General features: G+C 36.4%; 3 protein-coding genes across 4 annotated transcripts; 2 read left to right on the top strand and 1 right to left on the bottom strand.

Annotated features, from left to right (window-relative positions):
* Positions 1 to 3,436: 3,436 nt before the first annotated feature.
* Positions 3,437 to 22,607, top strand: hk1 (hexokinase 1). The gene is made up of 18 exons (XM_053503058.1): positions 3,437 to 3,732; positions 6,886 to 7,048; positions 11,277 to 11,425; positions 11,545 to 11,664; positions 13,362 to 13,457; positions 13,956 to 14,055; positions 16,025 to 16,208; positions 16,329 to 16,484; positions 16,640 to 16,873; positions 17,467 to 17,771; positions 18,314 to 18,462; positions 18,671 to 18,790; positions 18,943 to 19,038; positions 19,193 to 19,292; positions 19,487 to 19,670; positions 20,651 to 20,806; positions 21,038 to 21,271; positions 21,370 to 22,607. Exons 1-18 carry the CDS (start codon positions 3,670 to 3,672, stop codon positions 21,515 to 21,517), a joined length of 2,757 nt encoding a protein of 918 aa, XP_053359033.1. The 5' UTR covers positions 3,437 to 3,669; the 3' UTR covers positions 21,518 to 22,607.
* Positions 22,608 to 23,146: 539 nt separating this feature from the next.
* On the bottom strand, positions 23,147 to 31,900 carry tacr2 (tachykinin receptor 2). Of its 2 annotated transcripts, none has more exons than XM_053502230.1 (5): positions 31,303 to 31,900; positions 26,155 to 26,349; positions 25,524 to 25,674; positions 25,015 to 25,211; positions 23,147 to 23,995 (listed from the first exon to the last, which is right to left on the bottom strand). In XM_053502230.1, exons 1-5 carry the CDS (start codon positions 31,707 to 31,709, stop codon positions 23,803 to 23,805), a joined length of 1,143 nt encoding a protein of 380 aa, XP_053358205.1. In that variant the 5' UTR covers positions 31,710 to 31,900; the 3' UTR covers positions 23,147 to 23,802. The 2 variants fall into 2 exon arrangements, with proteins under 2 accessions (XP_053358205.1, XP_053358207.1); XM_053502232.1 differs by having other exon boundaries at positions 23,147 to 24,016; positions 31,303 to 31,826.
* Positions 31,901 to 38,264: 6,364 nt separating this feature from the next.
* On the top strand, positions 38,265 to 68,133 carry tspan15 (tetraspanin 15). Its single transcript, XM_053502776.1, has 8 exons — positions 38,265 to 38,434; positions 53,824 to 54,009; positions 55,330 to 55,404; positions 56,564 to 56,659; positions 59,932 to 60,045; positions 61,248 to 61,298; positions 61,614 to 61,730; positions 65,964 to 68,133. The coding sequence occupies exons 1-8, from the start codon at positions 38,351 to 38,353 to the stop codon at positions 66,114 to 66,116; spliced, it is 876 nt and encodes a 291-aa protein (XP_053358751.1). The 5' UTR covers positions 38,265 to 38,350; the 3' UTR covers positions 66,117 to 68,133.
* Positions 68,134 to 72,089: the final 3,956 nt, after the last annotated feature.

Below are 72,089 nucleotides of genomic sequence, written 5' to 3'. Positions count from 1 at the left end.
GATAATAAAAGTGTCTATGCCACTAAACAGTTGACTTTAGATGTGACAGTTTTATCAGCTGTTGTGACTTATCTGTTCTCCAGTGCTCATGATCACTGTTGTACGTATGTTCTGGAAGGAAAGTTGCCAATGACGATTACTTTGCATTGTACCAGCTTTCATGAGGGTGTGCACTGGTCTGCAGATGTCAAAACTCCTCACTCATAGTGCTATTGTCACAGCTGGATTATGCAAGTCCTACTGCTTAAATCCCTTCACAACACTGTCTTTGTGGTGATCTTTTCTACTACTCTACCATGTCTTCAACCATGGATAGAATTGAGAAAACAAAGATTTTACTATGTTAGTACTGTATACTTTGTGTGTTGCTTATAACTAGAGGCCTAGGGATAAGAATAGTTGCCTAATTGTGTAAATTTAGACGGCAACAGGAACTGACCAGCTGTCTGTCATTTGGCCTGCCGTTGCCCCAGACAGCCCTTAACTTCTGCTGATTCAATTCAACATGTGCAGATTATTTCTTTACCTCATCACAATCCATTATAACATTTTAGATAACTGAAGCCATACTTGTCATCCTTTGTTAAATAAATTTTGTTTTGTTTTAATTTTTAAACATCCTTAAATAATTTATGGTAATAAATATTGAACAGGACCACTGGTACTAACTGTTGTCCAAATCTTTTTCCCATAAAGTTTTTTCCTGTTAAATCACAAATAAGGTTTGAGGATTACATGTAATTGTTATAAATCTTTATAATTGTTATAAAAAAAAAATTACACAGAAATGTTCATGTTCCAACATATTCTCCAATAAGTTGACTTTAAAACAGTCATTCTGAATTCAACATACATGCAGGCCAAAGCTAACTCAGTGGGATAGTCCGTGCTTCTTGACCCTAATGTTTATTATTGACCATGCATTTGTGTTTTCTATTTTATTCCCATTTACTCACTTATCATCTTCTATAAAGCTTTATTCTGTATTCAGGGTCACAGGGACCTGAAGCCTATACCCTGGACAGGGTGCCAATCAATCGCAGGGTACACACACGCGCACACACACACACACACACACACAAACACACTTACACACTATGGGCAATTTGGGAACGCCAATTAGCCTAACCCACATATCTTTAGACTGTGAGAGGAAACCGGAGTATCCGCAGGAAACCCTATTCTATTTTAATAAAAAAATATTTGGTTATTGCCAAGTCTTATCAATTAAAGTTATATTACCCAGTCCTCATCTTAGCTTAAACTCACCCTTCAAAAAGTTGCCTCCAGTAATATCAAGAAGTGCAAACCACAAACTACATAGAACAAAAAAAAAAAAAAAATCACCTTAACCTGCATATTATAATTTTTTAAGGTCATTTAAGGTAACATATGTAAAACTGATACTTGCCCAAACCTTTTCTAAGCTTGTTTGTTATCTGGGAAACGCCTTAATTTTGTACTGGCTATCTGTGAAAGGACGAATATAAACAAATTAAGTTCAACTCAGTCTGTCTAATAGTTAAACTGAACTGTTTGCTTATGACGTTTCATTTTATGCCAGTAAGCATGAATAGGGTTTTATTCACTTGTCACAGCTATGTGAGTTACTGTATAATCCAGATCATTACGCTTGCCTCTGTTATATGTAATTGCTCTAATCAGACCTGTGTGAACACAATAAACATTCTCAATGTGTGATCTGTCCCAGACTTTGTAACTGCCTGAAACTTTTTTTTTTTTTGTTACCACTACATAGAGGTACATAAAAATGTCAAAGGGAAGGGATTTGTAGGAATCCATAATGACTTATGTCCCACATGGCACAATAACAGATTTATTACACATAATTTTACTACTATTTAAATAAAACAGGACCTTTTTAGGGTACCAATAGGAATAGGAAATACTGTACATATGATACTTTTTGGAAATGCGTATGTAAGTATGTATGTATATATGTATGTAAGTGGGGAGTAAGCCAGAGCCTCTAAATGCAAAAATGTTCTTGGTTCCCAATTATTCTTTACACATTATATTATCTCTAAAAGCAAATGACAAAAAAACCTTGCATCAAATAAAAAATTAGGGAGACGACTAAAAAGAATAAATACAGGAATGTTCAGGACAAACCGGTACTTTTGATTGTGCAGAATAACAAAACACAGTTGTGTAAAGGGTAAAAACTTTTTTTTTTTTCCTATAGGATTCTCTGCTGCTCGGATGCACTTAGAAAACCCCTTGTATATATTCATTGTCATTAAAGTGAGTAAATAGTTTCCCCTCAGGTCTGAGTGCATTGAGTTTGCATGTTTTTCCCATGCTTCGTGGGTTTCCTCCCAAAGTCCAAAGACGCAAAGATTAGGCTAAGTGGTGTTCCCAAACTGCCCGTAGTGTGTGAATGCAAATGGGAATGGGAATAAATACAATTGTCACCATTGGCTTTCCATAGTCCCTAGCTGAACTACAGAGGTTCTTAGATGGATGGATGAAAAATGAGTGAATATTTCAATAATCACTAAGTCACATACAGTATCAAAAGTGTGCTCCTACTGTCTTTTAAATATTATCAGTATGTATAAAATGTGAACCATGGCAAGTGGTCTTGTAAAATGAGTTTATAAGTCTTCACATTTTTTATGAGACCTGTTTTACATTACATTGATGTGGGTAAACACAATTTCCTTCTTATTTAACCTTATCTGGGGTGATATCTAGCAGCTGATTCGATTCTTGCTTTTCTTTTTATATAGTTCTTCCTGGGGACAAGTGTCACCTAAAGCAAGCTTCATTTGCTTTTTGCTTTTTTTGTTCATTCCTGGGAACAAGCGTCACCTCATGCATGCTTCATTCTTTTCTCTCTGAATACCAGCTGTTATTTACATTTCTTCTTAACCTTTTGACCTTGGTAGCAGGCTCTCTAAAAGTATATTATTCACCATGCATTCGCTGTTTTTTAACTATGGTATTCCATACTTGTTGTCAGGTAGCTTAAAAAAATTCTAAGGAATCAGGAAGTGGAGAAAAACCTCTGTTTACTGACGTGACTTGTGTTAACATAAGCATTACTGGGCAGAATTTGCTGAAGGCACTCCTCTATAACCTCCAGCAGACTTGCCCTTCATGGAGGAGAAAGAGAGGAAAGCTATGGGAGGAAAACAATGCCTCGGCTCCTTCTGACCAATGCCGTATCATGAATGTGAGCTACGTGACTCTCCCCCTCCCACTCAGAAAACCCTAAAGCCCTTACTTCTCTCCTCCAATGAGAGAGAGAGATAGACAAGGAAGAGAAGGCAGTAGAGGAGGGAAAGCAGAGGGAGAAAGAAAGGGAGGGGAAGGGTATGAGCACCAGAGATGGCAAGAAATGGGGGGAGACTGACAGTCAGGCTGCATGTCAAGCTCAGCCAGTAGCAAAGCAGGAAGTGGGTAGGGCCTAACCCAGACACCATCCCAGCCGTGCTGCATCTCATGTAAGCGCATTACATGCTGAGCAGAGAAAGAGAATACAGATATTACGCTTGGAAGGGACTGTCTACATGCCGGCTTATTATTTTTAGCATTTATACCCGTCTCCACAGAATCACAGAACGCCTCCTTGCCCTTGCTGTAAAGGACTCAAAAGCCTTCACTTCCTCCTCCATTTCAGTTTCCCTACAGTAGTGGATCAGGATGATAGCTGCACAGCTTCTGGCCTACTACTTCACTGAGCTGAAGGATGATCAGGTCAAAAAGGTGAGTGATATCTTCTAGCCTATAAAACGGTACCAATTTCTCCTGCATGGTGCCCTATACACCATGGGACTTTCCATAACACCCAAGTGTGTTTTGGGGTTTGTGGGTGGGCTTAGAGTGGAGAGATGCACGCTGCCGCACGTATCTCTTTCTCCAGATACTACGTCAGAGGTTACTTGACTGTGACGTTGAGCCGAACAGGCAGACAGGTTTGAGTGTGTATGTGGGAAGTGACGCATAGGGCATCACTAAGAAATGGGCCTGTGCTGCATTGTCCTTGAAATCAGGATGTGGATGTCAATGAGTTTAGATGGCTAGTGGGCTAGATTTTTTTTTACCACCTCTATGTTTGTTCTACGGTGCTCTATGTACAAAGTGGGGGAGAGGAACACTACCCCTCCTCGGACATATGGAGTATTGAATTTCAGCAGAATGGAGCATCCCCTCCCCCGAACACAGCTATAGCACGTTTAGCCTCACTGGTGCACAGGGAAAGGAATGCTAACGTTAAGCACAGCTTTGAGTTTTGTACTAAAGAAGCACTAGTATAGAATGTTTAAATCAAATTGAATGTTTAATAAACCTAAGCTGTGTGTGCAGCTTGCGAGAAATGTAATATTTGTAGAGTATATAGTAATAATACATTTAAAATGGTCAGCTACTAGCAGCCAATATTGTACCTAAAGCAATGCATCAAGACTTCCTCTGCTGAGTAATGTATGCATCTTAACTATGACAAAGAGGAAGTGTTAGTTATAAACTTAGACATGACTAACATTTTATATTGTTATATGGGCCCAGTAGTACTTAATATAGGTGTCAGAGGTAAGAGGCAAAAGGCTCTTAGGTTACCATGACAACAGCCAGGATGAACGTGACTAGCAGCAGGGACGACCACGCTTAGCTTCTGACCACCCAGGGTGCCACCATATTTGCGCCCATCATTTTACAATATAATCTCTGCCAGTTGTTTTTAATGGTTGTCGATGCAAACAATCTGTAATTATAATAATAACAATTACATTAACTATTTTAAAGAAGCTATAAATTGTGCACATGAATGTGTTATACCAAGCAAGAAGGTGACCTCTACTATCTTTGGTCTTTAAATTAAACATTTTTTTAAAATATCTTATTTATCACTTGTATTGGCTGCACACAATATATGGTGCTGCAGAATTCTGGCCAAGTCAGAACATGCATGGTATTCTCAATAGCCTATTTTACCCTCAACCAGTTGTTTCCATTTTAACAGCATTATTTCCTTCTTAGTTTGAGAAAGCTTTACTGGAGCCCATTGCGCAATAGGCCACATTACACACGATCATATCTAAATATGTGTAAACAAGCTAAAAATTACAGACCTGGCCTACTCTTGACATGCGTGTGTTTAAAATGTGCCATTAAAAAAAAAAAAAAGTTTCACCTACAAAAACCTCTAATATCAAAAAAATGGTGACAAGTATGTAAGATCCATGCCTACAAATCATTCATCCAGCAGTGTAACGCCTGTGTCCTTTAGTTCCAGCAAATCACATTCTTCAGCCGTGACCTCAAATGCGGAGCCCAGCCTAAATCTCCCATAGCAACCGTGCCTGAGAAACCCCCATTACTACAACACAGAGTAGTAACATGAATCAGCAAAACCAAGATGGTTGGCCTCGAAGGATCTACTAAATTATTGCAAGATTATTATTAGTATGCATTTTATTTGATGAACAAATTATAATTTACTTTACTATAAACAGATAGATAGATAGATAGATAGATAGATAGATAGATAGATAGATAGATAGATAGATAAATAGAATTATTCGTCATAAAATTATGCGTCACTCCATAAGGTTCATAAAAGTAGAATAAAAAGAGTAAAGTATACTTAAATATAAAAGAGTAATTGATACTTTTGATATATTAAATAATAATTTACATTTCAACTGTCTGGTTGACCTCTATGCTGTGAGGGAGAGCTTTCTTTGTGCCAAGTGTCATCTGTTTTTGAGATGTGAGGCTAATTACCTACATGACAAGCTTACATTAGACTCCTCACCAATGTGAAAAACTTTAGAATTACTAAGAAAAAAAACAGTGATAATTTTAGGACAAAACAGACAGTTATAAATTGAGAATGGAAAATAAAATATGAGACTTGGGTTTGGGTTAGATAATAATACATTTCATTATTCATTGAGCCAACCTGGCCAAGAATGGTGCTTTAAAGAATAAACCGTGCAGCACCAAAAGATATTTGTTAAATTATATTCAATCAGAGCTAGGCATGCGCAGATTAGGATTTTTTTCTACTTACAGCTATTTTCCAGTGTGGGTTATGTGGGTTAATTCCAGTGTGAATTCTTGGAAGAAAAACAAGCATTTGAATCAATTTTGACTTGAGATTAGCGGGGGGACCTACAGTAATAGTAATATCAGCTGTTCGGTTTGCAGCTATGGCAATCATTAAAACTCTGCTAGATGGTGAGATTCGGCCAAAATATATATATATTTTTTTTATTTTTAAATCACATTAAAATTTTTGTCTTATAAAAACATTTTCTCTGTTAACATTATATAGCAGAAGAGCGGTAGTTAAAAAAAATTATATATATATAAACTGTATGTATATATATATATAATACCATTAAAATATTTGTAAAGTTTTAGACCTGATGCTTCATTGTATAAATATTTAATCTTTTGGGGTTGAAATCTTATATAGTGATAGACAGAACTCTATTAGTAACCTAATCTATCATAATCCATATGCATACTGACAGTTGTTAGTTCACATTCATGAATTTAAAATATTTATCATTTTCCATCGTAGAAACCAAGAGTCTGTTAATATCAGAGAGTTCAAAACACCTCCATAGATGTTTTCTAATTCATATTCCCATTTCCCCTCTCACATTATATTGGGATGAAAAAAGACTGCTTTTTGGCATGTTTTTGAGTCATAACAGCATAAAAGCCTCCTCTGGTGAGCCTTTTAAGCTCCTTTGCAAAATGTGTAATGGTTGGCATCTTGGGAAATATAGTATTATAAGCGATAAAAAACACTGGATATCATGACAATATAAGACCTATATATTGCACAAGCCTAATTAGGACAAAGAATGATAACCCGCTTGTTCTTTTTGTCTTTTTCTGTGGTAGATTGATAAGTACCTGTACTCCATGCGCTTCTCTGATGAGACACTGCGGGACATCATGGCTCGTTTCCGTAGGGAGCTGGAGAAAGGGCTGAGCCGTGACACCAATGCCACAGCCACTGTCAAGATGCTGCCCACCTTCGTCAGGTCCATCCCTGATGGATCAGGTGAGACCAAAATTTATCTCAGGGTTAAAAAGAAACACACTTAATGCATTGCATACAGTATGTAGTCCAGTATTGTTACTATCATGCCGTAATACTATATAAAAAATTAAATTATATGACCAAATGTTTGAGGCCACCTGACCATAGCCCTATATGCAACCCATTTTTATTTTAGTTTTTTTACATTATCTCCTGCTATAACAGCTTTCACTTTAATGGGAAAGCTTGCACTAGAGTTTGGATTGTGGCTGTGCGGATTTGTGTCCATTCAGCCACAAATACTAATGATGTCAGGGAAAGCAGGCCTGCGGTGTAGTTGGCATTTTGATTTATCCCAGAGAGCATCAGTTGGGGTAAGGTCAGGTCTCTATGTAGGCAACTCATAAACCATAAGCCATGTCTTTAAGGACCTGGCTTTGAGCACAGTCATGCTGGAACATGTTTAAGCAAGGGCTCTTAGTTTTACTGATTAACTGTAAAGCTACAGCATACAAAGTGAAGCGTGGATTTCTGTTAGAACAAATGATAAGTAACATATACTGTATGGGATATCATACATTTGGTGGCCAAAAGTATTAAGACAACAAGCTACGTATTATAGCATACCCATACACAAAAGAGGTAATTTTATGGATTAGTTCTACCCTATCTGGATTGGGCAATTTAACTGAAAATGTGACAATGGTATTAATCATTGAGAATACCACTGAGAAGTAGTAGATTCACAACAGTATTCTGACTCATTTCATACCTAGGACAAGGCTTCAAACTAATCATTGAACAAATTGACACACATTTGTTAAATTAAACATTGCTGATGAAATCTAAATGCAAACTATTTTTTTTTACAGTAAGAGTTGTTGATTAATTTTGCATCCCAACATAGTACTAGCTGTTATTTGGTCTGGCTTGACTGGTAAACCAGACAGACTATAATTGTAAAACTAGAGATGAAATGGAAAACCAGTTGAGCAAGTACAAGTGTCATTGTAAACTAGTCGCCCCGGGGATGGTCTAATTTTGACTGCTTAAAAACAAAGAGTGCCAAAGAATACTTTAAACTGCTCATGTAAGCAGAAAGACTATATTTGAGCATTTAAAAATCTATAACATTTTATACATTCAATATGTCAACAGCATATTTTATACATTCAATATGTCTACTCAGTAGCTCTGGAATCAATGTTTAATGTTCCTAAAGAACACATGCTGTGCCAATACTACTAGCGTACTACTGGAGTGATTACACCAGCATTCATGACCTGCAGCAGCATAGGGTTACATCACAGATCTCCTAGTTCCCACTTTTCATATTCAGTTAACAGTTTCCATGCCTAGTCATGTGCACTACTGTGACATTTAGGGACAATCTTCTATTTTAATCCAAAAAGAAATTACTGTAAGACAAACCAGCTAAAGGATCTTTACAGGTTCAAATCTACAACATCAGTTTCTAAATCTACTGGATGCAATAAAAACTATTTACTTTCATAAATAATTTTTCCAAAAAGTTTTGTTAATGAAGATCAGATTTTTCGATACATTATATCTTTAACAAAGCGCTGAATGTTATAAGGCTAGATTGTATAAATGCATGTTGAAAATTTTCTTTTCTATTTTCTTAAAAAAAAAAAGAATTCTTTCATTTTTGTGAAGCTGCTTTGAGATAATGACCATTGTTAAAAGCGCTATTTAAATAAAATTGAATTGCATTGAAAATGTACAAACATCCCAAAAACTCTTCTTGTACGTTAGACCCATAATGCTATAAACTGTTGTAAATGCTATGATGCTAAACTTATGCAGAGTGTAAGACATTGGTATATTTCTTATGCATCACAGGTACATCAGAACATAAAAACTAAACATACTGTACAGTATACTGATATAAAGAAAACTATTACTGCCTAATAAAGATTTAGCATTTGTGATGGTATATCCCACCTCTTGCCCTGAGACCCCTGGGTTAGGCTCCAGGCCTCCCGTGACCCTTTACAGGATAAGGGATGTAGGGAATGAATGAGTGAGTAAAGATTTGGCATGTCCCTGAACACTATATATAGTATAGCACTTCTGATAAACCACTGGTAAGTGGTGGCTCAAAAAGTTAAGGCCCTTGGTTACTGATCTGAAGTTCAGAGGGTCAGGCCCCAGCCCCACCAGGTTGTCACTGTTGAACCCTTATCCCTATCTGCTCCACGCATCGCTTTATCCTGGCTGGCCCTGCGCCCTAACTCCAACTTCCTAACTGGTGTATGCAAAATACTTGACTGTGCTGTAAAGAACATACTATAAAGAACAAATAATTTTCTTTATCCTAATCTTATTATTGGTTGTTTATGAGGCTATGGTGACCTCTGTACAAAAAGGTGTACAATAAATGCTTGACCTATGAACTTAAGGGACATTCACTTTCTTTTTATAGTCCAAAGAGCTGCCTTGTGACATCATGTAGCATTAGGTTTACAGCACTATGAGCCTAATTATAAAGAAGGATGATTAGGTCATTGTAAAGGCCAAGCTTGTCTTCTGCAGTAGTGTCATGCCATATTTGGAACTTGTTCCCTAATCTCTGTACAGCACACCTGGAATGCCACCATTTTGTACTGTTGTTTAGAATTCCCAGTGAATAAAACTTATCCGATGTCTAATCCTCCATACTGAGAACTTTATACAGGGGAAAATGAAATCTGTTAATTAGCAACCAAATGGCCAACGGGTACTTAGTTTGTTTAATACAGAAAATCACTTGTCTGTGTTTCATGGTTTAATGATGTGGTTTATAACATTTATATTCTTTACATAACAGCAGAACACAATCATGTCTTTCTTTACCGCTGCGCTATATAACACTTTTTACAGGACAGTAGGTATAGTAAATCATGAGCACTAGAGACAATAATTCACAGACCTCTACTTGGTTTGCATTCCACTGGTTCATTAACACCTCAGTATCAGAGTGAGATTTCTGTGCAGGAGATGAGAAAAAAAAAATTCCAGGATTTGCAATGTTTGGCTGAAAAACCACTCGGATTTTAGACCAAGTGACACTTAACAGTAAAGAGATATTAATAATAAATAATAAAAAATAAATAAATAATAAATAAATGAAAAAAAAACATCCATATGCTTTTGTCTCCTGGCGTTAGAGTCTATTTTGAAAATGTCGCTACAGGACTCATTCACACCAGAGTGGCTACACACAAGAAAAATGCAAGACAAGACAGCTTAACTTTAGTGTAGAATAAAAATGACCGGGGAAATTTAATAACCTAATAATTCTTCTACATGATTGCCATTCTTTGTAAACACATACAAAGTCATCTCTCCCACTCATGATGAGCTCATGTTAACGCAGAATGCACAATTATATAAATTTCTCCTACAGTATATATATGAAGACTTTTGGGACACCACATTCTGTGCACTATTGTGTGAAGCCTACTAGTTAACATTACAGACCCCTCCAAACACACGTGCCGTGTTCCTGATGTGCTCTAACATTACAGTACCCTAAAATGGAAACAACATGACCTTACACAGCTAATGGTACAAAGGAGTTATTCAGACACAACACTTAACAAGATATCACTTGAACAAGCACAGTCATTTTCAAGCCTAAGAAATTCAACATGCGATCTGAAGAAAGGCCAAAGCAGCTTGTGCAACAGATTTTAGTTGTTGCTTGGCAACAAGCACTGCACAAGTGCTATGGACAGCCTGGGCATACTAAGCATATCTAAGAAGCATTTAGAGTAGGTTATAAAGAACGCGTATTGATTTCTGCAGTAAAATTTCTGACTGTTCTTTTGGCTGTTGGCAGACAGTTGCATTAATCACAGTTTTACTGTCACTGTTAAAGCATCAATCGCCAAGAAGTTTAGTGGTTTCTTTAGTACAGCCAAATAATGCTGTAGTTGTTTTTTTGTTTTGTTTTTTACCCACAGAGCCAAGTCCTCAAAGAAACTAAGCAATCGTTAATAATCTGGTGTCCCTTAAAAAAGTTTTTCTAAAATAATGTTACAACATAACTATAATGTCATCAAGTCAGCCATGTATGAAATTCCTTGGTCTTATTATCTTTCATAATAAAGCCTTTGGTAATACATGTGTTTGTATAAAACGAAGTTGTGAAATAAAACTTTTCAGTAAAATAGGTCTTAAAGCAAACTTTCTAAGTAATTATGTTCTGTATTCACATCATCACATTTTCCTTTTTGTGTTACAGAGAAGGGAGATTTCATCGCTCTGGATCTGGGAGGCTCTAATTTCCGAATCCTGCGTGTGAAAGTTTCTCATGAAAAGAAGCAAACAGTGCAGATGGAGAGTCAGATCTATGACACTCCAGAGGACATCATACATGGCAGTGGAACACGGGTACATTTTATTTATCTGCCTAATGGACCTCAACATATAGTATCTCACAATTGTGGGACAATGCTTATATGTTTTTAAGATGAAACGATTAGGTTTTGTCCTTCGTGTGTCTTCTGCAGCTATTCGACCATGTTGCTGAATGTCTGGGTGACTTTATGGAGAAGCAAAAGATAAAAGATAAGAAACTTCCAGTGGGATTCACCTTCTCTTTTCCTTGTGCTCAGACCAAACTGGATGAGGTAAAAGAGGAAGCTGAAGTCTCACTTCTGCTTTCACTGGCATGCTTTTCTTAAAGATTATTTTGCTAATCTTGTCCATTTCCTTTTTTACTTTAAAGAATCACAATAAATGTATTAGCATTTTCATGGCTGAATTACTTTAACAATTCATTTCGATAAAACAATTTGCATAACATGACAAATTCGCCAAAGATAAATGGGCAAAAACAAAGATGTGGAAAAATATTAAGAATTTCTTTGAAAGGAATACTTAGTCACACCATATAATAGGAAAATAATATCAAGAATACGAAAAAAAAAAATTATTTAGGTCAGTGTCTTTCTCTTTTCTGTTGAGCGAGAACGCCAAAGGCAACGAGCACGCTACGATGGCTACACTTAACCTCCTTTCCCAGGACGTGTACCAATCATCGTAATATTTGGGGAGATAACATGGCTGACAGAAAAAAAAAAGACACAAGCAAACAATAACCAGTTCTTCGAATAAAATACACTTTCTAGTCAACACAGAGTTGACATATAATGGCATTTTAAAAAAACAGCGATAATCTTTGGCAATTCTTCATGCATGTTTTGAAATGGAAATGTAACTTGTCTACAGTGCCAAAAAAAAAAACATTTGTGTCTCATTTCATTTACAGTATGCATGAAAATGTTAAAGTACAAATACATTTTTAATATTTAAATAATACTTTATCTGATTTAATGAAGTCCATGGATAAACTAAAGATTTTGTAGGCTCTGTTGTCCAGATCATTGGATTAAAACACTAAAACTTTCAAAATATATATTGTGCGACCATATGAGAATTTTGTGCTTTTTATTGTTGTTTCTTTAGTATTTACTTTTTCAATTTTATTAATTACTTATGTACATTTTTTAAAACTTTTTTTTAAGTTGTATTATCAGAATTAATAACACTTTTTCAACTTTTAAGCTTCTCTGTCTCAAGGAATTCTACAAGAAATCTTGCAACATGGTGTAATAACAGATTATGGTGCCCTTTTATAGATATGACACTTTTGCATGTACTTCTAATATGTTTCGGTTCTGGTAAATTCAAGCTGGAATGTCAGAGTAAATTAATGACACTTACCTAAAACATTTGGAGTGTATGCTTGTTAAATCACAAGAACTTGCAAATGGTAGATTCTGGTAGTCCACAGATCATCACAGCACTGGATGCAAAATAGTGAATCACTATTGGTTCTTTACCTTAAAGAGTTTAATTTAACCCAAATTAGCTGTAGTTGTTAGGGATATTCTATTCTATTCTATCATTAATACATATGATGCAGACTTTTTAGAATGTAGGGTCTCTGAACAAATATGGACAAGTATAACAAAACAGCTAAAATATGCAATGACATGCAAAATGATCTTAGAGTGCTAACGTGTATATGGGCTTTACTAGCTAAAGTTTTAACACTAATTTCGTGTGGAGCATTAATAATGTATATATGTATGTACTGTTTAATTTATGCTGACCATTTGTACTTTGTATTAATAATTGACTATTTTATGTTAAATAAAATTGACCAGTTACAGTGTAAAAACTAATTTAAAAAAAAGCATAATGTGCTTTAAACTTTTACTGTTGTTTGTAATTTTTCTGTCAATAAAACATTTTCAGGGATCATGCCTTCACAGTCTTAGAAATGTTTAAGAAAGTATGAAATTTATATTTTCTTTTTTAGGCTGTTTTGCTGACCTGGACAAAACGTTTTAAAACCAGTGGAGTGGAGGGGATGGACGTAGTGAAGCTTCTGAACAAAGCCATTAAAAAGCGAGGGGTAAGTTTCATCCACAACAATCCTATCAGAGAGCACACATTACAGCTAAAAATCAACGCAACCCTATTTATTCAGTAAGCCAGCCATTGGCTGCATGGTGGCTCAGTGTTAACACCCCCAGGGTCTTGCACCTCCAGGGTCCGGGTTAGATTCCCACCTCGGGTCTGTGTGCATGGAGTTTACATGTTCTCCCCATGTTTGATGGATTTCTTCTGAGTACTCCAGTTTCCTCCCACAGTCCAAAGTGTGAATGTTGACCAAAGGTCCTACCACGGTCGAAAATGGGAATAAATACAATGGTAATCACCATTGACCTCCACTGTCCCTAGTTAAACTACAGAGGTTCCTAGATGGATGGATGGAAGCCAATTAATCTATGCTTGATTTTTCAAAAGTGAAACATGAAAATATTTATAAGATTAGAGAAAGATGTAATAGGCAGTGGAAGCTGAATGACCCCCCATATTCTTCATAATCGTATTCTACTATTGTTTCTAGGACTATGAAGCTGATATCATGGCGGTAGTCAATGACACAGTGGGAACCATGATGACCTGCGGCTTTGATGACCAGCGCTGTGAAGTTGGGATGATTATTGGTAAGAGATTAATGCAAATTATCTGCTAAAAGTTTGTTTTTACAGCTGTAAGCGTATTTTACAGTAGGGTTACAACTAGTGATTATTTTGATAGTTGGTTCATCTAATATGAGTGAATCAGTAGACCAATTCACTCATACTGTATTACCACACAGGGTCAAAGTTCGGGGTCTCATCAGAAGCAGAAAAATTAGTTCAGGCATATCATATTTTGTTGAATCATATATAATTACATACAAATGTTCACAAAGTCGATATAGTCCTTCATGTGTCATTTTTGTACTCCAAAAATGTTGGCAGGGAACTACAGTATAGCTAAGGCATGGTGGAACATTTAATCGGCTAACACATAAAAGCTATTGGTTCACATATGATAAAAAAAAATTATATATACTGTATATTAATTGATATATACTCTAAAATCATTTAATATCACATGACGATATTGGATTTTCGCAATAAAACTTAATATACTGTACTTTACTGTGCATGTGTGGGCCCAGTTTATGGGGCCTTAACCTATGACCTTTCCCACAATGCAATGTTCTTTCCATATTTGTGAACTAATCTATTATTGAAATACAGCTTACAATTAATTAATAGCTCTTATTTATCTACCAGCTTTTAATTTTAGCTAGAGATTATTTTGTGTATGTGGTAACTAACAGTAAAGATAAAAAAGACAAAAAATTTAATTACAAATGTGTGTTTAAATTACGTTTCCTGATTAAACAAATTCTAAAACCAAGGAAAAGCAAAGTATCAGCAATAAAATATAACTCATAATATGAATATAATATAATATAAATATAAGAATTAAATCTCAAAGATGGCAGATAGTAATTATGTGAGTTAAGATGAAATGTTATGAAACATGAGATTAAGTCTAGTGAAGTGCCAGAGATAAGTGGGAAAAGGACACACACACACCTGAAGAGAATATGGCTAATTAGAGCACTGGTGTGTGTGTGTGTGTGTGTTAGAGTCTCAGAGAGAGAGAGAGAGAGAGAAAGAGAAAAAAAAACAGTGCTGAAAAGCCAGCAATATTGTGTCGCGCGCGAATTTCAATTAAAACGGTTGATTTCGGAGAACTGGAGATAAAAACGCTGAGTCACAGCAACACACAGTCAGTAATAATCCACATTCTCTTCAGGTGTGACTTCTTTCCCACTCACCTGACTCTCGCGTCCTTCACAAAGCCCCACGCCCCTACACATCGCAGTTCGCGCGAAGATCAAGCGCGATGACGTCTTGAACGTCAACCACTCAATTTGTTGTCATTAATTGTTGCACCCCTACTTCACAGTGTTCAGAGAAGAATTGTGGAATATCTGTAGACAGATGGTTTGTTCTTGCTTGAATTGTCTAGCTGTCTTTTATTTTACTTTTAAATTCCTGACTTTTCTTGGGAAAAGAGTTGATAGCATTAGGAATCCCGCATCTAGTATCTGCATTTAAACAATGGGTGACTTTTTTTTTTTTTTTTTACCTTTCCTTTCACTGCTTCCTAGCCCTCCCTCCAAGGAAGCATTGTTATTATGCAATCTAAGGAAACAATGAGAAGAAAAAACAACTTCGGTGAATTCACTTATCCATAACATGTCAGTTATATTAACTGTATAATGGACACACAACAGTTAAAATATGATTTTACATGTACATTACACCCTTAAATACTGATGCTTTGGCTTAAAGCTTTAAATAAAGGCATTTTAATTGACTTTCATGTAAGGATTTATTTGTACTTGCTGTTTATTGTAATTTACATTACTATTTTTGTCTGTCCTATTTGCTATTGCAATATTATTTAATTAGGACACAGTTTTCCTTTCTAATTAAAGTTGATGGTCATCTTTTTCATTAGGCTTGTAGCGATTTTAGTTATTTCCCAGTCCAGTATGGTTCTTGTATACCTCTCTCCTTGTGCATACACGAGTGATGCCTTATTTTTCTCTGCTTTCTTCTTTAGGTACGGGTACTAATGCATGCTACATGGAGGAGTTGAGACATATTGACCTGGTGGAGGGAGACGAGGGCAGGATGTGCATCAATACAGAGTGGGGGGCTTTTGGGGATGATGGCATGCTGGAGGATATTCGCACTGAATTCGATCGAGAGATCGACCGTGGATCCCTCAACCCTGGCAAACAATTGTAAGCCACAGAGCAACACAATAAACACTTGGCTATTTTAGTTTAATGGGAGAGAGATTAGTGGTTAGGTTAATAAAAATAAAAGTATGTGAGGTTTGAGAAAACTCTCTCTGATCTAAGGTTTGAGAAGATGGTGAGTGGAATGTATTTGGGAGAGCTGGTGAGACTCATCCTAGTGAAGATGGCCAAAGAGGGGCTGCTGTTTGAAGGCCGCATCACTCCAGAACTCCTGACTAAAGGCAAAATTGATACAAAGCATGTTTCTGCTATGGAGAAGTAAGTCTTGCATCAATAATGGTTCCTGTTTGCTCTTAATTTTTCTTATTGTACCTATGATATTTATTAAAGAAAAAAAGTCCATCAATTTGTGTCTTTTTTCTTATATTGTATATTATATAATAATCATTGTTGATGTTTATCCTCTTTTCTAGGAGTAAAGAAGGGTTGACCAAGACGAAAGACATTTTAACCCGTCTGGGAGTGGAGCCATCAGCGGATGACTGCATCGCCGTGCAGCACGTGTGTGCTATCGTCTCTTTCCGCTCAGCCAATCTCATTGCTTCCACACTGGGTGCTATCCTTACTCGCCTGAAGGACAACAAGAATGTCCCTCGTCTCCGCACTACTGTGGCCATCGATGGCTCCCTTTACAAGATGCACCCACAGTAATGATTCGCTTCCTTGACTCTTTTCATTTTCATTATGATTTTTATTACTTTTCCTGATTTTTTTTTTTTACATATTTACTTCCTTTAACTAGTTTTTTGAGAAAAAAGCTAATATATGCCAGTGGTTAATATAAGGCAGAAGCATAGGGTACATGTTATTACAGAGTGTACTTCACAGGGCTTAGAATAGTTCTGCTTATTTTCATCAGACTCAGTTGCCTAAACAGGTGCCTACTCAGTAATATAATCATATCATGTATCAAGCATGTGTGGCTAGAGCACTTGGCAATTTTACTTAGCCATCAGGACAGCCTGCTGAAACATGTGATGTTTGCTAATCCCTCAGGGAGTTTCTGCTTGTTTCATAACCTTTTACTATAAAGGTTATATGCTGTAACTTGAACTTATGCTTAAACTTGGCATTTAGATAAATTATTTTAAACCAGGAACATTACATGCATTGCATAGATGATGTTGTAGGAAAAATGTGGCAATTTTTCTGCTTGACCATTGCACTTAAATATTTTCTTCCATAGTCTACATATCCTCATGCTCTTATTCTCAGCCTCACTTCTCTTTTTCTGTCTCAGGTATTCCCGTCGGCTGCATAAGACCGTGCGACGTCTGGTACCTGAGTGTGATGTTCGCTTTCTGCTCTCAGAGAGTGGAAGTGGAAAAGGTGCAGCTTTAGTTACGGCCTGGGCCTCTAGATTGGCTGATCAGACACGTCAGATCGCTGAGACACTGGCAGAGTTCCGTCTCAGCAAAGAGCAGCTGCTGGAGGTGAAGAAGAGGATGCACACGGAGATCGTGAACGGCCTGAGCAAAAAGACCCAGGCAACAGCTACAGTGAAGATGCTGCCCACTTATGTACGCAGCACCCCAGATGGCACAGGTAACGTTTTCAAAACTAGTTAAACACTGCAAGGTTGTGAACTACAAACCCAGATGATAAAAGCTTTCTTTCCCTGTCTCCCGTCTGCCTATCACATTTACACAAACTGAAGTCCATTTTTGCAGGGATACAAGTGTCCCCTGTGTCCTGGACCTAGTGGCATATTTAATGCCCTCTATCCCTGCTGCATTGTAGCACACTGTAATCCTAAAAGAGCTACACCATGGAGTCCGGGCAATATTTTAAGAACCCAAAGCCTCACACCTGACACTGATTAAGGTCAAAAGGTTTTTGAAACACAGCCCACCAGTATGGTATTTAATAGTGGTGATATGCCTTGCGTTAGATGATCAAGCTGGCGTCAACAAACTCTTAAGATCATAATACTTTTTTACACACACACACACACACACACACACACACACACACACACACACACACACACAAAAACAATAACATTTCTTGTTCGTGAAATGATAATCTAAGAATGAATATTGCTTGCACATTGGCTTTATCATACCTATTGTTTCCATCTCTTATAGAAAATGGAGACTTCTTGGCTTTGGACCTTGGAGGCACAAACTTTAGGGTGCTATTAGTAAAAATTCGAAGTGGAAAGAGACGAACTGTCGAGATGCATAACAAAATCTATGCCATTCCCATCGAGGTGATGCAGGGAACAGGAGAAGAGGTGAGCACCCGGAGTTGTTTATATTTAAGTAATACAATACAGAGAAGTTAGAACTTCGATACTGAGAAGTTTCATATACATTGATTTGCAGAAATGGTTCATTTTAATGTGACACATGGACATAAGCCATGTCCCCCACCTGGTTGTGCTTTAAATGAACAGATTGAATTATAATTCATTTATAACAAGCTTCCTTGATCTTTTGTAGCTTTTCGATCACATCGTCACCTGCATATCGGACTTCCTGGACTATATGGGAATGAAGAATGCAAGGCTTCCCTTGGGCTTCACTTTCTCTTTCCCCTGTAGGCAAACCAGTCTTGATGCTGTAAGTTTACTACTATTTATAAAATGATTTATGATCATAGGATGGGATGTTTAAAGAGTGGTAATTACAGTATATTGCGAAGACCTAACACTGTCTTGGGTATAGATGGAATAATCTTTTACTTTCTGATTTATGGTTTGTTTATGATGCAGGGCATCCTGGTAAACTGGACGAAGGGCTTTAAGGCCACAGACTGTGAAGGGGAGGATGTAGTCAATCTGCTAAGAGAGGGAATTAAAAGGAGAGAGGTAAGATCTAGCTTCATGATCCTTAGCATATTTTTTTTACATAAGTTCCTTCTTAGTGTTATGACTTTTATATTACACTTATAATATAGTATTTGTAAAAATTATATGTGTATTGAATGATAGTGTGTTCATGTATGCGTTATCATATTCACAGGAATTTGACTTGGATGTTGTGGCAGTGGTTAATGACACAGTGGGAACCATGATGACCTGTGCTTATGAGGAAGCAACATGTGAAGTTGGCCTTATTGCAGGTAAAGTAGTATAGTTCATAAATACAGTATGACACTCAAATGGATGTATTGTGTTCAGCCTCTAGGGACAAAAAAAGATAATGTGTAAAATTTTCTAAGAACACTTACTGTACCTTTTTGTTTATATGATGAAGTTTTATGACAGATTTAATGACAGAATTAACCCGCTGAATCGTCTTTGTTTTTGATTGCAGGAACGGGCAGTAACGCCTGTTACATGGAAGAGATGAAGAACATTGAGACAGTAGAGGGAGATGAGGGCAGGATGTGTGTCAACATGGAGTGGGGTGCGTTTGGGGACAACGGTTGTCTGGATGACATCAGGACCCAGTATGACCGAAATGTAGATGATCTCTCTCTCAACCCTGGCAAACAGAGGTGCCTTTCTATTCAACTCTTTATTATTTCATGTATTGCCCTATAGAGTATTTACAACATTTTTTAGGTAGTGCTAGAAATTTTGTTGATTAAAATGTAAAATAACATACTGTATTTAACATATCCAGGCGGAATAGATTAATTATTGAATTAATAACTTTGAGATAAAATTTGAATACACAGATAAAAGTTGGTTATACATAGTCTTAACCTTTCTTCAAATCCTGCAGATCTTCCAACGCAGGGATGTCAAACTCATTTGTGCTACATTAGATAAATGTATTTACAAGTGAAAATGTGTTCTATATTGCCACCTAGTGGAATAACAAAGACTAGCTTTTTTATTTTTATTTTTTACATTTTTAAAATCAGTTACGCTGCATAGGAATATTTAATTTAGCACACATATTGTAAATTCATTTGTTGGATTAGAAGATTTATCAGGCCATTCCTGGGCCATAGGTAAAGAACGTGGAGGGAGAGCAAATCATGTGACATCAAATACGTTCAAACTTGGTATATGAACGCCTTGCCTCGACTCTTTCACCTTAAGAACTAAAATTGTGCAAGAAATTTGTCTTGAAGCATTTTCGGCATACGAGCAAACAAACCGAGCCAAACTCGTTTTTTTTCTTTTAATTTTTTTTTGCATTTTGTTCATGATTTAGTGATGACAATTCACCATGGGTCAAAAGAGCCACTTTAAGAATTTTTTTTTCAAAGCAGCCAGTGCTAAGAGGAATAATAAATTCAATTGCATTTAATTTGTTGCATAATGGAAATAAAGGTCTAATTTGCAAGACCCTAATAATTAAACTACAGTTTTAGCTGAGTAAATAAATGTTTGAATTTTATTGTCATGCTGCAACTTTGTACAGTTCTACTCAGGCATTCTACCTTCCTGCTTGATGAATCGCTGTAATATAATGATTGTTAACACATTAACATCTTGTATTTTTGATGCCTTTGGGTCTTTTCAGGTATGAGAAGATGTGCAGTGGGATGTACCTGGGTGAGATTGTGCGGAACATCCTCATTGACCTGACAAAGCGTGGCTTCCTCTTCAGGGGTCAGATCTCTGAGACTCTCAAGACTAGGGGCATCTTTGAAACCAAATTCCTGTCTCAGATTGAGAGGTATTTTAGACTTACCATTACTAAAGCATGCACGAAAATCATATGAATGTTATCCTGTACGTTATTTGTGATACTATTTTATACAAGGTATTGCAACATGCTACAATGTTATTCGAGATCCAATGTAATACAATTTAATAATGTTGTTTGGGATACATCTGAATCTGTAAGCTAATTTTTTATTTAGCTATTTTGCTGCTAGCTAAACCTCATGCCGATATCTTCCTCTAGTGATCGTTTGGCGCTACTGCAAGTCAGATCTATTCTGCAGCACCTGGGTCTGGACAGCACGTGCGACGACAGTATCATCGTTAAGGAAGTGTGTGGGGCCGTGTCACGCCGAGCCGCACAGATCTGCGGTGCAGGAATGGCTGCTGTTGTGGACAAAATCCGAGAGAACCGAAAACTAGATCATCTGGACATCACCGTAGGGGTGGATGGCACACTTTACAAACTTCATCCACAGTGAGTAACTAGATCAAAGTGTATCTACTTGTTGCAGTATGTTGTTTTATTCACATATTTTACATCTAAAATAAAAACTTCCCTGCCGTTATGTTTAGTTTCTCCCGGATAATGCACCAGACCGTGAAGGAACTTGCGCCCAAGTGCGATGTGAATTTCCTGCTCTCTGAAGACGGGAGTGGAAAAGGTGCTGCATTGATCACTGCCGTCGGATGCCGCCTACGTCAGCAAGAACAAAAGAACTGAAAAGGCTCAGATTTACTGTCTAGTCCTCTCTTAATTTAAATGAGCGCTGAACATTTCTTCCTAGCAGCCCTCACTGAGCTTTACTGGACTTTTCAGTTCAGAGCATGGGATCCTCATACTTCATAGTTCACTCCATTTTAAACTAAATGTAACTGTAAGCCATTCACTGTGTCTCACTGTTAGTGTCTAAGTGTAGATGTGTGTTTTAAGAATGGATTTTATCCTTCATTGCTGAGTAGGTCTAAGGACTCTTTTTAACTCTGCTGTAAACAATTTTAGATGTACATTAAGAAAAGGAAAGATATTCAAGGCACAGTGGTTAGATCAATTATATAGGTATATAAATTAAGGAATAAAGTATTTATTTTATTTTTGTATTTGACCAATGTTTTGTCAGAGTGTTAAGGCTATGACAGGGTTTGACAGAGGAAGAATGTTACAAGTGTTTGTAAGTTATGAGAAGGTTAAATGGCTATGAAATATGTTAGCATTTCCTGGCAAAAAAAAAAAAAAAACTTTATTGTGATAAGTTGGTTATTATGACACTTCTGTTTAAGGACAAGTTTAAAGAGGGCTGTTCTTATGAGGTGAGAGTCCAAGTAAAGCTGACTCTGTGTGTACTGTTTCCAAACTTCCAAAAACCTTGTGATCTCAGCTCCGGAACATGACACACCCCCACCCGCCCCCCACCAGGCTTAAGGATTCGATAGATCAGGTATTAAGAGATAAACCACAAAGAAAAGTTTTTGCCTTTGTAATCTGACCTATTCTAAATTCTAACTTTCAGATGGAGCAGTTGCATCATACTGTATTACATATTGCTTGTGTGACAGTAGTCGATAAAGGTGCTGTGTGCTGTATAAATACGCAAATAGATCAACATCCCTGCAATATATTGGTGCAAATCCCCAGGAAATGTTATTGTATGTATTCTGACCGGGTGTTTCTGTGTGATCCTGTATAATTACCGTGTGTGAACCTGTGTAGTGGTAGAATGAACGCATGCCCTATTGTCCACTCATTTTGTACAATGAATAGGTACACCAAATGTAGATGTTCCTTAAAAAGCGTTATTAAACTATTTTGATGAGCCATGACTCCTTTGTGTCTCTGATGACTTGATAATAAATAAATAAATAAATAAATATGTAATATAAATAAATACTGTATCCAAATATTACATGATTTGGTTAATGGAACTGCCTTGATGTACTGAATGTTTGGATATAATAATGAATACATTTGAATTAATTTCATAAATTGAAAACAAATTTCTCATTAACGCTATGGTTTATCCTGGTCAATGTTGCAAGTACTGTTATCTGGACAAACGAGATGCCAGTCAGTCACAATGCAAGATGCATATATACAGTGCATTCACATAAATTCACAACTAGGGGAAATTTTAATTAACCTATGCACCTACCAGCATGTTTTTGGCAGGTGAAGGGAAACTCACAAAGACATGCAAAACTTGGACAAGCCAGTAACTTGCGCTCACGACTGAACCAGGGATCTCTGAGATTTGATGCAGCAACCTTTTACAACAATTTAAATAATTTTATCAAGTTCTACTATAACCTCAAAGTTTGTGGATGCCTTTTTATCACACTCTCAAAGATAGAAGCATTCAGATTGAAAATGAATTTTAATTAAAAATGAATAAAATTTGAAAAGTTTACCAAATCCTCACAATAAACAGGCACCTTCTGATTACCTACACAATATAATTGGTTTATTTCTTTCCAAATGAAATATGGTGAGGGACAGAGCCAAACAGCAAAATTTATGCACATTTAGTCATAAATAATAGTCATATAATTCACGCAAGAGATTTATTCTATCACTTTGATCAAGCTGGGCTTGTTTTCTGAACATTTTCCGCTTTTGTCTATTAGTTTACATTTCTTATGACTTCTAGCCTAAATTGTAACATTACTACAAAGAGATCTTATGTCTAGTGCAATTCTTAAATTTACAACAATATATTTTATAGTGAGATATTTATTTTGACAGTACTAGGTAGTATTTAGAGTTTACGGTTTCTTACACGTCACAGAATGTTTACTAAAACACATACAACCAACTAATCAGCCCAAATATACAGCAGCAACAAATAAGATTAGTGCTCAAGCTTTGGAAGTACACGTCTAATCCACTGGAATAACATCCATATTAAACTGTTGTGTAAAAAGCTTCTCTGTGAGGTATCTGGAGTTATTGTGACTGTGCTGAATGCATTTCTTTTTCATGGCCTTTGTTATCTGCCTTCAAGTTAAGTGAATCTAGGATTTAATGAGCTCGGACATGACCTCCTCTGGGGCAGTGACATAGTTCCGCACCCTGACACTGGCGGTCTCTGTTCTACAGCTGCGTGTCGTCCGGAAGGTTCTCATGTGCCGTAGTTCCATGTCATCTTCCTCTGAGACCCTGATGAACGGGCACCAGCGGAATGCTCGCCGGAAACCTGACCGGAATCTGAGGAGAAGCAGCAGGCGTCTGTTCAACAAAATACCACATTTATGCTTTTGCAAATGTAGATTGCCTTACTACATTGCCTGGTCAAAAAAATCCATTTATTGCCACAATAAAGTTGCTGAGCAAAACAAAGCCAGTGCATCTTTATGATCTCTAGCAAATTTAAGTGTTTTTTTTCCTGATTGGTCTCACTACCAAGTAATTTTCTTATTCAATCCATGATACACGTTATCACCCAGTTGAGTCTGGTTCCTCTCAAGGTTTGTTTCTATTGTTATCTCAGGGAGTTTTTCCTTGCCACTGTCACCCTCGCCTTTGGCTTGCTCATCAGGGACAGGGGATCTTATCGTTTTGGTTCATACAAATTCATGTTTCATACACACTTCCATAATTGCTTTTAATTGTGTAAAGGTGCTTTGCGATAATAACAACTGTTTAAAAACGCTGTCCCTATCTGTGAAAAGTTCTTGTCACAATGTGTGCATAGGGAAATGCTCTTTATTTCACTATTACCATGCATCTTCAATAAGTATTTAAGTCATTCTTCATTCATGACTTTTTTTTTTTTTTTACCACATTTCTGCCATAAAGTTAAAGGTTTAGCACTTTCATTCCAGGTTTGAATAACATGTTGGACAGTTCTTAATCTCTTAAATTGTTTTCAGGCCAATAATTTGACCCTTTTAAAGTGGTGCCCTTTTTTTGGCCAGGCAATGTATTTGATTAAATTTATTTCTAAATTCAAATGGCTCAAAAATTTTAAATGTCTTATTCTGAATAACTGCCTTAGCATGAGGAACATTTTTCAGCAATATTACTTTTAATCCCCTTTGTTGTTGTGCAGAACATTGTGCGGAATGTTTAGTTATTTATTTGCATAAATGTGCACATAGAAATAATAATGCATCCATCTGTCCATCCATTCTTTTACGTATGGAGGACAGTGTAATTCAGTACTAAAATACAGTTTTTATTATAGGTTGATTAGAGAAACATTTGTATATGACTGTTTTATATACCTTTGATTCAGGCAGCAGTATATGATGGGGTTGTACATGGTAGAACTCATAGCTAACCAGAAGATGGCCAAATAGACCTGTTGGATGTAATGCTGATTGTATATATCCTTCTTGAAGCTGCCCAAGATGAAGTAGATATGATAGGGAAGCCAGCATATAGCAAAGGTGGTCACCACAACGATCATCATTTTCACAACCTTAAGTAAAAAAAAAAAAAAGTATTAGTCATTCTCCACATGTAGTGCATAAAACTGTCACACTGATAACAGTTTGAGCTGTGACTGCTATGTTACATTTTACCTTACAAAAAAAGATTAAGGTGAGGATGTTAGATGTTATTGCTTTGAGCAGCTAGTGCCCAAAATCCATCTGTGAAGTTTGTCAATCATGCTTGTCTTGTTAATCTTGTGACCCAATTTTACTCATAATTTCATTTATTAATTGACAGGTTCATTCTTAAGGTAATATGTAATACTAGGTGTAAATGTGAAACATGTTTTAAATCTGACCTTACGCTTGGCCTGAATCTGGTTCTGGTAGTGGTCTGAGGCCTCTCCTGGGATCTTGCTGCCCCACAGACGTTGGCCCACCATACTGTAGGTCACTAGCATCACCAGCAGGGGGAGCAAGTAGATCAGGATAATGACAGCTATTTGGTACCTGGAAAGGGTTAACATGGCAAACGTATTCTTATATTTTTACGTTTGCTATACATCAGTTAAGAATAAAACTATTAAATGAAACTACACAGATACTACAAAAAAATACTCACCAGATTATTTCACTTATATAAATAAGGTTATTATTTAAGAACAACTGAATAATGCCCTATTCCTATACCATGATCACTTAAATGCAAAAAGGAATGACTGTCATAGGCTACAATAAATTTTTAATAGAGGATCCCGTCTATCTGTGTAATTCATCACACATGAAACCATTCCTGCATATTTTTTAACCTTTACTGTTCAGTTTCTCATTAAACTATTCACCTTGATGGAAAATATTCACCATAAGAAATATGTACAATAAATAACATCAATAATATCTCAATGAATAAAGCAAGTATTTATTATTTGCAAAGAAAAATGGTATGTCTTTTTTTTTTTAGTGTATGTTTTTGGTTTATGGTTTTCTCACGTGAGCTGGTGCTTTCCGCCATAGTCATCAGGCCATTCCACCATGCAGACTGTACGGTGAGAGTAGACCTTTGTGCTTGAGTAGAAACACTGAGGGAAGGCCAAGGAGAAAGCTACAACCCAGATAACACCAATCACTACTTTGGTGGTGGTAGACGACAGTCTGGACCTCAAAGGATGAATAATGGCCATATATCTGTGATGGTAAACCAATCATACCTTAGCCATGGTAAAGACAGATCATCGTGCAAAACACCTTATGTTCATTGTCAGTTGAAAATCAAACATAATTAATGATAAATATATAATGATATATATAATAATATATTAAATTATATATATATATATATATATTAATTTGTTAGTGATATATACTGTAGATATACTGTATATGTTTGTAAGTGCATCCAATCAGTCCCTGTCAACAAGCCAAGACTTATGTCAAATGCTAAAAGAATTCTGTTAAAATCACCTATATATAGTAAACTCTGCATTACCGAATGACATTCTCATATTTTTATATCTCATATTCTCATTTTAAAAAAATTAAAACCATTTTCTTGTCGTGAATGGTATCATATGGAATAAGCAAACAGGAGAATATATCCTTTGGCCTGTAAAAGGCTACACATTAAACATTTTGCATTACTCATGCCATATTATATAAATAAAATAAAACAATAATTAAATTTTACTTAAGAGGGGTGTTTAAAACAAAGACAGACTTTTAATTGTGCAGAATAACAGCACACTGTTAACAGGGTAAAACGACCTATATTTTTCTATATAAACACTGGGATAAGCGCTACACTAATACACTTACCCCAGTGTTTCACTAGTGTTCGAACACCATTAAGTTAGAAAGATTTCTCAGAACACCAAAGCCATGATCAGACTGCCTGCTTCATGTTTGAAATGCTGGTCTCTCAGGAACTTCTTTACCAGTCAAACATGTGGAAATGGGTTAGACTGAGGTCAGGACTGTACGGGGATGCAGCAATAGCTCAAAGCTGAGTTTCTGTGATGTGCAAGCTACCACTTGTTGGTAAATGATTGTGTGTACAGTTCCCTCAGATAGATGCATTTCTTCCACAAGTTGGCAACAAGATATCAGTTGATTTTCAAGGATAAGGCTAAACATTCATGGGAATGATTGCAGTTGGCATATCACAATGTTGTGACATAAGCAGAGTTCTACTAGTCAGTGTCTTGCTTGTATTTGCTCAATTATCTGGCAGGCAAGACCAGATTTTGATCTGTGAAGCCTAACAACTTTTTAGGTGATTAAAAAAAGGATTAAAAAATCTCACATGGTACATGGCTCCATCCTTTAATCTCCTTTTTGGGGTTAAAATCTAGAATTCTTACTTAGCACACCTCCATACAGCACATTATTTAATGGAGCATTTACAGTAGATATAACTGCGTGTTGATGTGGTTTTAGTTATTCCAATTCTGAGACTAAAGTGAAAAAAATATCTCGATTAAAAAGAATAAAAAAACTCTGAAATCTCTGATAGGAGTAACATAGTGACAGAAATGTGATCAGTTAAAAAAAAAAAACAATTACCCAGCACTATGTAAAACAAAATTATTATTATACAGGTGTATATTTGGCAGCCCTGCTGGGAAAGGAAATGTGTTTTATCGTACTGTATGTTGGAAGTGTAATGACTCAACCATAGTGAGAAATAATGGGTGAGAACCTGAGAAAGTGTTAAAGAGGTTCATACCTTTCTAAAGGTTAGCATTACAAAAATTAAGGTGTGTCAATCCTCTTGCCAATAGCATAGGAACTACCCACACACTTAACAAGTCAACCCCCCCCCCCCCCAAACTCAAACCTTATACTTCAGTAACTGAAAAAAATAATCTCTTCTTGGAAACCAACCAAAATCCAATCTGTAGCCAGATCAGATATCCCAAATTATTTAAGAAAAAACTTGCATAAAAATAAACACACACACACACACACACACACACACACACAGAAAGAGAAATAAAGATAAATTATATACTGTAGATGTACTGTATTGTGCAAAGTCTTTAGTCACCCCTCACTTCATATTAAATTAAATTCATGGAGTAGATTAAATGAAAAGATTTAAGCCTTAAGATACATTTTAAAAATTGGTTGTTTATCCAACAAACTCAGCAGCAACCTCATTTCCCTTCTCGTGTCAACCACTCCGCATTCACCATCACCAATATACTGACCTGATAATCTGTCATAATCTGCTGCTGTTTCACACTGCTTCATATCCAAAGTAAGATATTATGCTTGAATGAAAATGGGCCTCTATGGGCCTTAACAAACAAAAAATCATCCATCTTAAACTAATCAGGTACAGGGACTAGACTACTCGGTTCCAAAGACTTGCCAAAAATGAGAGCCAAAAAAAAGTCACACCTGGAAAACTATTTTTCAAAACTACATAAAAATACACAAAGGTATACTCTAAGGGGAAAAAATATTAAGAGGAAATATTCATAGCCTTTGCCAAAATTGAGCACAGGTGCATCTTCTTTCCACTGTTCAGCCCTGAGATGTTTCTGCAGCTTAATTGGAGTCCACCTGTGGTAAATTCACTTGATTGGACATAATTTGGAAAGGTACATACATGTCTATATAAGGTCCCACAGTTAACAGTGCATGTCAGTGCACAAACCAAGACATGAAGGTCCCAATGAGCACAGTGGCCTCCATAATCCGTAAACGGAAGAAGTTTAGAACCACGGGCTGTCTGGCTTAACTGAACAATCGGGGGAGAAGGGCTTTAGTTAGGGAAGTGACCAAGCACCCCATGGTCACTTTAAAAGATGTCCAGCATTTCTTTCCAGAAAAACAACCATCTTGTAGCATCATACTCAAAAAGACTAGAGGCTGTAATTAGTGTCAAAGGGGCTTCAACAAAAAAAATGTTTCTCCTGGTCTGGGAGTCCTCCAGGTGCCTTTTGGCAAACTCCAGGAATTTACATTGTAGAGTATTGTTTGTAGAATTTTAAGGAAAATAATGAATTGAATCCATTTTGGAATAAGACCATGAAAAAAATGTGGGAAAAGTTAAGCGCTGTACTGTATAGGTTTTTACTTTCCGGATGCACTGTAGATATATAGGTAGCACTACACTTTCTGTTCTCTTTATTAGGAATATCTGTATACCTGTCACTGAGCAGCAGCACAATGCATACTGTACATCATGCAATTACAACATCAAACTGAGCAATTTCACTAAATTTGGATAAATTGCATTACTACTTTGTGCATTACTGTTGTAAAAATATTTCCTGTATCAATTTCTATAGTACCCATGAATGCCTGTAATACAGTCCTATAGTATGCTAATAATATATATATTTTTAAATATACAACCTACTATTAATAGTGTACCATCAGAAGCTGCCAGATCAGTTTGAATGTTTCTTGGCTATGATTCTACAAAACACAAAACAGAGTACATTTCCTCAACTTCTGTTACGATGATGTGAGTGGAAGAGACCCCTCCCATCAGAAATGCTTTATCATATGATAAAAAAATAAGATCAGTCAGAAATATTGATTTATCATCACTCTTTTCCCTAAAGGAACAAGCAGGCATGTTCCAGGTAAGCAAAAATCAATGATCACTGCATCATTTTGGAGCCACTGGCTTCCCCTTTAATTTGTCATTTGTCTATATTTTTGGTCCAACTGGTGAAAGGTAGTTATAAATATAATTTTTTTAAAGTGCACACAGACATAACCTATAGCCATAATATTAAAACAAAGTGCTTTGATACAAGGATTAATTTCACTCATTATCTCAAGAAATGATTGAGATAATGATTGTATTTGTTTTATTTAAGTTTAAATATTACTCTCATAATGCTCATGTTTGTATATATTCATTCCAACAGTAATTAAGGTTGGATAAATCAATCTGGGAAATTAGGTAAGGACAGTCAGATTAATGTTTAAACAAATTAAAAACATTAACAAACTAATTAGTGTGTCTCAAATTGTGTGAACAAATTAAAAACATTAACAAGCATATTAGTGTGGCAAGAAACTAACACTTGGATTAGGGTAGAAACGATTTTACAGTCAGATTAGTATGCGAATAAAATAGCAAACAGATTAATGTATAAACAAATTAACAGCAAAATCAATGTTTAAATTAATTAACAGTCACATTAGTGTGAACTAATTAATAGTAAGATAAGCATATAAACACATTAACACACATATTGAGTGTTAACAAATTAATAGTCAGATTTGGGTAGAAACAAGTTAACAGTCTAATTAGTGTATGACCAAATTAAGAGTCAGATTTGTATTTGAACGAATTAACACTCAGATTAGTGTATGGACAATTTGTCAGTCTGACTAATTTATGAAAAAATGAAAAGTCAGATTAATGTCTCAACAAAACAAGAATCCTGTATAATACTGTATGAACAGTCACATTAGTGTGTGAACGAATTAAGAGCAGTCGCCCAGATTCCACCCTAAGAAGATTACAGCTGGTGCAAAATGTTGCTGCAGCCCGAAAGAGAGGACATGTAACCCCGATACTGTCTTCCTTTTACTGCCTACTGTAACAGTTGGGTCTAAAAGATCTTTCACAATATGCGCCTCTCGATATCTTGCTGATCTGCTACTGCCTCATTGTTCGACCCGTGTTCTCAGAGCCTCCAATCAAAGCCTATTATACTGTATGTATCAAGGCCAGAATAGAATACTAGAGGTGATGGAGCATTTGCTCTGAAATGGTGGAAGAGTCTGCCTTTTAATATTGGTTTATTAAGAACTTAATTCTATTGAGAACTTCTTGTTCTTTTTTTTCCCTTGTGTTTTATTAGTTTGTTAAAGTATTAACATTGTATCTTGTTGTAGAGAACATTGCAAATGGTGTTCTATAAATAATTAAAGATTGATTGATTGATTGATTGATTGGTTGATTAATTGAACAGTCAGATTAGGGTGTGAACAAATGAACAGACAAATTATCCTGTTAACAAATTGGTCGGATTAGATGGTTACAGTCTGTTGAAAGCTCTGTGACTTCAGCACTACACCCTCTCTGAATTATGATATATATAGGCAGATTAAAGCTCCAATCTATCTTTACTGGGATGAGATCCATGAGAAGAGGGGCACAGTGCTCACCTGTCCACAGCGATAGCAGCCATAGAGTAGATGCTGGAGAAGACAGCAGTGATAGGGATAAAGTTCTGAAATTTGCAGTAGCCCAGACCAAAGTACCAGTCGTTGTGCAGCGCGTAAACGAAATTGAATACAGTGTTAAAGGTGGCCATGGAGGCGTCCGAGAAGGCCAGGTTCACGATGAAGTAGTTGGTGACCGTCCTCATGCGTCTGTGCGCAACGATGATCCAGATGACGGTGACGTTTCCCGCCACAGACACCAGCACCACCAGAGAGTACGCGAGCGCCCACAGAGCCACCTGCCATGCGGGCTGCGCGAACAGGTTGGCGGAGGTCTCGTTCCCTTCCTCAGCATCACCTCCATCGTAAAGCGCTGATGTCAGCGAGATCGGATCCGAAGTCGCATCCATAGCACTCACCGCTCGCTCAAATCAGTTCTCCAAGGTCTTTCCAGTAGTGGCAATCACTAACGCAGTCAGGACTAAACATATGCAGGGCACACATGCTGGAAACGTGCAGCGATTCATTTTTTTTTTTTTTTTTTTTTTTTACTTACAAGTAATAAATCAAAAAAGTGAAGTAGGGTTCAGTGCGGCTTCTTTGTAACACCTCCTGCAGCTTACTGGTGCGTACAGTAATTGGAGAGCATGAGTGGAGCTGCTGGAGAAGTGTCTTTCTGTGTGTGTGTGTTGGGGAGGGGTGTAAAAGTAAATGGATGAGGATGGATGTCCTAAAGGCATTGTACAAATACTTCAGCACCTTAATAACTGTTTTCCAATATTTTTGTCATATTGTTATCATAATTAACTATAGATTATATTATATAAGTGTACTATATGTTATCACAAGCAAAAGCACTGATACTCTCACTCACTCATCATCTACACTGCTTAATCCTGTATACAGACTAGAGTCATGGGGAGCCTGCAGCCTATCGCAGAAGACTTACTGTAGGGCATGAAGCAGGGTGCCAATCCATGGCAGGGCACACACACTCACACACTCATTCACACAACTACAGGCGATTTGGGAATGCCAATTAGCCTAATCTACATGTCGTTTGACATGTAGGAGGAAACTGGAGTACCCGAAGGAAACCCACCAAGCACAGGGAGAATATGCAGATTAGACCCTGGAATAAAACCCACTAACCACTAAACCACCGTGCTGCCAAGCACTGATAATGACAACAGCTTTATAGATGAAGAAAATATCACAGAAAAACATTGTTGTAAATAATTATGTAGAATGTAATTTGAAAATATTTAATTGGTAACTAACGAATAAAAAAAAGAAATTTAAAATCATATTAACAGTTTTTAATATTAATATGGTATCATTAAAAGAATATTTATTTATGAGAGCTTCTTTGGCACAATTTGCTTATCCATGAAACTTGTAAGTCTATGCCAGTGTTTCACTTGAGGATGCCAGGATTTTGGCTTAGGTCTTCTAAATGCTCCACAGGTTCTCAATAGGATTTACGATAGTGGCCACACCATGATTTTTTATCCATATACTGTATGCCCATAGCAGCCAAAGAATCAGTGGTGTTTTTGGCAGCATAAATTGGGCTTTATGCTGCATGAAAATTATTTTATTTTGCAAGGCACGATACTTCTTTTCATACCATAGCAGCCAATGCTAATTTAAAACCTTTAATGAACCTATCTTGCTTTCGAATATTCCACTCTAAATCGCCCTGGCAACTGATTAAAATTAGTCTTCCAAACATTTGCTAATTTATACACAACCATCAACCTCTTGAGGATCCTGCATAAATAGTTTCTGACTTAAGAGACACCAGCATCTTCAAATACATGCTTGCTGCTCACAGTGGCTTTTTTTTTTTAGCTGTTCTTTTGATTTCATTAATTTGTCTGGCAGAAGAACATAATTTAACCTAATTTGTTTGTGTTCTAAAACCCTCACACATTTTTGGCACTTAGATGATGTCTTTTCAGTTTTTCATAAAATATCTGTATTCCGTGCCTTTTGCAAAACATAATTTCATGCTTTTTATCTTCAAAAAGAGCTTTCTTCCTCCCTACAGTATATTGCAAGAAAACTGTGACTTGCTTAAAAATGTGGAATAATCTCTTTAAGTAGGCTCCCCTTTTATTAAGATTCAATTAACATTAAGTCAATTCAATTAAATTCTATTTACATAGTGTTTTTAACAGTTGACATTTTCACAGCAGCCTTACAAAAATTTTAATTCTGGAAATAAATTAAAATAATAATGAAAAAAAAATAGCTTTACTTCTTTACTCCTATTAAGCTAGCTGGATGTGAAGTGCATTTGGGTCATGCAATCATAAATAAATTTATTATGTAACTGTGTTCTATCATCTGGTAAACTAGATTATCTAAATCATCTTAAACTAATTGAGTAAATCTAAAAACTCGAATCACGCCCAATCTACTGGGGTGGCATGGTGGTGTAGTGGTTAGCTCTGCCGTCTTGAACCTCCACGGTCTGGGTTCAATTTCTACCTCGTGGGTCAGTGTGCATGGTGTATGCGTGTTCCCAAATTGCCCATAGTGTGTGAGAGTGTGTATATATGTGTGCCCTGTGATGGATTGGCACCCTGTCCAGAGTGTACCCTGCCCTTTGCCCTAAGTCTCCTGGGATAGGCTTTAGGCTCCCCATGACCGTGTATACAGGATAAAGCGGTATAGACGGTGAGTGGGTAGAAATCCTACTTATAAACATGCATAATAATTTGCGACGTGTTAATGCCCCTCAGGGGATACTCGCCTTTCTATAAATCTCTGCATTAAGGGCAAATAAAGTTTTTCTGCATCCCTTTTTAAATATTTAAAAATGGATCCTGGGTTGTCTCTTCCACTATTAGCACCGCAGTGACAATTCTGCCCTTTTATATTAAAATTTTTCTTTTATTAGTATTTATTCTTTAATGGGGCACAGTGGGAACAATTTAGCACAGTCAACACATCTACCAGCATCTTTCTGGGAAGGTAGAAAGAAACCGGAGAACCTGGAGAAAACCCAAACAGATATATTTAATTAATTTAATCCAAACAGACAAGTTGCATTTGTTGTGCCATTATGCCACGTGGCATAATTACATGCAGCCAACAATAACAACAACAACAACAACAATAATAATAGTAATAATAATTATTATTATTTTCACAAGCTACTGTTCAGAGATTTTGCCTTATCCTTTGTAGGACTGCAGTGAATTGCAGGACACAGTCCATCCCAGGAATCTGGGCATCAGATTAGAATACTGTAAACACTCTATATAATGTCAGTCCATCTGAGGGTATCTAACACATTGTGTTCAATATCAGCAGCAGTTAGATTGGTGCACACTATGATATAAGCATGGAAATCATTGTCCAGATTCTCTAAAGACCCATATGATAACATAAGAGTGGTTCTTTGACAGTATTGCGATATTTCCAATCACAAATCCAAACAAATTTTACTGACTTGCACTGAAAAAATAAAAAAAATCATGGTGAACAGCTTTATATTTTTGCAATAAATTTATTCCATATTTTGGAATTTTTGCTGATAAATAAAACGTCTCCCAGACCTCTGCCTTTACAAACATGTTCCTTTTGAATAACTTCTTAGTTAATTTCCTCTCATTTTCTCATCATGACTTCCAGTGTTGGTGCATGGCACAATAAAAAAAAACATCCAATGCCAGATACTACAGACAACCCTATAGGCTTTCTTGAGTAATTGTCTGAAATGAAAAAAAAAAAGGTAATATAGTTTATAGCCATGGGTGAGAAGCGCACAGACGGAGAACCTTCAGCAATATTGAGTGGCTATAACTGTCACTTGATAATATGCCTCTCGCTACACCTGAGTCCCGACGCACCTTTGATTTTTCAATCTGTCATTTTGGGCCATTGTGATTTTAGCAATTTATTTTGGTTACATCATTGCTACTCTATCATTACATGAGCGGTATGTCTTTAATGCAGAAAGCTGCCTCAAACATGTAACGTCATTCTTATGACCTGTTTCCATGTTAAATAAATATTTAATGATAAAGAAAACGCTAATCATGCAAGTAGAACTTTGAACAGACTGATAAAAAAAGAGTTTACTTGAGCACAGAGTTTTCTGATGGGCATTTTAAACATTTCATATATTTGAAATAATTTTATCTATTTACCCATTATGATTGAAAAATTCACTACTGTTGGTAATAATGAAAACATTATTTAACATATTACATATTAACATTTAACATATTTAACATTAACATATTAACCTTTTAAAATCTAGTATTGAATAAATTGTATATTATAATAACTTTCAATTTATTATTTATGTGCTTTTTAGCCATTTATTGTTGAACTTAATATTAAATGTCTGTAAAACAACTGAGTTTGTGAGATTCTGTGCAAAATAATAATCTTATTCATCCCACGGTAGTATATCTAATATATTGCTAATTCTTATTCAGTCACTAAGCCGCTTTTCCTCTACATGGTTGCAGGACTTCGGGCATATCCATCACATTGCACAAGCATGCAAACTCTCAAAATCTACGGGCAATTTGGAAACACCAACTAGTCCACGACACATGTCTCTGAATGAGGAAGTCCTGAGACGGGACTCAATCCCTCAACTCTCAGAGGTGCAAGGCCACACTGTTAACCTCTACACCACCAATATACCAGGCCACCAATATAGTTAATTAGTTGATAAAAAATTATGCTACTTTATACAGCTGCTTCATCTGCCTTTCGTACTTTCCTATGTCTATAGATGACTGGTTAGACGCTACACATTGCTCACCGCTCCCATTTAAATTTATGGCATCAGACAAACACCCTTACCCAGAATGTCTTACATTAGGGCTTTGAAAGTCTCTATCAATAAGTACATTCTTTATTGGTTCACTAGGTTACCAACCATCAGAACCATCAGTCTAAAACACTAGTGTTTCAGGTAGTAACAGTCTGTTAAGTCTGATGTCAGCAGCAATAGGAAACCAATGAGGGAAAAAAAGTAATGGGGTGATGTTTGAGAATTCATGCCCCTGCATTCTAGACTTTAAAGGTCGAGTAGTGCGTATAGGCACAGCTGCCAGGAGCAAGTTGGAATAGTTTCGCAATCACATGGGACTGATCAAGCACCTATGTGGATGTTACTATTTACTGCATATACTATTTATTTGACTACTTTTTGCATTCTTGTTTACATACTGTGTTGGCTTATATTCAAGTGTCTACAGTTAGGACTGTCCCTGTTTTTTAAATATATCTTTTACACAACGTATATTGCATTTTCCATGTTCCATTCTATATATTTTTTAACATCTATTAGCATATTGCATACTGTAACTGTCGCACAAGCTATCCAGAACATGTTGGCTGTGACTACAATTGCTACAGTACATGCAGTATATGCCTAAAAAAATGAAGAACCACTTTATATGTGCAAAAAAAAAAAAGCTCAGAAGTGAATTTTGTAAGGATTGTATACGGTAGCATGTGCCATAACTACCAAGGTAAGTAAAATGGTGTCTAAAAAAAACATGTGAAGAGACTATAGGCCTACAAAAGCTTTAGCTCATAAGAAATTGTGTATGTTCTAAGTAATATGTAGACAGATGAGTCAAAAATTATTCACACTCTGGCTGTAGAATTACTTTTAATTAGACAAGACAAATGCATAATTTTCAACATAATCTCCTAGCTTTTTAATAAACATTGTCCATCTGTCAACAAGGTTCCGTATTCCCTTGTTAGCCACAAATGCTTTGCTTCTTTATCCGGGGTGAATCTTTGTCCTTGTAGGGCTGCTCTTAGGGGACCAAACATGTTAGAGCAAGATTAGGATTAAAGGGAGTATTTGCACAGTATGGACAGTGTGAGCAAAGTGTGCAGAATTGCATTGTCATGCAAGATCACAACACCCTAGAATAGCAGTCCTCTGCGTTTAATTCAAAGTTTAGGCTTCAGCTTTGCAATAAACCTCTCACTGTAACAAGCACTGATGATTGTTGAAGCTGTTTTCTGATAATGTACCAATACTGTCGCTTGTAAATGGTTAACAATCGTGAACCGTGTACTCCCAGGCTCGTAGTGATGAATCCATTGTCACCAGCAATGACTTTGTTTAAGAAACACTCACCTCCCTTAGAGTATCAGATTTTTTTTGCTGATATTTAAATGCTTCCGTTTATACTCTTACCTGTGTTGTTTTTGCACCAGGTAGACCCTCAGGCCACAAAAAACAACAACAAAAAAACCTAATCCTTGCATGCTTTCTTTTTTCATGCAAATCACAAGTGGGGCATCCATTATTGCTCGCACCACAGTTACAAATGACCCGATGTAACACGTTCACACCGGCACAGCAGTGATTGGGGAGGCCCTACCCTTGAACAGAAAGAGCTGATAAGAAAGTGCAGCCAACAGAAGTTTTAATACAACTTAAGTTAAATAATGAAATAAAGACTTACCCTTTATGTATTTTTATATGTTGGTCAGTTGTGTGCAGTCAGAGGTGGAAACTCTGTTGATTATTGGAATCTGCACAATCTCCACTATATTGTGTGTATATATATATATATATTCACCTTTTCCTTATCTCATTATCTAGCCTGTTTTTGCGCGCGCGCGTGTTGCACAGCTGTAGAGTACCTGAGCCTCACAGCAATCATTTCAATGTACTATTGTCCCTAAAATTTTGTCAACACTACAAATAACACGGAAAATTGCATTAATATAAATCAGTGATTGTTTAAGAATTGCATTATTGTCAGAGCTTCTGATTAAATTGATTTAACAGGGTGGTACTTATTATAATTTAATGTAACGCTTTCAAAACGACTTCTTACAGCCTAAAAACAAAAGGTCCCCAAGCTGATTGGATCAATGACCTATCAATCAACTGTCCTTTACCCAATAGGCTGCAAGATAGCTTCGCTTCACTGAGGTTATTTACATTCAGGTTACTGAGCGCTTGGGTGTTTAGTGCAACGCTTCGGCAAGATACCCGGAAGTAAACAGAATAAGTTATGTTAAAGAGAAATTAGAGGCATCAGACATGTCGGAAGGTGTTCGATACTGTGCGAAATGCTCGTATATCTTTTTGAAGTTTACTTTAGTGGCCTATGCTACCGTGTTCTGGGTGAGTTTATTCTTATTTATTACAGTCAGCGCCGGTCACACCTACTAACGCTAACTTACTAAATATCCCAGTACATGAGCACGGTACAGTACAGTACAGTCCAGTCAGTCTCTCCGGGTTATGATGTGGACTTCAGCACCAGTCCTATAAATTGTGAATGGAGTTGTTTAATCTGTTTACCTGCAATGGCGTCGTTGGTCACACCCTTTGTTTCTGTGTGCGTGCGTGCGTGCGCGCGCCATTTACCTGTGTTCGCGAAACTCTTATCTTTCCTTAACTACACAAAGCCAACATACACGGAGTTGACTACAACAAAAAGTGTGATTAATCTTTTTTGCAGAAATCTTTTAATAAAACGACGAATTTATAATGCTGTTAGAAAAAGATTAGAGATTCTTTCAATTTAACAAAATTCCTAGTTGCTGAAGTTCTGTAGTAATGATGATGATGATGATGATAATAATAATTATTCTTTTATTTTTATCATATTAATTATGCTACAATGAAATTCCTATTTTAACATATACCAACTAGTTAGGAGATTCAGAGTCAGGGTTATACATCTTGCTCAAGAATTTAGTGCTGCTACTACTAGAACCTCCTATTTTCTGATCAGCAGCCCAGAAGCTTTAATCACGGAGCCATCTGGTGCATCAAAATCCATTCTTCGTAGGATGGTGTTTTTTTTATCCACACTTCGGTTATATAAAAGCTTCTGTTTGTCTTATCAGCACTTACTCTTCAAGGCTATTGTCTCCCCAGTCACAGTTACAGTTATTCATTTTTAACCTGCAGTGTAAGCAAAAATGGATAACCCACTTGTGATTTGCACAAAAGAAGAGCATCGTGCAATGACATGACTTTTTTTTTTTTGGTCTGAGGGTGTATCTGGTGCTAAAACAACTCACGGAAGAGCATAAACTGAAGCGTTTGGATATCTGAAATCAATGCAAACATATGACATCTGCAAAAAGATGGAAAATCGAATTTTGTTTAGGAAGGTGAAAGTTTCTTAAAGGGAATCATTAATGTTGATGAGACATGGATTTATCACTACTAACCTTAGAGTTAATAGGACAGAAACATCCCCAATTGCCGACCAAGGAAAAGTTAACCATCAGCTAGGAAATGAATGCTTACAGTTTTCTTGGATTCTCAAGGGCCAGTATTGGAACATCATCAGGAAAAAGGTTCAACAAGCAACAGTGCTCATTATGGTGTGATGCTTACTTAAGAACTGAAGGTTGATCTTGCACGACAATGCATGTCTGCAAACTTCTGCCCATACTGTGGACACTTTTTGCAAAAACTTTGTTTTGAGGTCTTAAAGCATCCTCCCTATAGACCTGATCTCGCTCCATCTGACTTTCCCTTGTTTGGGCTCCTGAAAGCAGCCCTATAAGGATGAAGATTTAATTCTGATGATTCGTAGGTCACAGCTCAGCCTTAACTTTTTTTTTTAATGAGGGGAATATGAAAGCTTGTTTACAGATGGACAAAGTGTATTGAAAAGCAAGGAGATTATGTCAAAAAATTATAGATTTATTCTACACCCAGAGTGCGGATAATTTTGACTCACCATTATATGTATGCATCTTTTACTAGGAAGCTGGAATGTAGTATACTATTATACATTTTTAGGGAAAATGATCTCACCTTAAGAACCACTAAATCCTATTAAAAGAATTGCCCCATACTATCTCACAGGTAAAAGTACACTGTAATGCCAACATTTTGTGCATACCATACAGTATGAGGCCCTTCCCCAGACTGTTGGCACATATTTAAAAGTGCACAATTTTATAGGATGTCTTTGTCTTTTATATGGGTGGGATGGTCAGCTTTTCACACTGACTGGTACTACCCTGGTGACAAAGGGTAATCCTTATTTATAAAAGTGCTCTTTTTGTAGTTTTAATAGTAGTTTAGTACTTCCTTGCAGAAAAGTCACACAAAATGTAATACACAATTTCCTGAAATATCTTTAAAAATTATTCCCCATGATTAATTTATGTTCAAGTGGTATTTGACATCAGTGATAATTAGTGATCCACTTTCACAAATTTAGATGATGTTTTTACTTGCATTCACATGTTAATTCACGTTTTGAAATGTGCCACCGTCATATCTTTTACATGTGTGATCACATTTTATCCCTTTATAACTTGTTACACTTAAATACAGTACAATTAATATTTTATTATTCTGTTATAGTAATGTTTTTTTAATATTTTACCAAATGAAAAAGATGCAAAGTTAAGAATGCGGTATTAGTGTTGGTCCCTGAAATTAGTGTTCCAGATATAAAAATTTTCAAGATATACTGTCTCAGAATAAATAGGTTAAGAAACTTTTTAAGGATGTTTTGAGAGCTTTCCGTTAATAAAAAATGCTGTAGTCCTTATGCTAACTAATTATGGCTGATGCAGGAGATATTTTGTGGTTAGAGAAAAGATGCAGGATTTGTGTAAGCAGTAAGCGATCACGAAAGTGTGCACAGTGTATTGGTGTAAACAGCCCTAGGTGCTGTTAGAGGGAATGATTTTAGACAGATGTTGATTTAGAAATTTTTATTTGCCTTCTTTTTAAATGTCATCTCCATACTGGCATGCCTCTGCTTTGTCTGGTTTTTGATCAGGTAAAGCTTAACTCTGTGTTTGGCGTCTGGCCTCATGGTCTTCAGAGGTTTATGGATGAATGTGAAAATGACTCAGCTGCCAAAATGTTTTTTTCCAAACGTACAAGTGTGAATGGATTTCATTAAACCAGCAGGGACAAGGGTGATGAGTTCACACACTCCAAATTTGCTTAAGGGTTGCTCTTATAGATAACATGTCATCAGTGCCAAGTTGCTTGCCTAATTAAATATAGTCATATTGACACTGTAGCATTTTTGCTGTAAAATTAAAAAGAGGGGACAAGATGCAACATTGAGAGACACGAATATTTAGAACATGAAAAATAAGCAACCCCGATAGTTTTTTGAGGCTGGCTAATTTTATTGGAGTGTTAAAAATTATTCAAATAATTGCATCATTTCCATTAAAAAAACAAACTGGACAAAAAAAACACGCCTTACAAAAAATCTCAGTGCAAGACCCTGACGGTTATTAGTAATTTTACTTGTCATGACTTGAAAATCATAAACAAATTCCATACATATAAACCACTGTAGACTGCTTACGTTTGTTTAGTCTTATCAACAATTGTATGGATTGTCTTTAGACTTTGCAACTTGAGATTTAAGCATTTGTTTATGTACTGTAGATTTCCTAAGTTGATTTGCTGATTCATATATTAAAATTATGATGGTACATTTGAAAAATTACAGGATAGAAAACGCAGCCTGAAGAAAAACTTCTCTTTTTTTTTACAGTCAGCTGTTAAATACTGTAACATAATAAATAATAGACAATTAAAAAATGCAGTTTTGTATTTACATAAGAACATGGCAAACATTTAAATAAAAAAACCTAACAGTCTTGTGTATTAGCAATAATAATACGTTAACTACTGCAGGTTTCATTCACTGCAAATTTGATAGTACTGACCTCATTCATTGGTCCATCAGGGTCATAAAATTAAAAAATCAATATCAGAAAAAAACTTGTTTGGTTCAAAATTAATTTGTTCAAACGTTTTAAACATTTAGATTTTAAATATTCAATCATTAATTAGCTTAACATATACTTTCAGACCAGTTTTGTTACTGCCAATGGAATGGAGGAAAATCTGATATAGAAAAGCAGCAGATCTGATATAGAAATGCCTTATTGATTCAAGAGGTCAAAGGAGAAGGCTGTGGTGAAAGAAAAGCATCACAGAATGCAGAAAAATGTCAAATGTTGTCATCTGGTCAGCCAAAAACTGTAATCGTATGCAGTCGTGAACTCGGATACAGACTTTGTGTCAACAGCATAAATCATGTTGCATTGTATTAAAATTTTAGACTGGTGCTGGTGGTGTAACGGTGAGGAGAATATTTTTGGGCACATACACCAGAGACCATAATACTAATTATTGCTTATTGTTGCTAGCTATTTTCATCCATTTAGATCCATTTACCCACTTTGTGTTGCCTATGTGCACCATGGTAACACACCATTTTACAAGCCACAAATCATCTCAAACTGGTTCCATTAATTCATGATGATGATAATGATTTAACACACTTCCTTGGCCTCCACAGATATAAATGAAGTAGAGATTTTTGGCATGTAGGACAATTGATTTTACCAGGTGAAAGTGCAGCTGACAAAATTCCATCAATAATGTGTTGCAACTACATCTACATGGACCAGAATGAATCCTTTGGAATCTATTGAACAAAGCTCTGTGTTTGTTATAAGGCGGAAAAGAAGGTGATTTTATATAAGGTGGCATGGTGGCGTAATGGTGAGCACTGTGATCTTGCACCTTCAGGATTAAGAGTTCAGTTCCTGACTCGGGTCTCTCTGGCGGGTTTAATTCGGGTAATCCGGTTTCCAAACCAATTTTAAAAGCATGCAGACTAGGCAAATTCCCTATAGTGCGTGAATGAGTGGGTGATGGATTGACACCCCATCCGGTGTGTACCCCGCCTAGTGCTCCAGGTCCCATGAGATCCCTTTAGGCCTCCTGTGGTCCTGTACAGCATAAGAAGTATAGAGAGTGAGTGGTCTATATAAATGATAGATTAGCAGGAAGGATGAACAGTTAAAAATAGACCTCACTAACGGTTACACTACAGTGTTCAAATACGCCTTTGGATCATCTACAGGTGGTGGGAGGGGGTGGTTAGGGGATGTGGATATGGTGGTTAAATGACACTGCTGTTTACTTGGTTCAGATCTCTGGACTCGACTGAGGGCCCTCCTTGATTAAAATCTTACAGCCTCTGATAATGTCGACTGGCTTGTATATGACTATGATATGACTTTCACTACAAAAGGACATGCAGTATGGTTAATTGGCCTTCAGAAAAAGAGCTCAAGATATGCTTATCTCCGCATCTTACAAGCTTGTAAAAGGGATTTTAATTTATTGGGACATGAACTTATGACCTATGGAGTAGAGCCTACAACAAGAAGAGGCCAAACTATGACCAGTTGCAGATGAAACAATGATGAACAGCCCGAAGATAGAAGTTAATGCTTTCTACAACTTTCTGGGCACTGTTCAAGTCGCCTGAGACTTGCAGATCCCAAAAATGAATGTTTTTTCTTCTAACATTGAATATTAATAATAATGATAATAATAATAATATTAATAATAATAATAAAAACGCTGTTCTGGGCTGCACCCTAGAGCAGAGAATTTTACAGTAAGAATTTTTCAGTGTCCTAGCGAGCAGAGGTTCAAAGCACACTTGCAACATGATATGAGAAAACACTCATTCCATGTTGTCTTTCTTTTAGGAGCGCTCAAAATATTTTTTTTTTCAATTAAACTTGCTTGTGTATACAACAGTCCTGCTACAGAAGGAAAGTGATTGCTCATTGTCAGTTTCACAAGTTTGAGACGTATCATGCCTGAAATCAGAGCAAATCCAGCTCCTCCTTTAAATCCAATGATCCTACACGGCAGTATGTTCTGAGGTTCGTGTGAGATAATATCATGTAATATTATTATATGTGGTCTTTACTCTTGTTCCAAAGATGTTGTCATCTTGAATTTCCTTCAGAACCCCTGATATTAGAAGGCAGTGTAATGTGTGTAAGATGTATTATGGATTCAGAGCAAATGGGGAAGGCTTTATGTTCTCGCCTTTGAACACTTTGATGCACTCCGAGGCTCCCATGTGTTAAAAATCATCAAAAGACGAAATCCAAAGGAGACTCTCAAACATGAATGTACTCTGAGTGCTAGTAGTAGTGCTTTTCATCGCCATACTGCCTGCATCTCGAGCACAGGTTGTCCTGAAAGGTTCCATACATGGGGGGAAATTAACACTTTGTGTAACTTGTGGTCACAGAACATCTATGATTACCATTTTTTTTGTAAACACACATGGAGTCTTCTCACACCACTTATGAGAAACTCAGGGTAATACTAATATCTAGTGTAATGCATGTAATTGCTCAGTTATGATTTTTCTTTTCCTTAAATGTATGGAGACTTTTGGACACCTTGTATGTGCTATTTCAGATTCTGTAGTAAAGTGCTTTCCTAGATCATGCACTTGGACTTAGTAACTATATATAAAAAAATTAAACCATTATATACGTCTAATGATGTAAACATTCGATAGGGTACAGCGGTGTTCCAATATTTTTTTTCGAGACAGCATAAAAAAGCATCACATGAATATGTGCCTTAGGTTTCCATTTTCAGTGAGTTTAAATATTCAGCATCATAAAAGAGCAATAAATGAACCCGAACCATTTTGGGCTATTTTAAATTCTATAACAGCAAGAAAGCATAACATTACTGGAAGGGGTAGCCTTTTGTTTTCAAAATAGCATCTATCTTTTATACTTAAATCCCCATTTGCTATTGGGTCACTCAGCTATAGTCATCTGTCTTGCTTTTGCACCTTTTTTTCAGCCACATAGGCACATTGAATTCATGAACACCGTAATTTTTTTGTGGGAGGGAGGGCAGATTAGCTGCTATGTGGCCATTCTTACCAGGGTGCAAGCAGACACTCTGATAAAGGAAACATGATACATAATAATGTGACGAAGTGGTGGCTCAAACAGATAAAGCTGAGGCCAGGGGTAGCTCAGTGGTTAAGGCATTGGATTACGGTTCAGAAGATCCCAGGTTCAAACCCCACAACCACCAAGTTGCCACTGTTGGGCCCTTAAGCAAGGCCCTTAACCCTCAACTGCTCAGATGTGTACTGAGATAAAAATGTAAGTCGCTCTGGATACATTTACAAATGCCCAAATGTAAATGTAAAGCTCTGTAAAGTTACTAAATAAATCGGGGGAAAAAATCATACCGCTTAGACTGCATAATCTCATGATGGTAGCTTTAATGCAGATGTCTCAGTATCCTCTTTAATTAGTGATAAAAGAAATCAATTAAGTGATGTGATGTATCACAATCCATTCATGTGGCAATTTGTATATCGGCACACTGATCGATTGCACACAAAATCATTAGTAAATTAGATTTATACGTATATAGGTTTATATATGTATGTATTGAGGGCTAAAATGATCCCATTCCTCTAAAATCTTTAAGGTGATACTGCAAATGATTTACACTTTGGCAAACAGCACAGCATCCCATGTGGTAGGAATGAATTACTTGCATTTATTAGATTAGTGTTAGTGCAAGTTTTAGATTAGTGTTAAAAAAATACATAAATAAACGCAAATAATATGCAACCAGTATTGCTGTAATATCGTATGGGGAGGTGATTCCCACCAGTATGTACAAAGCTGGAGTGTCAGCACTTGGCATTGAATATGTTTATTTTAATTTTTTTTATTTTTTTTAACAGGTATTCAGTAATCTTAAGCAGAGCCATACTATGTTTTTTTCATAGTAATTTTTGGTTATCTATGCGCATAGTAAAACAAATCAGGAGGATGAAACGGCCAAAAAGGGTGACACAGCGTGCAAGCTAGTGTTTGGAACAGCACTGTGGCCCTGCTTCTTGTCAAGAGGAGGACTGTACACACTTTAGCATGTTATGCTGAGAACATAAACAATAGATCCTAAAGGCAGCTCAGTGAGTCTCTCTCTCTCTCTCTCTCTCTCTCTCTCTTTCTCTCTCACCTTTTAAAAACACAGCTTTTTATTTGACCAAGGAATAAGAAAGCATTAACTTCTGTCATGCAGACTTTTTATGTGCTCGGAAACTTTGCAGACTGTTAGACAGCATTGACTCCTTCCATACACTTAAATTAATGCATAATAAAAACGTAACCACGGCAGTGATTTACTCATTTTTCTTTTGTTAAATCACAACACATATTTTAAAAGCTATTTGTCATTAGTCTTGGATCATGCTGTGCGTCCGCTGTACAAATCGCTTGTCACTTTCATTATAGTCGTCTGTCCTGAAGATGTAACTTGGCAGAAAACGAACTGCCTGTTACAAAGTGCAGACATTTGCAACTCCTCCCATAAATGTTTAACAAACACCTCTTTATACAAATCTTCACCATTTTAACAGTTCTGGTTTTCTTTAGTTAAATAACCAGTTTTTTTTTTTTTTAAATAAACAGTTTTCTGTAATAAATGTGATTTATGTAGTGCATCTGCCTTACAAGTCCCTGCAAATGAGCTGCACATTTAGTACAAACTTACATTTCGATAGGCTTTTCCATGTGTATATACAGGTCCTTCTCAAAAAATTAGCATATTGTAATAAAGTTCATTATTTTCTGTAATGTACTGATAAACATTAGACTTTCATATATTTTAGATTCATTACACACAACTGAAGTAGTTCAAGCCTTTTAATTGTTTTAATATTGATGATTTTGGCATACAGCTCATGAAAACCCCAAATTCCTATCTTAAAAAATTAGCATATTTCATCCGACCAATAAAAGAAAAGTGTTTTTAATACAAAAAAAGTCAACCTTCAAATACTTATGTTCAGTTATGGACTCAATACTTGGTCGGGAATCCTTTTGCAGAAATGACTGCTTCAATGCGGCGTGGCATGGAGGCAATCAGCCTGTGGCACTGCTGAGGTGTTATGGAGGCCCAGGATGCTTCGATAGCGGCCTTAAGCTCATCCAGAGTGTTGGGTCTTGCTTCTCTCAACGTTCTCTTCACAGTATCCCACAGATTCTCTATGGGGTTCAGGTCAGGAGAGTTGGCAGGCCAATTGAGCACAGTAATACCATGGTCAGTAAACCATTTACCAGTGGTTTTGGCACTGTGAGCAGGTGCCAGGTCGTGCTGAAAAATGAAATCTTCATCTCCATGAAGCTTTTCAGCAGATGGAAGCATGAAGTGCTCTAAAATCTCCTGATAGCTAGCTGCATTGACCCTGCTCTTGATAAAACACAGTGGACCAACACCAGCAGCTGACATGGCACCCCAGACAATCACTGACTGTGGGTACTTGACACTGGACTTCAGGCATTTTGGCATTTCCCTCTCCCCAGTCTTCCTCCAGACTCTGGCACCTTGATTTCCGAATGACATGCAAAATTTGCTTTCATCCAAAAAAAGTACTTTGGACCACTGAGCAACAGTCCAGTGCTGCTTTTCTGTAGCCCAGGTCAGGCGCTTCTGCCGCTGTTTCTGGTTCAAAAGTGGCTTGACCTGGGGAATGCGGCACCTGTAGCCCATTTCCTACACACGCCTGTACACGGTGGCTCTGGATGTTTCTACTCCAGACTCAGTCCCCCAAGGTCTGGAATCGGTCCTTCTCCACAATCTTCCTTAGGGTCCGGTCACCTCTTCTCGTTGTGCAGCGTTTTCTGCCACACTTTTTCCTTCTCACAGACGTCCCACTGAGGTGCCTTGATACAGCACTCTGGGAACAGCCTATTTCTTCAGAAAATTTTTTCTGTGTCTTACCCTCTTGCTTGAGGGTGTCAATGATGGCCTTCTGGACAGCAGTCAGGTCGGCAGTCTTACCCATGATTGCGGTTTTGAGTAATGAACCAGGCTGGGAGTTTTTAAAAGCCTCAGGAATCTTTTGCAGGTGTTTAGAGTTAATTAGTTGATTCAGATGATTAGGTTAATAGCTCGTTTAGAGAACCTTTTCATGATATGCTAATTCTTTGAGATAGGAATTTTGGGTTTTCATGAGCTGTATGCATCAATATTAAAATAATTAAAAGGCTTGAACTACTTTAGTTGTGTGTAATGAATCTAAAATATATAAAAGTCTAATGTTTATCATTACATTACAGAACATAATATGCTAATTTTTTGAGAAGGACCTGTAGATAATAGAAATTAGTAACATTTTATTATTAATGATTTCACTTAACATCAGCGATGACCTTATCAGTTGTCTCTTCCATCATTTATTAGACGTATATAGCCTGCAAAGATACAAAGACTTATTTCTGTGCAGCTCCGATTTATTGTGTCTGGATTGTTTTCTGTCTCTATTGCACTAATACAGGCAGAGTGCTGTCCACTCGTTGTCACTGTTGATGAATGAGCCTTCCTTCTCCTTCGGATTTGTAAAAAGGTCATCATTGGCACACAGTCATGCCACTCTTTGCATCTTGTTTAATTTGGCATTGATAAAACGCAATTATCCGATTGGCCTAAAAGCATGAAGGGCATTTCCTGGGGTGAAGTTTTGTTTTGTCATTGGTAATGGAAATAGTTCCATGCTCTGGCTTAGCAGCTTTAAGTGGAAAGAAACACTGGAGATCTTTATCAGTGTGTCATATAAAAACATTGACTTTCAGGTTATGCAAATGTTTATATTTAGTATGGCAAGTTAAAAAATTTGATTATCAAAGATAATACCTAAAAGCAAGCCTTTGATGCATAACCATTAGCAATTCGTTTGTCTGAGTTTTTTTTTTTTTTGTCTTTTGTTTTGTAGTGTCGCTTAATGCATTTAAAATCTGTTTTAAGTTTCATGTAACGAGAATAAATATCCTATGTTTACTCTGTTTTTGTAGTTGATCAGTTTGCTAGACCAGATCAGAGAGGATACAATATATAAAAAAAATAAAAAATTTGTGAAAGTATATGAAAGTTCTCATCTTTCTGACCTGTCGTTGTTAGCCCTCTAGCTGGTCTCTAAATCATTTACATATTATGGGAGGCAGAATAGCACTGTGGCCTTGCACTTCCATGGTTGATGGGTTCGATTCCTTTCTCGGGTTTACTCCGGTTTCCACCACGGGTCCAATGGGGTATAGATTAGGCAGATTTCCATTTTGTATTTAATGTGTGAGTAAATGCGTGAATTTTTGTGTTTGATGGATTGACACACCATTCAGGGTGTATTCTGCCTTGTGCCCTTAGTCCCCTAGAATTGGCTCCAGGCGTCCAGTATAGAGAATGAGTGAGTGAGAGTATGTGTTTGGTTGCAACAGAGGATCTGTTTAATCTTTCTAAATCTTAAAATTTAGAAAGCTGGAATTATGGCCAGTTTATTTTTCAACACAAGATACAGTAAGATATAACTTTATTCGTCCCCCAGTGAGGAAATTAATACAACACTCATCAACACTCTCACTCATCTTCTATACTGCTTTATCCTGTATTTAGGGTCGTGGGGACCTGGAGCCTATCCCAGGAGGCTTAGGGCACGAGGCAGGGTGCCAATCCATCGCCGGGCACACATACACTCACACACCCATTCACACACTACGGGCAATTTGGAAATGCCAATTAGTCTAACCTGCATATCCTTGGACTGGGGAGGAAACCGGAGTACCCAGAGGTAACCAACCAAGCACAGGGAGAAAATGCAAACTCCATGGACACAGAGATGGGAATCGAGCCTGGCCGGAAATCGAACCCGGTCCCTGAAGGTGCAAGGTGATAGTGCTAACAACTACACCGCCATGCTGTCACTATTATATAATACTAATATATTATTATATATAAAACTACTGTAACTATATTGTAAAAATAGCTTAGCTAGATTAGCTTTCTAATCTTTGTAAAGTGAATCTCTGGTAGTTGGTAGGTAAATTTTTTTTTTTTTATTGGGGCTGAAGGTTTTTCTATTGTTGCGGAGTCGACTGTCAGGTTTTTCCAGTGTGTGATAGTAACCTTACACTTGGATTTCTTGTTTGTTAGTATTCTTTTCTGTAAGACAAACTATTGTTTTCTCTTGTGATGTTGATCCCAGATGTATTTCCAAGCTCATTTATAGATCTTATAGACATTCTACAAAGCCATAGCTCTGGCTGAGACACTTCATTTCAATCAGGCTTTTCAGTGATCTAGGAATCAGGCTCTTAAATCCCTGCAAAATATTTTTTTCACTTCATGATATCTTGATGCTTACAGTAAGGTTATATCATAAAGACACAGATCTGAGAGCTAATACAATTATGAAATAGCTGCTTTTTATTGTGTATTTCAGTTAAATATATATTTTTGGTACATAGTTCCATGTTGCCGAGCGAGGTATATGTGTTTGGAGATAATAGATCTACTGAAATACTGCATATTGTGAACATAACAATAAGCATGAATTTTCTGCATTTATTTTAATGCTGGTTAGGGCTGGGCGATAAAACGATAACGATATGTATCGCGATAGACACGTGATCAATATCAATAAAAAATGTGTTCGATAAAACGTTCGATAATTTTTATTCTTTGTCGGAAGAAAACAGGTTGCGAAGCTAGTTTGGTTGTTGTCATGCATACTCGCTTCGCGACCGGCACTAGGACCCTGAAGTAGTACGGTAACGATTCAAGAAGTATAAAAGGACACAAGATGGCGCTTCACATCGCTCAGTCATTAAGTCTGCCCATGCCGTTTTCGACGCATCGCCGGATCTTATGTGATTTTGGGTCCAATTCCTGATTGAGTGTGTGTTGCTAGAATGCGGTGTTAGCTTCTCCGCTTTATTTATTTTTTTATTTTCTGCGTTGTCAGGCGATATTACAAACTTCCACATGGATTCCGTAATTAAATCAAGCCAAAAACTACTAAAAGAAAACAGGTTCAGGCTCTATATTCCAGCTCATCTCACATTTCCGCGTTCACGCACATTGGACTGCACGTTACCCACAAAGCATTGCCCGCACTGGACTACACTCCCGTAAACAGCTGCCGTAAAATCAACCTCTCTCCCGCAACAGCGGGTATAATTGTGTAAACTTTTGCTCTCGGCGTGAGAGAATTCTTACAATGACTCGCGTGGTTATCCTGCCTGTTCGCGCCATTTCCGCGTTTGGATTTACCGTCCACGCTACAAGGGCTAACTGCTAGTCTTCTGGTCCGCTTCTGGTTGCCATGACAGTTGCAGTAACAAAGGCACTCGCTCTCTGGTAACCTAGCAACGTAGGGAGTGATACACTAACGTCAATCATGTAACTGTATCACGTTTGGTTGGGCCATGTCGTTGTCTCGTGATGGTCTGCTGGATTCCTCTTCAAAAGCAGAAAAAATGCGCTTTGCACTATTTTATTACACTTTATTAAGCATTTCTTACATTTTCTTTCATTTTGCACCTTAAATGTTAAGAGATAATTGTTAAGTGTTCATTGTGACTTTAGACTTAAGTTTACATTTTAATTATTTGAGTTTTCCATGGTTATTGACATTTCTGTCTTAATAACTGAGGGGACTATGATCAGAGGAAGGTTAAGTTTAAAATAAAAATGTTTAAATGTAATATATTTTTTTCCTGGTCCTTATTTTAAATGGGTCATAAAAATATCAATAATTATCGATATCGACCGATATGAAACACTGATATCGTAATACAGTTTTTAGCCATATCACCCTAATGCTGGTGCTATTTAAAGGAAAAGATTTTGCATATGTAAGACCATAAGCCCTGCTTATGCCTGGCAAAGCCCAGATGCATGCTAGGTGATTTAGCATGAGTGAGGTTTTGCAATTATTCACACCCTGTTATGTTGCTAATTATTTTATTACATCGTTAAGTAATATCAGTCACACACTGTATTTGCTACGAGATTATAGCAGCTCATTTTCACTTTGATGGTAGCCATGCGTAGCCTATAAAGTGTCGGGGCAAATTAAGCATGCAGTATCGCATTAGCAATAGCATAATACTATAGCGTTTATTTTATCCATCAGCGACATACTTTGATTTGACCTATATTTAATTACATTTTATTTCCCTATTACGTATTGCATTAACAGAAATCTGAATATTGATTTAGCTGCTAAATAGACAAGCCAGAGGGGACAGTGGACCCAACATTACTTGTCCGGGTTTTAGAAGTCAAATTATATGATCTTATTTTATTAGTTTTTCTTTGTTTGCTCATCACTATAGTAATAAATGGAAACTTTAGATTTTATTTGCTTTACAAATGTTTTTTTTTTTTTTTTTTTGCACATTGATGACTGATAGGTCTCCCCCAACCATGGCAGGAAAATTAAAAATGAGGTTCCTTGGTGTTGGAGGTTGACTCACTTTACATTTTGGCGTTTTTGTAATCTTTCAACAGTGTTATTTAACTTATCCTCAAATTAGGAATCTTTTCTAAATTAAAGTGGGTGTGATGGAGCAGGGAAAACACTAAAATATGGCGTTCTCCTGGCCCAGGGCCTTAGACGAAAGTGTCTTGTTCTGACTGATCACCTTTACCATATACCCTTATGCTGATTTGATATTAGTTTTTGGAGACTGAGTCAATCAGTTGCTATTTAATCATTGATGTGATGATCTACTATTAGCCAATTCTCCCTTAAAAATAATTATGCACTTGGCTTATAAGGGGATAGGGATAGGGCTGGAGTGTACAGTATCCTATAAAACACAATCCTTCTTTCTGGCTTTTACCTTGAGATCTCTGTGCTTCGAGCTGCCAGTCTGAAAGCTACCAAACAGAAATGGCAATTCACATGACGTTTGGGACGTTTTTTTAAGTTTATGAACAAAGTTTATCCTTACAATTGATTTGTGTACATTTTCCAGCTGTACTTTATATGTTATGTGAACATGCAAGTAAGCATTTTGAAAAAAATGTGGGGAAAGGAGAATAACAGTGCTCTCCAATACAATCGGCAGACCAAATTTTTTTTTTCTGATTTACTCTAATTTAGTCGTTTCAAATTCCTCCTCGTCACTAGGGGACTCCCACATTAAGCTGCTTCTACCACTCAGTCGGGAGGGCCGAAGACTATCAAGTTTTTCCTTCCAACCACGTGAGGCCAGCCGACCGCATCTTTTTAAACCGCTCAGTCGCGCACCGTTGACGGTGGCGTAACACACTCAGAGGACCGCGGTATTGGCTCCTTCTGCTTGCGTGAGCTCACAGGCGCCGCTGATTGGCTGTAGAGCCGTGATTAATGTGGGAGCATTAAGTATTACCACTGCACCACTCAGAGGCTCAAAATATATTTTTTGAAAGAATAATATACAGTTTGCAATACAGATTGTACAGAGACCTGTAAAATCTATGCAAGGCAAATCAAAACTGTTCTGGCAGTGTGTCCCAGGACCTTACTAACGCACTTTATTTTAGAGACAGTTCCAGTATCCATGTCATTATCATCATTTTTTATTATAGTTAGTAGTAGTTACTCTATAATTTATAAGTAGTAGATTATTATTAATAATGATTACCAGTGTTTATTAATAGTCTTATTTTCCTAGTTGTTGTTGCTTCTAAGTTAGGGCTTTCATTGTTAAGCGTATTTCATGAATAATAATAATCAATGCATTTGAGAACAGTTCTGCCTAATGTTCAAAGCCAAATCTCCAGGACACGTCTTTCTTGTTTTGTTGTTTAATTCACAGGATAGCAATGCACTTTGGTTTTTCGACAGAATGACTAACCCAATCTGTTCTTTGCAGCTGGTCGGTGGCTTCATCTTGGCCATTGGCATTTACGCTGAAGTGGAAAGGCAGCGGTACAAAACTCTGGAAGAGGTCTTCCTTGCTCCAGCCATCATTCTCATCCTGCTTGGGATTGTCATGTTCATTGTCTCATTCGTTGGCGTGTTGGCGGCGCTGCGAGACAACTTGACTCTCCTCAAAGTGGCAAGTTCCAACCTGTCTTTTATCTATCTTTTATAGTCATTCTTGTCTTTCTAGGTCTTAGCAAATGCATGCAGTGGTATTTAGAAAGTAAAATGTATTCACATTAGAGTCTCAGTAGTGGTTCAATTTAAGTAGACCTTTTAAGAAGATGAGCTGATAAGGAGTATTAAAAGTGCACTTGATGCTAAAAGGCATCAAGCATTTGGAAGCATCTGGACACTCAATCTGTGCAAAAAGCTTTTATTTGAAGCAAGCTTTCGGTCAGAGACTTTCTTTAAGGCATAAACCATATGAAATAAAAAATCGAAAAAAAAAAGAGATTTTCCAGGTCAACGAAGTAATTAACATGCAAAAGAGGCTCAGGTGTTAGACTAATCACATCTATGCACTCACCAGGGGCCTGATATCACAAATCAGTTCATTTGCAGGTGAGGGTAATCACACATTTGACCATTCTAGTACCATCGTATGGGTCAAGCACCAGAAATATTTGCACAGAATGCATAAACAGAGAGAGATAAGTATTGGTTAGTTTAGTTAAAATAACAATATTGTTATTGTTACAATATGCATAAAATACAAATTAAAAGTTTCTCTGGCTGTCTTTGCTTCTGGCTGACTTTTGTTCTTTGAGACTTGTACCAGATTATTTAAGTGCTAAAATAATGACTATCTATAGCTTTTTTTTATTACGAGCATAATTCGTTCCTGAAGCGGGCTCGTATTCCAAGACACTCGTAAACCAAATCGAATTTCCCATAAGTAATAATAAAAACTCAAACTTCATTTTGACATGAACGGACCTTGTAAATCACTACAGTATATAGAAGTGCAGAAAAATGACAAACAATACTAAATATATGAAAACTCAATATGATAAAATTTTTTATTAGGGTCCAGCTATAAATACGAGATATTCTATACAATTCTTAGAATGTTCAGGTCTACAGTAAAGTCTCGACTACATTAAAGTTTCTGAATTCAGACAGATATAATGTGGGTCATTAAATTAGTTTGACTGATTATTCATGTGTATCGGTACTGGTGATATCTTTAATTAAAAGTCATTACAATCAACACATTTCTATTCTTTTTGAATATAAAGCCAGATTTACATGATGTTGTTAGTCTTTCTTTTTTCAGTAATTGTCCAGTCCTTTTTACTATTAGAACAGACACATTTACTGCTTGTCTCATTATATATCCAGGAAAGTATATTATCCTATCAATGGGATTTTTTTCCTAATAGCTTAAATTGTTTTTAAATGTAAATTATTGTTTTTTTTTTTCGTGCTCACCTTCTGCTGTTTCTCATTGCAGTTTCTCTACACATTGGCTCTCTGTCTGATTTTGGAGCTTCTAGGTGGAATTCTGGCTCTACTGTTCAGGAACCGAGTAGGTTTCAGATGTCTTTTCCTTATAGCCAGTTTAAGATGAAGTAGGGTCTAAAGTTACATTTTCCATGATTAAGAAAGGAAGCGTCCCATCATGCATAGTGGACCACTGTACAAGTCTCTGGAAATAGTGTTGGGATTTGGAGTTGCTTCAGTTAGTCAGATCTAGGTTAAGTAATATTATGTGGCAATAAAAAAAACGACCTCTATGTACTGAATCAACAGGTTTATCAGATCTATGGATTTTTTTTCCTTCCCTGATGGCATTGGCATATTCCAGGATTCAAATTGTGAAAGTGTAGTTCTGGGGCATGAGAAATCTTTTACACAAGAATTCACTATCAAAGTTAAAGTTGATCAATAATTTATACATTTTTTTGTCCAGGCTGGCCAATAACAATCTTTGAGGTTAGGTTAAGCTTCCCAACAAAAAGAAAAAAAAATCATTACATCAGGTCCTTACGTAGGTAATATTTTTGTATTCAATAGATTATGTGTAGTTTGTAATAGGGATTATAAATTAGAATTCATTATGATCAGGCCCAATCGCTTGAGGTGACATGATTGAGTTAATGCATTTTTATTTCAGTTGTTCCCATAGTTGGGATATTAGGTTCAATGCTCCTAATAATTCTGAAGTTTCAGTGGTAACTCAGCATACGAACACTTCATTTTTAGAATTTTCGCCACAGAACTGAAATTTTGCCCTTTTATTTGGCTCAGCATGTGGAGCATTTTCGGCATACGAGCAACTGACGTTTCGCATACGTCCGGCTTGTGCCTATGTTAGATTAAATTTGTAAAGTAGATTTAGAGTTTATTTTTTGAATGTTTACTGCAAAAACTGCTTCAGTAAACAGACTATCAATATTGATATTAAATCATGAAATGTCATTGTCTGTAGGAGCAATCAACCCTACCCTTAGGTCAGGAATTCCCCTCAGCAAAATGGAACAAAGATTCGATTTAATATAAGGCTTTAATGTGACTAATAAGGGATCTTCGAGGACTGACATTCAGTTTTATGACTTTAGTAAAAAGTCATGCACGCTTGTAATAGTAAAACAGGTTGGACTGTAAATGTCTTCTCTTGTAAACTGTTTTCTCTTTATCTCATCGTGCAGTTTTTTTTTAGTTTTATTTCTTTCCCTTTATTTCAGACGGTTGATCTGCTTAACAAAAATGTTCGTAAAGGCATGGTGAATTACTATGATGACCTTGACTTCAAAAACATCATGGACTTTGTTCAAAAAAAGGTAAGAATTAGAGATTTTCCATAATCATTGTAACTGAGCGTTCTTAAGAGATGTTATCAGGTTGTCCATCATAGTGCTGGGTGATATAACCACAATAGTCAATATCACAACTAATTGTATCAACAGGAAAAAACTAAGGATGAATGACATAGACGGCACGGTGGCTTAGTGATTAGCACTGTCGCCTTACTGTGCACCTCCAGGTCCTGGGTTTGATTCCTGCCTCGGGGTCTGTGTGCGTAGAGTTTGTTTCTTCCTGTGCTTGGAGGGTCCTCTAACAGGCCAATGACGTGCAGATTAGGCTAATTGGCATTCCCAAATCGTCCATAGCGTGTAAATGAGTGTGTGAGTGTGTGTGTATGTGTGTTTCCTCTGCGATGGATTGGCACTCCCCTCTCATGCCCTAGGTGTGCAAAATGAATTGTGCAAAAGGTATAGAGCTAGTAGTGTTTGGTACTGTGATTTGGAGATTTATGTGCTTCATAGGTACTGCAGTTATCTGTGATTTGGGTTACAGTAAACACTCTCTCCAGACTGCACATTCTCATTCAGCCTTATTCACAATAGGCAAGTTTGGCTGCAGGCTTTTATTACAGCCAATTGGAGGCACACTTGATAGTTGATTTAAGCTCTTAATCCTATTTTGCATACAAGTGAAATGAGACTACTTCTGCTTTTTGCTGATAAGACTCAGTTCCCGCTTTCATAATTTTTAACATGGATCACTACGAATTCAGAAATCTCTATGAGGACTGTGTAGTCATAGGTTACGATCATGGCTTACCAGGGTTTGTCAAAGTGACTTGAAATGATCTACATCTTGCCAGAAATGGCTACAAATTTCTTAACACTGTAGCAAACACAGCAAAACATTATGAAAGTGGGAACTGTGCTTTAGATGTTCTCCAGCTAGAAAGCCATGGGGTAATTTGGGGTTCTTGTCTGCCATGAAAGTTTTTAATGATCCTCTTTCATATCCTGTGTGAATGGAGAAGTGCTGAAGTGACACTTACCATATCTCTAAGAGCAATTTTCTATTTAGAGTATATTTCTGATTGCTCGCATAAACCAATATAACACACACACACACAAAATAGTCAATGTACTATTCTTTAAGCTAGTAAAGCCTGCTTGTAATACCTGTAGCATTTGGTTTGTACATTTGTCTATGCAGGCAGCATGGTGCATTCATAAAAACCTAAAACAATCCTTTGCATGCCAAAAGCTTAAACTCCACCACTTTATCTGCTCGCTGCTTGAGTGTGTAAATCTGTGTGTCAGTAAGGTTGTAGTAATTGCTTTGATTTATTTTTTTTTTAGCTGTTTGCAATTTTTGACAAAATAGTAAACCTTGCTTGAGTACATAGAGATTTATTATTTTACAATTTACTGAAAAGGCATCAAGTCATTGTTGGTGATTCATGTGACCACTGCCTCCCAGGCTTATACATGAAAACAGTCACTTTATGCACATTTGTCCTTTGTTAAAGGGCTTCCCATTAAGTGTGAGCTTGGCATCTCCTACAGTCTAGGCTCCTTTCAAATACAATGCAATCACATATGCGCACACACAGATACACACACACACACATAGCAGTGTCATTTCTCTTTTCAGTGTTTTATGTTGTTTTATAAACATTCTTTAGAGTCAGATTGTTATTCACCTGTTTTTAAATTGCAATCCTTCCTGGGCGTCATGTGGTTTTCACCTCTTGACCTCAATTTATAAGCATCTAACTGTGGGTAGCTGTTGTAATCTCACAGAGCTTTTTAAATTGGTTAGAAAAAATTTACCTTTTTGTATTAAAACTTTATTTTAATACCCATCCTTTTTTTTAAATCCAGACTAACAACAAATGATCTTGTTAAGATGTTTGCCAATATTTATATGCTCAAAATTATTTGTTAACTAGTTGCTTTATTGTGAAATGTACTGTATTACAGCTTTGTCACATACTACTTTTTTAAGATATTGCTGGGCAATATGTTCAGTTCAGCCTTTATACGTTACATATAAATTACTGCACAGAGAACTTCTTTATTCTTCGCATTTCCCAGCTTCTTATTAGTAGGCTGGAGACAGCGCAGGGTCAGCCATTATATAACACCCCCTGTAGTGGACAATGTTAATGGCCTTGCTCAAGAGCCCAACTGTGGCAACCTGGCAGACCTGGGGCTTGAACCACTGATCTTCCAATCAGTACCTCCGAGCCTTAATACCCTGAGCATCCACTGCCCCTATGTTATAGTTTTAAACTATGACGGTAGACTTTTCTAAAGGTTATATCAGGTATCACTACTTTAATAGCAGTGTCTTACTCACAGATTGCTGATTGCAAATAAAATTGCAGTGTTAAATGCTTACACGTTTGGTAATTTATGTCTGAATTTAGTTTTTCATAGGACTTTGCCTACAGTACAGTATTTTACTGGCACTGTTAGCAAAACAAAATTTCAGGATATAATATTTTTGCCACAACATTGTTAAATTCTCAAATATGATTAGTCACAAGGTGTTGGTTAGTTTTCTATTACAGTAGTCAGTCTGACAGTAGATCAAGTGCAAATCATTGCATCCACCAGAGAAACGCATTCCCTGTAATTATTTGTGTCCTCTTTCTCCATTGAAATGTTTATATAGCATAATTGTACAAAAGAGTCTCCAATGCTAGCACTATATCTTTGTTCCTTGCCTCATGTTCATGGTTCATGTTTACGATTATTGTTTTTGCAGGTTTTTTTTCTTTTTTTCTTCTTCTTATTTTTTCTTTTGAAATAAAAAAATAATCTGCACCTGCATCTGTTTCCGCCTCTACAATACATGATGGCCTCAAAATATATTCTGTTCAGATGAGATGAGAGATTGGCATATGAATTGCAATGCTCAGGGGAATGAGGGAGAGAGGGAACTAATATTTATTCATTTATTTCCCCTCTGAAAACTTTGGTTCAATGAATGAATGCAAAGTAGGAGAGATAATTTATTTCACCTTTCATATATCATGGCTTGCAGACTCAGGTTCATTTCACTCAGGCAATCTTACCAGTTACTTATAACAATGAAGTGTTGATTTGTTTGATATGTTCTGGCGGTCTAATAATCCCGCAGTGCCTAACACAGAAAGCATAATCATATGAAGAGGCTTGGATCATCCAGTGAACACCCATTTGTCCTCCAACATATAACTTTGTGTTTTTCTTAAAAAAATATTTGTTGTCTACTGTTTTAATTTACAATATTTATTTATGATGGCATTTTATTTCACCTCTAGTTCAAATGCTGTGGTGGGACAGAGTACTCAGACTGGGCAGTAAACATGTATCACAACTGCTCTGCCCCAGGACCTCTGGCCTGTGGAGTGCCTTATACATGCTGTCATAGCCAGGTCTGTTGTTCTTTTTCACAGTTTTCAAAGTTTAAACATTTTATTTTTGCATGTCTGCTGTCCATTAGACTACTGGTGAATGGATAACCTTTAGAATTTTAAAAAGCATGGAGGTCATAACCCACTTTTTTAACAGCTATTATCACAAAGTTCTTAACTGGTCAAATTTTTCATCCCTTGTTGCTACTGGAAACAGCAGATTAAGTAAGCCTCTCAAACCATTCAGACTGGTGCATCTAGGCTGAAATTTAAAATATGTTATAAGTTATACTAGAGCACCAGCACTCTGTAATATCTGCACTTTGTTTTTCTGCTTTTATGTATTCGACCAAGATCCTTGCTGGGTTTATGGTTCGAGTTGGGATGGGTAGGTGCGTTACATATCACCGTGGGGGTACATTTATATTCTTCTTTTTCGTATTTAGTTTTCTCTGGGTTCGGTTGGTAATTTTAGTTTTTAAGTGTTGTGTATTGCTAATGAATAATAAAAAGATGATCACAAAAAAGTATAGGAAAGGGTCTATTGCTAAAATACAAACTTCCAAGTTTTGAAGTGCAACGTTCTTTGTCACTCAATGTCTTCCCTTTTTTGTTGCTGCTTTAAAGGAAACATGGAAAGTTTTTGCTTGCAGTATTTAGCAGTTTTCCCTCAGGATAAGGACACTAATTTGAACTATTAACAATTTGATGTAACTTGTTAATGAATGTAATAACAATTGACCCTGAGCTAATGGAGAGTTTTCAGCATCGCTGTGTTAAGGCACAAATTGGATGAATGCAGTTGAATGCACTAGATTCAGCCCTTATTTCCCTAAGGTAAACCAGCAAACCCTGCTGTTTATACTGATTAAATCTCCAAAGTCTTTTACTTGGCTTTGTTTTTTTTTTTTTTTTTTTTTGCCTGTGAACAGTATGTTTATATTTTAAAATGACTTTCCCCTTCTTCAATCCTGCCAATTGACTTTTACTTGTAGTGTTTTATTTATTTCTGTTCACTTGTTTCCCCTTAGTTGCCCTTTATTATATATTGCTTTTCACTACCTGCTGTATGATCACTTTATCTCAGTCTGTCAACATTTTTGGACCTGTTGTAGGCTTATATAACTCCAGACTGATCCAAACATGGTTTACATCCCATAATTATTCATGCAGTCTTTTTGTTTTTGTACTAATATACATTTAATTTGTTTCTTTCTTTTTAGCCAAATGAAGTTATAAACACTATGTGTGGATACAAAGTCCTAAACAAACAGGTAAGTTTCATTACTCCGAATAATATGAGCATCCGATACTGACTCTCAATTACTCATTTTACTCATTATATTACTCATATTACTCATCTATTTTAAGGGCAAATGAAAGCACCAATTTTAACTGGATTCTGATTTACTGATACAATTAAAAAATAAAATTTAAAGGTTTAGTTTTTAAATGTCAGCTTAGTTTAACAAGTTTGAATTTTGAAGTTTTTTTTTAAAGCTCTTATGCTTCTGGCTTAAATGTTGTGTTATAAAGTTAATTGTGACCAAAAATTACAAAATATTTTTTTTCTTATCGCATATTATCAGAGATTAGACCTCATAAACATCATCTATGTGCGAGGATGCACAGATGCTGTTTTCATCTGGTTAATGGATAACTACAAGATCATGGCTGGACTCCTCTTTGGAATTTTATTTCCACAGGTAAGAAACTGATCAGTACATACTGTAGCAAGCTAATCTAACAAAAAAAAGAAAAAAAGAAATGATACTATAGTATAGTATACTATAAATAGAAGTTGATTAATAATGTCATTTTTGTATTGTATGTTAAAGCCAGAATTGTAAATGATGACTTTTAAAAACAGTACTAAAAATAAGTAAAATTTTTGCCTCAGGAAACTAAACATGCAAAAGACAAAAAAGACACACTTTTATAAATTTAAATGTGAAAATCTTATTATTATATTAGTAATTCAGAATTGCTAACAAAATGCAAATAAAATCTAAATATCAGTGGTCAGGTGCAGTAGATATTCAGGAGGACTACCAAATAAATTTATTATTAAACAAATTTACTTTTTATCTTTTTGGTTAAACAGCATTAGACGGTTTAAAATGATGTTTATAATAATTTTCTCTCATTTATGATTTCTGTGCATGTTTCTAAAACTTGCCCTTGTTTGGTTAAAGCCTGGTACAGGTGTATAACATTAAAATATATTTTTTTATTTAAAATTAAAAGCTGCTAAAAATATTGTAATTTAGACATAATATATTCGGTTTGGATTAAAATAGGTAATGAAGTTCAAGGTTTATCAAAATAATTTCCTGCTTTTCACACAGACATAAATGTGCTGTTTTAAAATTCATTACAGTCTTCTTTCTGGCAAATCCTTTTGGATTACGTTTTTGCAGTTTATAACCACAATGAAGTTTACTTTTTACTTCTTATTTGTCAGAACAAATTGATAAAAGAATTTAACAGCAGCTTGGGTAGCAGTGACAACTGTCTATAAGTCCTACTTGTTCTGTATGTTATTGTTTCTATAGTAAAAACTCATTCACAAATAGTTGTATGGCAGACTAATTAAATCATTTAAGGCTAGTAATGAGTAAGGAATAACATACAAGAAGTTGTGGTGTTATATAAAAAATAACCATAAGTGGCACAATGCATAAGGTAACCACCCCAAACCCCAAGTACAATTGTCATTTCTATAGCAATGGTGGTTTTTACAATGCTGGATTGCTAGCTAGATGGACTTTGGGAATAGCAAAGTTGAAGTGATTTTTGTATTGGCCTAGGGTTAAGGGCCTTGTCCAAGAGCCCATCACTGGCAAATCAATGGTGACAGGGATTGAACCCACCCTCTTATCAACCCAGAGCCTCAACTGCCTGAGTTAGTTGTTAATACATCCTGTACTGTACATCCTGTGTGAATAGTTAAAATATTATTACAGAGTTATGAGAAACTATGCACCAGTCTCTGTTGTAAATTACGAACAATTATACATGAGTGATTTCATAAAATGTTAATGGTCAGAAGTAACAGATTACATGAAGTCAATAAACATTTTACAGTAGGTTATCTTCACTTTCTCAGTAACTGAAGGCTGGGAGATGATTAATCATCTAGCATGAGCTTTGGAAATGATTGTGAACATTAATTACTTTCCTTACAAACTAGTGTTGACAGGATGTTGCAGAATCCCTATTACCTGTTAAGGCAGGATGAAAAGTGAAATATTTTTTTGTTTCTAACATTTATTCTTTGTCTGAAAAAACTAAAATATTTTCAGAACTATAAATGATTAATCTATGCTTATATTAAGAACATTACTAAAGTTGTGTTCTCTTTTAACAAAACAGAATGTACCTGTATCCGAATAAAACAGACAATTGGTTAGTGACACTCAAGCCAAAGATAAAGAGCGTAACACTAGTCAGGGGTGCCAGCAGCCACAATCTGATAGGCACTCTGCTTTTGATCAGTTATGACATCACTAATCTAACAGTAACAGTCAATGCACATTTCTAGCTTTTTACACATTTCGCTTATCTTGTGTGTTTACATGCAAATAAGTTACTTAGAAACAAGCAAAAGAAAACGACCTGTTGCATGCAGAGACAATTTTGCCAAGAGCAACAGTAGCACCAAGTCTGGCCTTTAAAATGCATGAGGTAGGGTAATCAGTTTGATTGTGTATTCATAACGTGCGGAAAAAAACAGAAGCAATCTTTTTTGTTCGTACTATAAAATACAGGGTGGGAGACAGAAAACTTTTCTGTAGCCCACCCTGCATAATCCTGCCACCGCTCCTGACATCAGTAACTGTGGTATTACCGTGATTCAGACTCACAACCTCACCACGTTGAGACTAATATTTTTCCTGCTATGACACTATAAGGTTCTATGTGATGCTTTTTATGTGTCCACTAGCATTGCCAACTTTTACTTTTAAAACACTGTAGCAGGTTTATTCAGCAAAAAGGCCCAAACAGCATCATATATTTATGAATTAATCCACAATAAGTGTTGAAACCGTAAACTGATTACAATGGTTATACATGGAAATGTATGTGATGTCAATGTTCAGTCAAGTTTGTTGCTTATCTTGATCTTTAAATTTTGTATAGCTGGGCCTTTTTTGTTGAATAAACCAGAAAAGCTGCGTTTAGCTATACATAATTTTCAAAAACAAGTTGAAAACCTGCTCAACAGACTCCTTAACAGATTTTCAGTCATCTGAGATCATTTACTTATTTATATTTTTTGAGTGCTTGGTTTGATGTGCTAATATTTCTGCATCCCGACCACATAACCCTCCAGTTGGCCCACTGTACACTGCTATGTACCGCTCTATATATAACCCCTATTGCAGGTGAATTGAACAACACTTTCACTCAATCATCCAGGATACCTGATTCCTATCCCAGGGGACAACCCTGGATATCTCGGGGCATACAAGCACTTGCACAATGCTCATACTACAGGGAATTTTGAAACACCAATTAGTCTAACCTGCATGTCTTTGGACTGTGTAAGGAAACTGGAGCACCCAGGGGAAACCTGCTTAGCACTGGAGAAACTCCACTCCCACAGATGCGAGGGAGTAATCGATCCTTTGACCGTGTAGGTGCGAGACCGCAGTCTGGCTACCAGGCTGCCAATTAACATTTTACGCTACCAGGCTGCCAATTAACATTTTATTTTAAATTTTACACCAGTAAATTGGTGAAAAGGATCATGGGGACCAAAGGCTAGCACAGACTGCAAAAAATGTCAAAAAAATTACAAGAACACCCAACGCAATATAGAAGTAGATCTTCATTATAGCCTGCCAGTTTAAAATAACTTCAGAATGGTTGATTTGAGTAAAAACATTTTGTTTATTCAAACGTTACTTTAGATAGTGTTTTTAGCCATCTTTAATCTTGTAGGCTCATTTTGTACCACCCTGGCTTAGCAAACTGCACTTTAAATAAAATGTCTTTTCTGTTTAAAAGGGGGCAAGTGCTGATGTTTCATGAGATTAGTACTTTACATAAACACCTCCTTTTGATACCTGGGTTCATATGTCAAAATCTGATTTCAAGAGAATGCTTTATGAAATGATCTATATTGCATGGCTCTAAGTATGGTGGCAGATGTGTATTATCGTATAGTATAGTATAGTATAGTTTTGACTTTTTGCACTTTTGATTGTGGGATTTGCAAATCCAGTTTCAGTTTGCAGTACGTCTCAGTATGTAGCACAGTACAAACATTGTGGAGTTTATATTAGCCTGACTCCTCTGTGTCTGTAGGGACTCACTTTACAGGAAATGGGGCAGGGAGGACACAGTAAGTGAGTGGCTTGTGATAAGTACTTTGCCATCATGAGGAAAAGAATTTTAAGTGTCTCTGTCCGGTGAAGTTTTCTTGCTGATGTACACTGATGAGCCATAACACTAAACATCCTGTTTAATATTGAATAGGTCCCCCTTGTGCCACCAAAACAGCTTTGACTTGTCAAAGCACGGGTTCCTCAAGTCCTTTGAGTGTGTGAGAGAATGCTTCCAACGATCTGACTTGTTTATCAGACACGTCCCAAAGCTTCTTGATCGGATTGAGATATGGTGAATTTGGAAGCTAAACCCTGTCATGTTCCTCATACAATTCCTAAAGCATTTTTGCAGTGTGGCAGGGTGCATTTTCCTGTTGAAAGAAAAGGGGTTTACAGGTTATACAGTAGGTGAGAGATACAAAGGTGTATTATTTTGTTGTTTTCTTTTTATTTAAGTAATATACCAGTGTACAACAATTTAAAACCAAAGTTTCTTTCCTGAATATACAGTCTTTCCAGACTGCCTGCGATTTTAACGAGCTTAACTTTCCCAACTTAACTGTACTTATTTCTGACTAGACTTAACATGGTCTTTTTCTTTTTCAGTTCTTTGGTGTGATTGTGGCCTGGCTATACATCACTCGAGTGGAGGACGCTATCGAGGAGTATGGAAACTATCAGGACACCCTGATAAACAGTGATGCCAAGAAACAGGGCAAGATTGCCAAATGCTGTAAATGTATGCCTCTTTTTGACTGAATGAACCTTTGAAACACACTAACCAAAGAGCATCAGCCTAAACTACATGATCTTATTTAAAGTTACGTTAAAGTCTGATTTTACAGGGTTGTATTGCTGCTGATTTTAGGCAATCCTCAGGGATCTTTAGGCCACTAGTACAAATCTTATCTTACAGTGGATGAAGATAGCAGTTAATGCTTGAATATATTTTTGGAGCCACTGTCTTTAAGCTGATAAATATGTTTTAAATATCATGGTGTATAACTGCCCTGGGCAAATAAAACTATATTCTGTTTTAGAAGTAGATAATTACGTAGAATAATTTTATTAATAACATGTTTTTAAGAATTTGAACCACTAGACATTGCAGAACACTTTTTATGAGGTGGGATAAAGCTTATGGTTTTCCTAATAGATTTTGTACTGTACGTTATGCATTGCGCTTTAACCCATTTCTTTTTTTTAACTTTAAGTAAAAAACCCTGCCTCGTAATTCACTGCATTGTGTTTTTGGTTGGCTGTGAATCAAAGGATTTTCATATGACTGAGTTTAATAAAAGAAGTGATTAAAAAAACTAAATGTGCCTAAGGATGCCTAGATTCACATTACTATAAGCTGACCCAAAGCTGATTTTCTGCCTTAATGTGACACAGATGTGTGAACACAAAAATATGATCTTTTCAAATTTATTCCCGAGCCACTTCTTTAAGTCACTTACTTTAATATTAGGTATTACCCATTTTCTTCGATTACTGCGTGCATTTCCTGAATCACAGATTTAACAAGCTCATGCAACATCACAAGATTTCCCTCCATCCAGTGTTGCATTAATTTTTAACTGGGATCTTTTACTGCTAACGAAAGTCCTGTCAAGTACATCCAGTCCAAATTTTTCGGTGGAGTTAAGGTGTGGCAGCAAAATAATGTGTGAGAACTACTCTTTCAAATTTAAGACCAATGAATCTTGTCATTGCTATTGTGGAATTTGCCTGTGCCATCAGAAACGATAATGATGTAGCATTAACCTGACCATCTGAAGTGGATGCCGATCATCCATACAGCTGTTTAGTTCCAATCATGAGTTGTACATGTGGAAATTGTGTTTAGATATTGCAGATTCTTCCACTTTAAAATATAGCTGTGATTTCTACAATGGCTTTTTTTTTAATGATGCACATCCCAATTCCTCTCCTGTACACACACCTCTCTTGGCACCACAATTTCCAGCAATAGCTGCAAAAACAACTTCTCAGCTAGAATATGTACAGCTGACAAAAAATAACACATTTGTTGACTTCCAGAGCACATTGCGATGCATACTAATCTATTTATTTGTTGTTCTGCTATAATGAGTTGTCTCACAAATATAATGTTTACCGTTGATGTGAATCATACAGTGCTAATTTTGTATGGGTAATGGGTATTGTATGGTATGGGTATTTTCACATTATTGACAGTTATTACCATTGTAAGTCAGAGGGGGAAAACATCCTTATTGTGTAATAAAGCTGGTAAAGTAAATTCTCACACTCTATGAACTCTGGGCTTTAATTGAGTTGTTGGACTGTTATGTGCCAAGGAAGATTTGCCTAATCTAATCAGTTCTGTTTGTTAACTCACCCACCAAGCTTCAGTAATTTTCTATTTTTTCACTTTGAAAGTCATTTCCATAATTTGCTGTACATTTCTTATAGGTAAAAAGTACAAAATCAGGTTTCCTTCTCAATGGAACAAATAGTGGTTCAACTTGGTAAATTCCTTCAGTGTAACATTTGTATTAGTTACAAAGCGCAACAATTACACATTTTTATTTTCAGTTTAAAGGATGGTTTCATTACTTAGTTTGTCAGCTGTGATACTAAAAGAACTTTATCATGCAACCTAAAAATTATTTATTCCAATGCCAAACATTGCGGCATTAAATACTGTCACGTTGTTCTGTGGTAAACTTTATGATCACACTTTGATCACACTTTGATTTGTTGTGCTTCTCTAAATAAACTCCCCTCCTTTCTGGATCAGCATTCTAATGAACTCTGTGTCTCATCTTTTTATCTATTTAAAATAATTGAATTTTAAAATTGTGTTGGGAGAATGTTAAACGTGTACCCATATGTGCTGTGACACAGACTGTATATATAAATTAATGAACACTTCACATAAAATGTAGGCTAAAGAGAAGAATGAGATTATGTGATTCAGGTCACTTGGCATTAGGTAATGAAATACAGGGGTTCTGCAAGTTACTTAGTTGACGGAACTTTTGTGGATATTAATACATTTATACTGTATATTAAAATTATAAATATATTAATTTTTAAAAATAGTTCTGGTTAATCCTGAAGGTTTTTATTCATTATTTTGAAACAACGAAACCATCACTTGCAAAAACCAACATGGCAAAAATATACAACTTGGCAACATTACAATTTAAAACTTAAATGAAGCATATCATTCACAAAATGTCTGTGTGATCTTATAACATACTTTTTTCTTAATAGGTAAAATATGATATTTGAAGAAAATATTTAAATATACCTATCAACAGACTTTCTTATTGTATGTACAGTATGCATGTATTCCAAATTATAGAAGTACTTGACCAGATATTGTAAAATGTTCTAGGTGTACATGTGACGGAGATCTATGCCAAAGAGAAACATTTTAATTTCATGTAATTCTTAGACTTCTAATTTCACAATGGGAAAGTTGTTCCCAGACCATCATGGTGTACATATTAAGCTCCAAATTTAGGCAGTCCTGTTTATCCTCATTTAATCTATCTAATTGTTAAATGTAGTTAATTTTTTTCTTTCCAGTTATGGTGTATTTGACATGGTTTTCACAGTGTAACATGTATTATGTTTTCACATGATTTCCAATGTTTTCCAAGGTCTCTTTTAGGAAATTGAGATTAATACAGATCAAGCAAATGTTTAAATATATCTGCACGGGTGCCCGTTTTCATTTGCCTGAGCATGTGCTGTGACTTTTGTACTATAAACACAATGTTTTTTTGTTTGTTTGTTTGTTTTTGATGGATTTGACAAAGGGTTAAAAAGAAGGAGTTGGAAAAATATAGTAAAATATTGAGTTTCAGAAAAAATGTGCTCTAGTGAAACGTAGCTTAATGGCTGTCAGTTTGCCACTGTTTAATTCATAATACAATGTTGTTATTTTTTTAATCTTATTAAATTATTTGGGGGCTATTTGAAATTGTAAAACTTTTTTTTGTTGTCTCTCTTAAAATGTTTACACAATTGTACTATTATACACTATGAATCATATACTTAAGTGTAAGTGCCTTCACTGAATACTATGTTCTTTAACACAACATGTGAAAAGGCTAGTGTGCTGTGTATTTCTTATAATAAAAAAGGATAATTACAGATTTTGGTAGTTTGTTATTATTATAGTTATTATTCAAATGATGCATGTACTTGTGGGTGTATGGGTTATAGGTAAATATGGTATTTTAAAGCCTTTATTTATTTTCATCGTCTGCTACTAGTCAACACTTTATCTCGCTAAAAGATAAATGAACACATAAATATAGAATGTAATTGTCATTGACAAAAGTGATATGTCAATAATGGAATTGGCAACAGATATTATTTTGACTGCACATTTTATTATGGCCTACAAACATGGCTACTCAGAAAAATTCACAGCCATCATGGACATTCACATTTACCCAGCTACTGACTTCACACACTTTATGACTACAGCTTCCTCATATATGCACTGCGTCTGTGTTGTTTCACCAGTTTCTTCAAAGGTTTTGTTCATTAATAGTCTCTTTGGTTTCTGATCTCCTTTCTGGGTTTCTTAACTTGCTCTACCCTGTCCTAATCTATGATGACTGTTAATTACATTTAAAAATCATCTTTTCAAGGTGCCTCCCTCAAGAATTGTTCCTGCTCATGCCAGTTTTTGTGTTTGGATAAGACTAAACATTCACATGCCAATTCAGTTAGCCAAGGGGCAATCTGAGTGCATATCAACTCCAGCCCTCATCTCTACTTCATCCCCCACTGTTTAACAGTGTATAATGAATGATGTGCATAGCCTCCCCAGGTATCAGGATATGCACATCAACCCACGTCTGACATTAATAGTGTGCCCAGGGTGACTTCTCATCAGTCAGCCTTTTGCTATTTAGCCCACAGGAGCAAGGGAACATGACTCACCTTTAACATTTTGGTGCATCATGGTCTCTCCTCTTACAATTCCAGTGTGTCCCACAGGGTTCAGACAGGAAAACTACATATTCTACAGGAAAATGAGGTCAACTGGTTGGTGGGTGTCTGCCAAGCATATACAATTTTATGTCCGTAATAGAAAAACACATTTTAATTATGTATTAATTCTGATCTATGTATTTATTGTGCCACAACTAGATTGTAGAAAGACAAGCCCGGAGGATAGCATAGAAACAAACAGATTGTAGTTGCTACTGAATGATTAGGTGAGGACATCTAATCTGGGTTAGAGAAAGATAATCAGCTCCTTGAAAGTAGGAACATCATGTACAGGGCATAGATTATGATAGCAGAGAACTATGTATGAATGAAAGGTCTGGGGGGGTCACCTTTCTCCATGCTGCAAGTGTTTGCTGTATGAAACTGGTCTTTTGTTACTTTGCCCTTACCCAGTGTATGAATTTCTTGTCTTTATAGTGTTTTCAGGATTTCCCCCACAATTCTTGGCGTAGTCGGCAGGATCCTGCACTTAAGGAATGCATCAGGGTATCCCGGAGAGACGTAAGCGATGAAGACTTGGAGTCTTTTCGCCTTATCTTGGACATCCAATTGGCAATCGAATGGGAAAGGACCAGGGATTTATCATGTCGCCTCAACACCAGGATTAATTAAAAGAACTAAAATCATGTGGTAAGGAAATGGGGGAGGGGGAGTCAAAATGTTTTCTTACTAACACTTCTCGCTTTGATTGCAATGAAAAAAAGTGGCAGATTTCTGAACTCTGTGGAAACTTTAAGACAGTTTTTTAAGACAGTTAGACCAGTCATAAAACACCACGTCATCTGACCAGTCACAGCAGTGAGGGCTCACAGAAAGAAGGGATTTAGACAGACTGAATCTTCGAACTGCTTCACACGAGTCTTTTACGAATCATTTAGAAATGGGGTAAAATTAAATCTATTTTTGGAGAAAACTAAAGTGTTTTTTGACCTTGCATACATGTAAACCTGTTTTAGGAGACCCATTAAGCAATATTAGCAACCTTTAAAATGGCATAATAGGGGCACTTTAAAGTATGGGGTAAAGTGTAAAAGAACTGGGTACATTATAGCTCTGACCAGGCAGAAAATTTAGTCATCAGTATGTGAAGCCTTTTTTAAAGACAATTCATGTTTATTATCACTCACTAAATTAGGTGAAGCCTTTAGATTCAAGATTCAAGATTCAAATAACTTTATTAATCCCAGAGGGAAATTGCTTATGCTCGGTTACAGGTGCTCACAGTTGTTAACTAACAAAGGTAATAAAGAAGGTTATAAATAATAATAATAATAATAATAATAATATTTAAAAAAAAAAAAAAAAAAAATATATATATATATATATATATATATATATATATATATATATATATGTGTGTGTGTGACTTTATCAGTCACATATACAGTACTGCACAGTGAAATTCTTTCTTTGCACTAAAAAGAAAGCTGGAGCATACAGCACCCCAGGAGCAGAAAAGGTTAAGGGCCTTGCTCAGGGGCCCAACAGCAGCGACCTAGCTGAGCTTGGGCTCGACAACTTTCCATTCAGTAACTCAAGGCCTTGACACATTGAGCCACCTAAGGGCAAGCATGATGTAGGTTTAATCAAGGGAATTAAACTGGTGGTGATATCCCCTTCTACCCAACGCTATTGCTGAAATAATTCCAGTTTTAAATTCACTACTGAAAGCTGTCACAGAACACACCAGCACCTCCTTATTGTCTAGCAGATCAAGGGCAAAGCAAG

This window comes from Clarias gariepinus, chromosome 8 (assembly GCF_024256425.1).
Source record: "Clarias gariepinus isolate MV-2021 ecotype Netherlands chromosome 8, CGAR_prim_01v2, whole genome shotgun sequence".
Classification (NCBI taxonomy): Eukaryota; Metazoa; Chordata; class Actinopteri; order Siluriformes; family Clariidae; genus Clarias; species Clarias gariepinus.
The sequence above is the reverse complement of the archived record's forward strand: the minus strand, read 5'-3'. Positions and strand labels throughout refer to the sequence as shown.

Coding starts and splice junctions, on each gene's coding strand:
- hk1 (XM_053503058.1), top strand. CDS start 3,670: ATGATAGCTGCACAGCTTCTGGCCTACTACTTCACTGAGCTGAAGGAT. Junction 7,049..11,276: donor GTCCATCCCTGATGGATCAG/GTGAGACCAAAA, acceptor TTTGTGTTACAG/AGAAGGGAGATTTCATCGCT. Junction 18,463..18,670: donor TGCAGGGAACAGGAGAAGAG/GTGAGCACCCGG, acceptor GATCTTTTGTAG/CTTTTCGATCACATCGTCAC.
- tacr2 (XM_053502232.1), bottom strand. CDS start 31,709: ATGGATGCGACTTCGGATCCGATCTCGCTGACATCAGCGCTTTACGAT. Junction 25,675..26,154: donor GGCGGAAAGCACCAGCTCAC/GTGAGAAAACCA, acceptor AACCCTTTCCAG/GTACCAAATAGCTGTCATTA. Junction 24,017..25,014: donor TACTGCTGCCTGAATCAAAG/GTATATAAAACA, acceptor TTTGTTGAACAG/ACGCCTGCTGCTTCTCCTCA.
- tspan15 (XM_053502776.1), top strand. CDS start 38,351: ATGTCGGAAGGTGTTCGATACTGTGCGAAATGCTCGTATATCTTTTTG. Junction 54,010..55,329: donor ACTTGACTCTCCTCAAAGTG/GCAAGTTCCAAC, acceptor TTCTCATTGCAG/TTTCTCTACACATTGGCTCT. Junction 61,299..61,613: donor ACAAAGTCCTAAACAAACAG/GTAAGTTTCATT, acceptor GCATATTATCAG/AGATTAGACCTCATAAACAT.